Genomic DNA, 72,089 nt, shown 5'->3' with positions numbered 1-72,089 from the left:
GCATTGGAAAAATGTGCAGTTCGGGCTCCATGGCGTTGTGGTTCTTCTTTGAGTGTCTAGAGGTGAGTCGTTTCCCTTCAGTGTACTGTTTCCGCCGTACTTTTGATGGCATTGGTACCGCCCCAGAAAAGGTGGCGGATTGGCCTCTTGTAATAGTGTGGGCAGTACATTGTCTTCCGCCTGGCTGTTGGCAGTTACCGCTGCTGTGCTTGTTGCTACCGCCGTGGCATGGCGGTTGGAGTGTTAAAGTGGCTAACTGTGTTGGCGGTTTTTTGCGGTGGTCATAATTCAATTTGTTTTTATGCCGGCCTGTTGGTGTTATTACTGCCCCTTTATCACCGACCGCCAGGGTTGTAATGAGGGCCATAGTGTTCCGTGCAAGGGTTAGACATTCACAAAGAGTCATATCTTGGGAGTCTTGTGCTGCGCAATAGGCAGCAGCATGTGAACAAGGTGATTAGTAGCCACATGTAGGTCCACATGTGACTTGGAAGTGCTCCAGTGTCAGAATATTGGCACTGAGTCATACCTTCATTTTCACAAGCCAGTGATGCATCAGTTTTCCGCACAGCATTGCGCATCCCTGTATTGTAATGTACATGTAGGATTGTATGGGTAACTGTCCCCCAGCATCTAACCCAATAAGTTGTACTTATTGTTTACGTCACACTTATGTGGTATGGAATAGGTGTGCATGCAGGTCAATGCCAAACGTGTGCTGTCATCAATGTGGGTGAATTTAGAATTGTGTTGGCAGATCAGGTGTTGATGGTTGTCCACAACTGGACACATGAATGTAGATGTGAATGACCTAGGGATACCTCATTCTTAGGTGGCAACCCTCCTCACATGTGTTCCACTCACCAAATCTTTGTGGTTGTCGTCGACAGTTGTGATGATGTATTGCATGCCCATCCCCTCTGAGGAACAGGGGTAGGGGAAGAACATATATGTAGGTAGATGTGATGGTCACAGTGTAGATGACAGTCATCTCATTCAAGCATGCATGTGTCCCAAACAACACTGACCACTTATGATTAGCAACTGCATACCATCCTGCCAATTGCATCTACAAATCACTGGTATTGGGTGCCGTGAAGTTGACTCAGATGATAAAGATTAGTCGGCCTGGCCCCTGTGAAGTAGTTGCTGCATTTCCATTGTGACACATTTCACTACATCAATACACAGATCACTTTATTTGGTCCACTTCTAGTTGTGCTTTGCTGTGCTGTTAAATACTTGATGGCTAGACAGCTTTGCCATTTCATTTGTCAGGGCCATTATATCATCCGGACTTTGATTTGGACTGCATGTGCAAATTGAGGCAGAGTGTTAGATTATCATTTGTACATGCATCACACAATGATGACACTGATGGTTGCCTGTCTAATTTTTACAGCTGCCAACATGGATGTAGCGGAGATCAGGGCTTTCCAAAGCGGGCAGTGAGACACAGGCACATATTGGATGTCGAGTCTGGGTACCAAAGGTTGGCAGATGCTATCAGAGAGAGAGAGCCATAGGAGAATGGCGGGCTTTCAGCCAAGGGGGACTGGCATTGGCCACACCAGCTGCACCTTCAACATCAGCACCACCGACCACTACACTTTCTGGAGCAACAACCTCTGCAATGCAGACCACCACATCAGCTGCATTGGACATGGCCACAATTTCTGAGCTCCAGAGGGACATGAGGAAAGATTAGAGAAAGCTTGACAATATACAGAGGGAAGTGGACAAAAATACCCGGAGGCTCAAATATATTAAGAAGACACTGAGTAGGGCAAACCTGTGAACTCTTGCCCCCAACACTGAAATCAGTCCCCGCTCTTCTCATTCCTCATCCTGTTTTTTAGTGGGTTTAGGGGGGTTAGTGATAGGTTAGAGTAGGGTAGTAGTTTAGATAGGATATGTAGGTTAGGTGGTTTCATAATATTACATGTTAGTTTGTGGGAGGGTGGGTAGGGGTTAATGTTGGGGCTTTTTTTAACTAAAAGTATTAGTTAGTATATGTTCAGGTTAGTATATGTTGTCCTACATGTGTCTCGTCATATAAGGGGGGTGGAGGGGCAAATGTTTAGAGTGTGTTGTGAAATGTGGTAAGTAAGCTTAGCATAGGCTAGTTAGGGCCAGTTGTGAGTAATGTACAGTTAGGATAGATTAGGGTAATATAGGTGTGTTACATAGTTTTAAGTTCTGTTTTGTACATAGTTATTAAAGATTTAGGTACTCCCTTACTGCATGTGTCATATGCTTGGGGCTCAGAGTCTTTGCATGAGTGTGAAGTGCCAATTGTCTGTTGGCCTGTGTATTCCGTAGTGCATACACATCCCTCTCTAGACATGTTAAATGTCAGTTCCAACTGAGCTGTCACATTGGCAGCTACAACAAATCTAATTTTCAATACATCTGCCATCCACTGTACCGACCACTCAACGTGACTATGGTTTCCATGTATTGGACAGGTAGGTGTGGTTTTAAAGTTGTCATTGTTTTGGTCCTGTGTTAAAATGTTGGGCACTGTAGGACGTCTGCCTGCAGCCTAAAGTTCACATCAACACTGCTAAACTGAGTAGTGTCAATTTCAGATGAGGTCAAGTATACAAATTTCACGCCTATGTGTTTCACTTGTACTCCCAGCTGACGTTATTGGCCAAACACTTTTACACAGCCATTCCTGTTCTTTGTTGTGGGTGAGGCATGTATGTTTTAAAGCAAATGTCACATACACAATGACTTGCATGTAGGGGATGTGGCCAGCATTGACTTTCATCTTGTAGATACTTTGGCCCTGAATTATACTATTATTGCACTGCATTTGCCTCATTTTTTTAATGCAAAAGCAGCGCAAACTTACAATATATAATGATAATTTGTAAGTTTGTGCTGCTTTTTCTTAAAAAACAATGCAAATGCAGTGCAGAAAAAGTAAAAAATCAGGGCCCTTGTGCGTAAATATCTGCCCACATTATTTCTGCACTCTGGTATTGACACTCTGTGACCATAGACTTGTTACATGCATCAAACATCTCCAGCAAAGTAGATGTGTCACATTACACAGAGACAAAGTGGGTGTGCAGGTGCTGTTTATTTTAAAGTGATGTAATGCAATATTTACATAGTCCAGGCCTGTGACCCCATTAGTGTAAAGCATTCTATTGTGATGCAACACAAGTGCAATGTTGAGGGACATGTAATTTGACATGCTGAGATGAAGCGTTGTTCAGTGCAGAGGAACATGAATTGCCAATTGAGTAGTGAGAGACAATTGCAGTCCATAGTGGTAAGGTTAGCAGTGTGTCGGTGAAGAGTGCATGTCACCAACTGTAGCAACACTGGCATGTTGTCTAGCACAGGACAAAGGAAAATCGTGCCCATGTGGCATGGGCTGGTGCTACCGGGTACTCCTACAGGTGAAGATAATCTGTTCAAAATCTTTATCCTCTGATGTGTGTGTCATCTCCTCTGCCCTTAATGGTGGTGCTAGGGGTTTGAGAACACCAACTTCCCGGCAGCTGACATCTGTGGAACTACATATGGCATCACTGCAGCAAGGAGGAGATGCTGATTATTGAGTATGGCAGCAACATCCCTGTGGTAGGCAGCCATGTCTGCCCTGAGGGAGGCCAGTTCCTGGCGCACGGAGTCCAGCTTGTTGTCATGCATGCAGCTACAAGATTCGGAGGGCAGGTGTTGTGGCAACTCCCTCACAGCAGTGGTGAGGTCCCTAACCCACTATTGGACTCCTTGTAGTAGGGATTGTGTGACTTGTATGGCTGGTGACTGTTCTGCGTATGCATTCATACACATATGTATCCCCTCAAGGCTGGCTGCTATAGTTTGCATCCCTACCCGCACCTCCTCGGGCAGCTCCTACTGTACTCCCACTACTGTCCTCTCAAAGGTGGTCCCTGTGTCATCAGAGTCCTCAGCTGTGTTTGAGCTGGCAGGTCGTACTATTGGGGTGGTGGGTCCTCTGGCGTGGCTGCTACATGTATGCTCCTCCTTGTGACTGGAGGTGGTGTCTGGAGGGTTTCCAGGACATCTTAGAGGGTTTCCTGGCTGATGGTTGTCAGCTGGTCATCCAGGTCATCAGGGTAGTCCAGGACAGACAGATCCACAGGAGAGCCATCGTCCTCTGCAATGAGATATTGTACAATTAGTGTGTCTGTGTTGTGCTAGTTGTGATGTGACGTCACAGACTTCCTATTGGTGGTACATTGTTATCTTGGTACCCATGCATTGTTCCTGTCATTAATGTTTGCAGTCTCTCAGCCCTATGCCCCACCTGCATGTCACATGTAGTGTGGGCAATTTGGGCAATTGTCTGTGTCACATCTTCTAGGTGTGGGTTCTGTCCAAATTGTGGTTTGCCACCTTCTTGTCCCCATCAACCCTCCCTCTGCTTCCATTAGCATGGTGAGGCCTTGCAATGATTGTTGGTGTGCTGATGCCACATGCACCACACATGACAATATGGCCCAGTCCCAATCTGTCATTTTTCGCATACACCTATGTGGTGCTGAGACCTAGCACCATACCATGGATTGCATTTCCATGAAACGATATTGGTGTCACCATTGGTAGTTTCTCATGTTGATGTATGCGTATGTATGCTACATTGCATTGCACTGATGGGCCTGGCACAGTACAATTTCCTTATGACTGTGCGCGTGTGTTTGCCTACCTACACACATATGTCCTCCCCCTCAATGCAGTTGTCTTAGCACTATGACATCTGAGATGTTGCATGGTGGCATTGTAGCTATTGTGACACAGGGCTAAACCCATGAATGGGCAGCACAGGTATGAGATTACTGCTGTGTATATCATTATGTTTGTAACAGGGCCTGATGGTTATTCAGTCTATGGACATGAGCAGTTGACAAGAGTTGCACTTGGATAGGGATTGATTGGGATTGATCACATAGTCATACTGAACCCTCATTTTGAGTGTGTTTGTGCCATGGGCACCTTACTGCCATTTCCTAATTGACCAGCGTACACAGCACAGCTAGTAGTGGCAATTGTTGTCAATGGTGAATGCCACTTGAGCCAATGACCTGGGACTGGGCATTGTTCTCTAGTTTACATTCTGACAATACCAGCTGTCCTGTGACACCAGACCAGCTTTACGTTCTACCCTACCCTCCTGGTCTGCTTCAGCATTTCCAGCAGCATTGACATGGCGGTGTACACCCATGCAAAGGTTGTTGGTGTTGCGTTGTGCTGTGCCCCTGGATGCCCCTGCACAGCCCATGCACCTGGTATGTACAGTGCAGGGAGTCCTGTGCCGTGCCCCTTTGCCATTTCCACTGCCTGATAGTCAGGGCTGACATGCATTGTGTAGTAGGCATGTGCCTCCCCCTTCTTGCACTTGACATTTAGGCATTTTTTTCCCCCATGCAACTTACCCTGCATATGTGTTGTTTCCTGGTAGTTTGCGCTGTCCTGTCCTGTGATATCTTATATGATTTTCTCCGGGAGGATGGCTGCAACCATCTCCTCCATCTCGTTCAGGTCCTCTTGTGGTGCTGGACTCCCACCTCTGGTCTGAAGTGCTGCCTTCCTGTTCCTTGCCATTTTCTCCTTTGTCCTCAGCTTGCAGTCATGCCAGCATTTTCTGCACTCAGTGACAGTTCGCCTGACCACTGCCACACTGTTAATCTTGAAACACAATCTGTTGCCAAATTGCCTCTCTCATCCCAATTGGCAATTTAGAGGTGATGAAGAATTGATGCTGGTGCTCCGTCACCTTTCTCACCAGAGTTTCATGCTTCTCAGCGCTGAAGCAACACTTCTTCTTCTTCTTGTCTCTCCCCTGGGTCTTGTCTGTGTCCTCCTGGCTGGTTCCTGGTTGTCTGGGGTCTCCCTGGGCTCTCTCCTGGCTTCTGGGATCCATTTAGGGGCTCCTTAGCACTGTTCGCTCCGTTTGTGTCTCTTTTGGATGGCATTGCAGTGAAAAATGGCACATATCCGTTTTGCGACGTTTTTCCATGTAGCAAACCGGATTAGAGTCATTTTTCTTGCATTAACGTCAGTTTGCCTTATGACAAGGTGCAATGGTTAGCGTCAGGAAAAATGACTCTAACCTATTCTTAGCGCCACCCAGCATCAAAGTATAAATTTGATGCATGGGTGGTGTTAAGAAATGACGCTAGCCAGTGCTAAACATTTTTTGATGCAAAACTGCGTTAGCGAAGTTTTGCTTCAATTTTTTTTTTAATCTGGCCCTTAATTTACCTGTAAGTCCCTTGTACAGTGGTATCCCTATACCCAGGGCCTGTAAATTAAATGCTACGAGCGGGCCTGCAGCACAGCTTGCGTAACCCACAGAAAGTAGCCTTTCAAACCTGCCCCAGGCCTGCTAGTGCAGGGCCTGGGTGCACAATTTACTGCCACAGGGACCTGGCATCTAAATTGACTTGCCAAGCCCAGAACTCCCCTTTTACTACATGTAAGTCACAGCTAAGGTAGACCCTAGCTAGCCCTATGTACAGGGTGCTATGTATGTAGAAGACATGACATGTGCCTAGTAGCGGAGCCTGTCCTGTTAGTGACAAACAGCCTATTTGGTTTCTCACTGCTGTGAGTGCTGCCTTCTCATAGTACTGCATTAGAAATGCCCTGCCTTATGTCTTGGTGGTATTGTCTGATTTGTGAGGGGTAGCGTAGGCATGTTTGATATGGTTGTAATGGCAGTGAGACATGCTGCTTACCGGTGTAGGTGGATTTTTTATTACCCCTATAGAAATGCCACTTCTAGAAAGTAAGCATTTCTCTGTGCTTGTGACTGTGGTGTTTTGCAGGTTGATTCCAATCCACAGCTAGGCAGAGTGACAGCTGGGCTTTGTGCATACTTTTTAGACAGCCTGTACACAGGGAGGGGGGAGGTGTCACAGAGGTGCATCTACATATTGAATGGTCTTCCTGGGAGGAAGGGCACACCTGTATTTGTAAAGGCTGTGCCATAGCCTCAGGCAAATGGCTCATTTACCCCCAAATGATATCTGGAGCCTGTGTTGGAGGAGACAGGGGACACTCCTGGAACCAGTTGTAACTGGTTGGAACCACCTCTCCCCCTCATTGAAAATGCTTTGCAAAACTGAGTATAAGTGCAGGGGATTCTTCCCCATAAAGACAGACAACAAACATACTTGGAACTGGACTAAGGAGAATCTGCATGGCTAGGATGTGCTCATTATCTAACAAGTACCCTCTGATGCCCCATTTCACGAGCCTTTATGATGTTGTGTTTTCTATGACTTGCCATGTGTTTTCTAATCTTCCTGGTATGGACATTTATGATGCTTTTATGACAAGTGCATTTCTTCAGTAATGTTTTTCTGACTACTGCTTATGATGCAGAATAATCAGTAACCTATGTGTTTTATGTGACTACTGCTGGTCTTTGCGGAGTAACAGTACTGTGTAATGTTCTGACAACTGTTTGGGTAGCAGGGTATTACTGACATGTTATGTTTGGTCTAATGATGTTGTGTACAATATAGGTTATTTTTATATAACTTGGTGTTGTGTTCCCTTTCTGGTGCATGTATTGCGTCACGGGTATTGTGTGTGTTGTGCAAACGCTTTACACATTGCCTCCGGGTTAGGCCTGACTGCTCATGCTAAGCTACCAAGGGGATGAGCAGGGGTTATCCTGGGTGTGTAACCCCCTGGCCCTGACTAGAGTGGGTAGGTTCTGCCTGGCTTAGGTGCATACCCTAGCCAACCAGAAACTCAATTTCTAACACTGAGGCCCTCATAACAACCTTGGCCGGCGGCAACTTTTACCGCCGAGTGGCCGCCAATGCGGCCGCAATCCCGTCGGCCGCATTATGAGATTATGAGATGTTGGCCATAACATGGGAGCCCGCTCCTAATGGAGCCGGCGGTGTTGCAGCCGTGCAACGGATGCAGCTGCACCCGTCGCACTTGGGCCCCTGCACTGCCCATGCCAAGGGCCAAGGGCATGGGCAGTGCAGGGGCCTCCAAGGGCCCCGCGACTCCCCTTCCCACCACCCTGTCCATGGTGGTCTCTACCGCCATGGACAGGCTGGCGGGAAGGGGAGTCGTAATCCCCTGGGCAGCGCTGCAAGCAGCGCTGCCCTGGAGGATTAAAACCGCCGGGACAACCATGGCGGGAAACCGCCAGTCCCGGCGGTGCGACCGCGGTGCTGCCGCCGCAGACGTAATAAGGCAGATTGTACCGCCAGCCTGTTGGCGGTACAATCGACAAACCAGCCCTGGCGTTCTTTGACCGCTAGGGTTGTAATGAGGCCCTGAGTCTTCCACATACATCTTTTGGACCCTGGGTCTGAGCCAGCGACCTGCATCCTTAGAAAGCTTCCTGGGGTGAGTAAGCTTGCTGTCAATGAGGTGCTGCCCACCTTTGGAAAACCACTCCTAGATATGTGCTCCCATGAAATTAAATTGTACAGCCCCTGATAGTCTGTTACCTCACTGCCCTTCACCCAACCATCCAGTGATCCACATAAAAAATTAACAAATGGCACACACACTTGTGACCCAAGTTTAGCACTCTACCTAAACCAGGCCCTGTAACTCTCTGGGGTGAGACCGTACCTCCTGGTCAGAGCATCCTTCATGGCAGAGTACCTCACCTGATCCTCTCTTTCTAAGGCCAACAAGGTTTCCCACCCCTTCACTGAGAAATACTTCCACAGACCAATCTCTCTCAGGGAGCCTATTCATCCTCAGAGGCATCTCATACCCCCTGAACCACTGCTCAAACTCATCACCCGCAGCAAAATTGTTTACCACATCATTGGATGTATGCAACTTTCCCTCAGACTGCACTGAAGAACTGCTGCCACCATCTGTGCTGGGCCTGCTCTTTAGATCCAGCTCCTACAAGCTCTGCTCTTGAGCTAAAAGCAATTTCTTTTCATCTATGGCAAGTTTTTCTTTCTCTGCCTACCTTTACATATTGGCCAACTACAGCTGAAGTTCCCTCTCATGCTGTGACTTGAGCCTTTCCCCTTCAATCTGATGCCTCCAGGTCTCCTGCCTATTCTCTAACTTCTCTGGGGTCAGACCTCTATAGGAAACACTGCTACTTGCCCTGGAGAGCATCTCCCTCTAGTCTGATCCTGGGTATGCGCCAAATGATCCTGCAGGTTGTCCTCCTCTCCCTCAACACCATGCTCCTTCTCTGTGGGTCCACCAGCCTCCTTTGCTGCCAATGAGGCCCTTAGTGCCTTTTTCAGCTCTTCCTTTTTATGGAGACCCTTAATTGGACACTGAAACTCCAAATTTTCCTGAGCAGTAACATTGGGTAAGTTTTCAACTTCTCCTGTTCAGAATCCACATCTTCAGCCACTCCTGATGGCTCCCCAGATTGAGAAATGCTTGTAGATAAAGCTCAAATGTTTCAAAGTTCAAAAAGGCATGTGAAATCCAAAAAGGAAAAAAACAGCATGTTGTTGTGCAGAGTTACGCAATAAGATAGTAGTGAATACTAATCACTGTATGCAAAGTACAAACACAAGTCCTATCCTCACCGATGATTCCCAAATTTAGAGATGGGGTCTCTAGTTAGCAGAGGTTTGCACCCTGTCCAAGAAGGCACCCTCACTCTAGTAAGGGTAAAGGAGTCACACACCCTGCTCTCCCCCTTGGTAGCTTGGCACAAGCAGTCAGGCTTATCTCAGAGGCAATGTGTAAAATATTTGTAAACATGCACACAGTAACACGGCGAAAACACAACTAAAGTGCTCAGCACCAGTTTTGAAGAATAGCCAATATTTATCTGAGTCAAAGAAGACCAAAATGACAAAAACCCAACATACACAAATGGAGATATCATGTTTCAAGGTTTAAAAGAGTCTTAATCCTGAAGATTTAAAGGTTGAATCCTTATAACATACAGTACCTTGGATGTGTCAAGAAATAAAGACAATGCGGACTGCAAAGGAGGTGATGCACCAGAAAATCAGCAAAGGAGGTGATGGGTCAGAAAAGCCAGCAATACATTGATTCAGACTGGCGATGCGTTGATTCTTTTTCCGCCGGGTCAGTGATCCATTGATTCTTTTCCCGCTACACAGGCGATGTGTGGATTCTCTTCCAGCCGCACTAGTGATGCATTGAATCCTTCTTATGATGCAGCTTCGCTGAAGAGGATTGAAGCTCGGAGGTGGTATATGTAAAATTCAGATGCACAGCAAAGGTGAGTCAATACTGAGCAAAGGGATGGGTCAGATCTCACAGCCGCAAGACTGGCTCTGCATCGATCTTTCAGCTGCGGTAGAGGCCCTGCATCGATTTTTCTTCCACAATGATGCTGTGTGTCGATTTTATCTTCATGTCACCAGGTTCCTCTTCCAAGGTCCCAGGGACTGCATTTGGCACCACTTGGCACATCAGGACTCTGAGCAGTTGAAGTCTTTGATGTCCCTGAAACTTCTTAATCAGAAGCAAGCTCAGTTCAAGCCCTTGGAGAACCTTGGAAAGCAGGGTGTAGAAAGCAGAGTCCAGTCCTTTCACTCCCAGGGCAGAAGCAGCAAGCAGCAAGCCAGCACAGCAAAGCAACAGGCAGAGTGGCAGATCCTCGTACAGCATCCAGCTTTTCTTGCTGGCAGAATGTCCTCACTCCAGAAGTGTTCTGAAGTTGTGGGGTCAGCAGTCAAATACTTCTACTCATTCCTGCCTTTGAAGTAGGCAACCTTCCACGGAAACACTTTGCAGTTCACAAGACCCTGCCTCTCCCTGCCTGTTCTGACTCCAGGCACACTCTAACAGGTTGGAGATTTCTTTGTGTGAGCCCTATTTAGGTACAGGTGTCAGCTCCTCCCACCACTCTAGCCCACAAATACCCATCAGGATATGCAGGACACACCTCAGCTCCCTTTTTGTGCCTGTCTAGAGCAAATTTACAAACAGCCCAACTCTGATCCCGACGTGGATTCAGCAGCCACGCCAAGGCACAGAATAGTTAAGCAGGAAAATGCCAACTTTTTAAAAGTGGTATTTTCAAACTTACAATTAAAAACCAACTTCACCAAAAGATGTATTTTTAAATTGTGATTTCAGAGACCCCAAATTCCACATCCCTGTCTGCTCCCAATGGGAAATTGCAAAGTAAATTGCAAGTTCAAGGCAATACCCAGTTTAACCTATGGGAGAGATAGGCCTTGCAATAATGAAAAACAAATTTAGCAGTATTTCACTATCAGGACATGTAAAACACATCAGTACATGTCCTACCATGGGGCTGTCTTGGGCCTATCTCACAGATAACTTACATGTAGTAAAAGGGAGGGTTTGGGCCTGGCAAGTGGGTGCACTTGCCAGGTCAAACTGGCAGTTTAAAACTGCTTACACAGGCACTGCAGTGCCAGGTCTGAGGCATGTTTACAGGGCTACTCATGTGGTTGGCACAATCAGTGCTGCAGGCCCACTAGCAGCACTGGATGTACAGGCCCTGGGCACACCTAGTGCACTATACTAGGGACTCACTAGTAAGTCAAATATGCCATCCATGGAGAAACCTTTACCTTTACCATTTTAGAGAGACAGCACTTGCACTTTATTACCAGTCAGCAGTGGTGAAGTGCCGCTAATCCTAAAGCCAGCAAAAATGAAACCCAGCACTGGATCAAAACAGTTCCGAAGTCAAAAAGACAGGGGAAACCACACCAGGATATGTCTAACAGTCCATAAACTATCTCAACTATTGTATCTTCTTCAAGATGTGGGTTCCTTCCCCCTTCTTAGATTCCTATAACATTTGCAGTTTTCAATAACATACATGATATGGGTGCTGTATATGCCCCTAGTCAAGTCTGACATCCCTGGCCAAGTCATCTATCTATACCACACTGACCAACTGGAAATTTTTCCTCTAAAAGATGGGAATTGACCCTTAAGTACGCAGAAGGGCCCTATGACATATTAAAGGCATCAGGATTGGTAGTATTCTAGTTCACTTGAGGCAATGGGAACACAGGGGAATTGCCTACATTGAGCAATTGCTCTCGGGGGGCCAAAAAGCTTTTGAACCCATTAAGAATGAGTTTGGACAAGACATGTGTTGGAAAATGGGTTATTGGTAAGGGCAGGTAGGTACCTACACTTAGCAATAGCCCACTAACCTCCACTAAGGCCCAGTTAGGTCTCAGTAAATTAACCCCAGCTCAACCCTTGGTAGCTTGGCAACGAGCGTCAAGGCTTAACTTAGGAGACAGAGTGTAAAGCATTCAAATATCTCAAAACAGTAATTAAATAAAACACAGGAAACAGTTTAAAAATCCAAAACCAATTCGTAAAAGTAGATTATATTTTTATCTTTAAAATGACACCAAAACGAATAAAATCGGATAAGGGGAACCGGAGATATGATTTTTTAAAGAATTATTGTTTTTTAGCGCCTAGAAATAAAAAGCGCCAATAGGGTCATGTGGTTGCACCTCGACCGGGGCAAAGTCAAAGTTTAAGGCCAACTGCAATGGAGCCCTGCTCGGCTACAAGCCACGGGAGGCCTCGGTTTAAAGTTTACCTTCACACTTAGTCTCTTTTTCGAAGATTTTCTTCAGCGGGGCGAACCTGCCAGTCCAATCCGACCTCCTGGAGCCCTTCTCCAGATACGCGTCGCGGGAATTCTCAGTGGAGATTTTTACCTTCGGACTTAGTCATTTTTTCGAGGTGAAAATCCTTCGACCGGGGTAAACCTGGATCTTGATCCGATGTCCATGGAGCCCTCCTCGGATACGCTGGCTGGGAGGTCCCGGTCAACTTTTTACCTTCGGACTTAGTCTCTTTTTGGGAGATTTTTCTTTACCGGAATGAACCAGCAAATCAGGCCCGGTCGCGGTTGAGGCAAGCCGGGTAGAGTTGCCACGGCGGGTCGGTCCCTATATGGAGCTTTTTTTCAAAAGTTGTCCAAACTTCTCCAAACTTCTGGGGCTTCTCCCAGATGTCCTTTTAAGGTTCTTTTGAGGTCCACAGCTCACCCAAGGGTCCAGAAGTTCTGAGATGGTCCTTGCGGGGTGCGGACTACAACTCCCAGAATGCACCTGGTGCAAACTCCTTTTTGGCCACTGGACAGTGGTCAGCTGGTTGCTTCCTTCAGGAGTTGGTGCAGGGGACTCTGGTTAGCAATTGTTCACCTGTAGCAAACAGGGAGTCCCTCCTTAAACCAGTTGAAGCCAGGCAAAGTACTTCTTGTGGTGAAGCCCAGGTGTGCAGCTGGTGCAGTCCTTCTGAGTGCAGGTTCCAGGTGCAGGCCAGGGGTCCAGCAGGGCAGTCCTTCGTCTTCTGTAGTTCTTCCTTGCTGGATGTTGGAGGGAACTGAGGTGTGGGTGCAGGTCTGCCAGTTTTATCCTTGCTCCTGTGTGAAAAGCAAGGGGGTCCTGGTTCTCCAATCAGGTGCAGGGTCCTCCCCCCTGTGATGACCACTTCCTGGGAAGTGTGGCAAAAATCAATCCCAGGAGGCAACATTCTCCAAAAATCCATCATGGTTGAATCTGTTTTTTGGAGGTTACATCTGGCTGAGCCCACCCACTGGTGTGGCTAAAAATCCTAAACACACCCCTCTCCTGCCCTCTCCCAATCTAATCAAGGGGGCACCTAGTTGTCTGGGGTTGCAGGATGTGGGGGTATTGCTGGTTGCTCCAACTGTCCTTCTCTGCCTTTGAAGACCAGTTTGGCAGCCCTCCCCCTTCCTGCCTCACCATCTGCTGAGGGGAGATTTCCTCCCACAGGCACATTCCTTTTTGTGAAGCCAGGCCACTTCCACCTCATCAAGGCAGCCTTGCTAGGCTGCTAGAGGCTGGCCAATCAGAGCACAGCAGCAAAAACAATGCAGGGCTGAAATTGGCAACTTTTCAGGTAAAGTTTAAAACTCTTTACCTGAACAAGTTATATTAAATCCCACAACTGGAAGTTGTGGGATTTATTACAACAATTAATTTGATACCAAACTCTTGGTATGCATCATTTAAGTAGACTTAAAAAATTAAAATAAAAAACTATTTTTATAAAGTCCCTGCTTATAGTTACATGGCACCCAGCCCTAGGGGCACATAGGGCACACCTTAGGGGTGTCTTATATGTAAAAATAAGGTAGTTTAAGACTTTGGAACTAATTTTAATTCCAAAGTCGAATTTGCATATAACTTTAATTTAAAAGCAGCCAGCAAGGCAGGTCTGCCTTTAACTTGACACTGGGCACCTCAGCAGTGCACCTATGGGTGCACCACCTATGCTGTGGTCCCTAAACCTACATGCCCTACCATATACTAGGGACTTATAGGTAGGTTAACTTAGCCAATTATAATTAGCCTAATTTGCATATCCATTTTACACAGAGCACAGGCCCTGGGACTGGTTAGCAGTACCCAGGGCACCATCAGAGCCAGGAAAACACCAGCAAAAAGTGAAAAATGGGGGCAAAAAGTTAGGGGGCCTCTGCAATCAGCCCTGTTTTCTCACAACATGTAATTAGCAATGTTGGAAAATAGTGCACTGCCTGCAAAGACATGTAAGATATCACCCTGTCACATTGTCTGACTTACTGGTCCAAAAATACCTCGACATCTGGGGTACCCACCATGGGGTAATTTCTGGTGTAAATATAATGTGCCGATAGATCATTACTTCTCGAGCAGGTGTCACAAGGCATTAGGTGGTTTTGGTGTTTTGCATTAGCTATACCTTACCGTGTCTGACGACAACTAGCCCTCACTGCTAGAATGCCACAATGAGCACCTTAGTGAAGCAAGTTTAAAATTTCTGTATTTTAAGGTCTTCCTTAACTGCTAGTTGATCCCAGGAGGCTGCATAAGGCGATGTTGCTGTCCCACTCAGACTGCTAGCATTATGACTGTTCCGGCTGCGACCTGACAGAAATTCTATGACATGTTTCCTCATTGGCCAGTGCATGTCAGATATCTGGGAGATGATATCCTCAAAGTTCAACCTCCTGATGCCTCACCCTGCTTGCCTGTGTCTTTTACATGACAATACTGACCTGCATGACTTCCCCCACCACAATCGCAGGTGTACTGCAAAGTCATTCATTGTGCCCAAACTCTTTTTAATTCATCACTGGAGACACCCTTCTACGCCAGATATCTACAAATTGCTGACCGGGGTGTCGCATGTGGTATCCTCTGTACTGGTGATACACAAAATCAATGATCAACTGGACTTTATTGGTTAACCTAGAGAACTGGACAACACCCTATTCTGGAACCTTCTTATGGGGCGCAATGTACTACTTCGACTCCTTCCTGGGCTCCAAGCCTACACATTAGGCCTGTAGTACCCCAAAGAAGAGTCCCCTGGAAAGGTGCGTAGCTAACCCAATAAGATAGCTTGCTGCTAATTCAATATAACTACATATTTTTAAAACATATTTCCACAGGTAGCAAAACACGTGGAGCAGAAATACAAAGAAATATCCATGTATTCAATTTTAAATTGATATCAATACGAAAATGCTTGTTAGCTGTACCTATAAATTAATTTGTGTCTCTTTATTTCGCATCTATAGCTGGGGAGGATTAAAAAATAATTATACATTTGAAGTCTTTACAGTACGCAAAATAAAATATGCACTTAAAATCGTGGATGCCTTTCATGGTTAGTTGCTCTGCCTCTTCTCACTCGATAGTGATTTATTTGACAGTTCACTTATTTCACACTGCCTTGTATTACTCATCACAACATTAGTCACCATTGCACGCTGCTTATTCTTGCTGGCACATGTTCTAGTACACGTCAAAATACAGACCTTCGCACAGTGTGAAGACGGACAGACGATGTAAGACGTGATTTCTTCTAGGTCATTGACTTTCAAACACCGCTAAAGCTGGAAAGAATCAGTCTCATGTCAGCCATTTTCCTGATATATCTTCTTCTATCCAAAACTGCCTTCTTGTCAAACGCACTTGCCTTTTAGGAAGAGAGTACCATCAGAGGGAAGAATGAAGCTTGGAATGTGCAGGGGAATATACATGAACCATTAGGAATGCGTGGTGTGGCCTAATCTTATCACTTGAACCGACTGGATGGCTTGATAGGGTATGGAAGCAACATACAGCATGGTCAGGGCCACTGGAATTGTGTGATTTTGTGACCGCTACATTTCTTCATAATTATGGATTTGAAGCTTTTGCTACATAATCCACCATCTGATGCATAATCTGCAAATTTCAGCAAAAAAAAAATTCCGGCTTAAACTGATTGAAAGTTAATAAGAGCATAGCAACATGCGTTTCTGCACAATAGAAGTACCTTTGCAAATGTTGCCTTTCTCTTGCTTATTGCTGTATTTTGGTGTTATATTGGCACTAATAAGGAGACCTGTAGGTATCTGGGTTCTGGTTGCAGTGCCCCCTTATTTTGTCCTGGTTTTAAGATGAAACTCTGACTGAAGTGCACTGGATTCCTGCTAACAAGGTCCCCACTGTCAGTTTTCCTTTGCTAAAACAAGATAGCCCCCTGTAAGTCCCTAGTAATTGGTACCCCTGGTATCTAGAGCATGGGCACTGAAGAGGGCCCCTCAGAGATGCAATAAACCAACTTTATGCAGAGTGCCATTGCAGGCTGCTGACAAGTAGCATCCAACATTAAAAACACGACAAAGCACACAGCCTGTATGCCATGTCCCCTAAACACTGCATGCAATATATGTAAGTCATTTCTTTAGCAGGCCTTGCAGCTCTAAGGTAGGGTGCATTATATTACATGTGAGGGCATATCTGCATGAGCAGATATGCCCCTGATATGTCTTTGGTGATTATCAGACATAGTAAGTGTACAGGGGAGCAATTGTAAATGCATGTGCTGGACACTGGGCATTATGAGTTCCCCAACTACATGATGGCTTCGCTGAATCCTGGGATGTTTGATATTGTTAGAAATGGGGTCTTTTGTTGGTAGTCAGGTTGTCCCCTGTCCAAGCAAGGACCCTCACTCTAGTCGTGGTAAAGGAGAATCACCCTTAGTTAACCCCTCTTGCCTCCTTGGTAGCTTGACAAGAGCAGGCAGGCTTAACTTCAGACGCAATGTGTAAAGTATTTGTACAAACACACACAGTGATATCGTGAAAACACTACATAATGGACACCACACCAGTTTAGAAAAATAGGTAAATATTTATCTAAATCAAACAAGACCAGAACAACAAACATCCAACATACACAAGTCAAGATATGAATTTTAAAACAAATAAGAGTCTTAGGGCCACATGTAGGAACCAAAAAATTAGCACGTCGGAAATGGTGACTCCTTGCGAATCGCTATTTCCGAATCGCAAAACGAGATGCAAGGAAAAATTGCTATACCAAATAGTGATTCCGTGCGGAGTCGCACCGCAATTTGCGAAGTCACTATTTGCGACCTCACAATTTGAGAGGTCGCAAATTGCACAAGGGTGTGGTCCAGAGTCACAAATTGCGACTGACTCGCAAATTGCAAGCAGGTGCAAATAAACTGTTTAAAAACCCACTTCCTGGTTCTGAATGATGACATCAGAACCAGGAAGTAACCCCATGGAACAGGGAGGAGCCTACCCAGCCCAAACTGCAGAATCACACCCAGGTGAGAGAAGCTACAGCAACAATGGCATCTCAGGACAAGGAGACACCCAGTGCTGGCAGGTAAAGAAAACTAAAGTTTTCAGAGAAGGAGTTGGAGGTGCTCACAGAGGGAGTGCTGCCTGCATCTTGATGAGTTATTTGGAAAGGCAGCAATGAGTGTCCCGGCAGCCAAAAGAAAAAAATCTGGCAGGACATCCTCACCAAAATCAATGCAATCGGAGTCAGCCACCACACACTAGATGAGGTGCGCAAAAGGTGGTATGACCTTCACTCCAGGACAAAGGAAAGGGTGACTGAGCATATGAGGGAGATGCAGGGCACTGGAGGAGGCCCATCTACAGTACCACCCCCTACAGCCATCAAAACCATGGTGGAGACCAGTCTGGAGCCGGAGGCAGTACTTGGCATTGGAGACCTTGACAGTCAGCACCAGGAACATCCAAAAGTAAGTACCAAAATTAACGTTTTTACACCACTCTATGCACCATGCACACAACCACAGTACACATAAGCATGCACCTCCAGATTAGTTTCCATTCCCAATTTTGCAACCTATAGAACAGTGCATTATGGGCAATGTAGTACAGTAGTCCAAATATAGAGACATTTTTATTCTGAGGCATCCAACATATGTGAGGCACTGACAGTATTTCCCCTGTGTCCCACATGACTCCCACAAGTACCAACCAACAACGCCACCGCGCAGGGAGAGGAACAAGGAATACACACACAAGAGGAGGCTGCCACAGAAACCGCAGGGGAGTGCATGACAACACCACCCATCCAATCTGCACCAGAGGACATGGATGATCCTGATCTGGGTTTAGAGGCAGCCAACGTGACACCGGGGCCAATGATGAGGGAGATTCGACCACATAGGTCAGCTGGCTCTTTGCGTAGCCGGCAACACCCAATGCAATCAGCACATGGGGAGGGTGTCACCAACGAACAATTGTTGGGACTGGAGGCATCCTTACTGCAGAGTAATCGGCTGCAAAATAGACACATGCAATTGATCAATCGTAACCTGACCAGACTGCAGATCACACTCTTGCAGGGTTTACTAATGTGGACCAGTTCACTACTATGAACGCAAACATGGCAAACCTAACCTCCTCCATAGACAACTTGGTCAGGGAAATGGTGGCAGACAGGGCACATGCAAGGCGCAGGGAGCACAACACTGCTGCCCGATTGGACAGACTAAGGCCCTCATTACAACTTTGACGGGCGGCGGAGGCCGCCCGCCAAAGTTGCGCCGCAGGAATACCGCACCGCGGTCTGAAGACCGCGGCCGGCATTCTGAGTTTCCCGCTGGGCAGGCGGGCGGCCGCCTTAAGGCCGCCCGCCAGCCCAGCGGGAAACAACCTTCCCACGAGGACGCCGGCTCGGAATCGAGCCGGCGGAGTGGGAAGGTGCGACGGGTGCTACTGCACCCGTCGCGTATTTCACTGTCTGCTATGCAGACAGTGAAATACAAGCGGGGCCCTCTTACGGGGGCCCCTGCAGTGCCCATTCCATTGGCATGGGCACTGCAGGGGCCCCCAGGGGCCCCGCGACACCCCCTACCGCCATCCTGTTCCTGGCGGGCGAACCGCCAGGAACAGGATGGCGGTAGGGGGTGTCAGAATCCCCAAGGCGGCACAGCATGCTGCGCCGCCTTGGAGGATTCTGACGGGCAGCGGAAAACCGGCGGGAGACCGCCGGTTTTCCTGCACTGACCGCGGCCAAAGCGCCGCGGTCAGAATGCCCTAAGGGGCACCGCCAGGCTGTCGGCGGTGCTCCCGCCAACCGCGAGCCTGGCGGTCACAGACCGCCAGGCTCGTAATGAGGGCCTAAGTGTGTCAATAGGGTGCCTGGCTACAACAACCTGCCTGTCAAGGCGCACAGTGAGGCTGAAAGTCGAACTTGCCCATTTTGCAGGTGATGTGGCAAGAGGACTTGGCTGCATCAGCCATGCAATGGACCTGCTAGAGACCAGACAGGCAGCAAGGGGCATTGGCGATACCCTGCAGGATAGTAAGGAGATCTCCAGTGTCAGCAGTGTCTGCCACTGATGCACGAATCCTGCGGAGTAGCACTGCCCACCAGGGATAAGGGGACCAACCAGGAGTGAGCCATGGTGGCTGTAGTCGCAGGATGCTGTGAGCTACCAATATGTGGTGTGACAGAGGCACATGAACTTAATGTGTCAGACTATACTTTTGCTTTCATTATGCAGTTTAGTTGACTATAGTTTCCCCATTATATTCCTGAAATAAAAGGGATAATTTGTTGACCTACACAACTGGGCTATGTGTGTCTTACATTAGTGAGTGTTGTCACGGTTGCCACGTACCTGCCAAAGTAGTGGGTTGCAATGTGGTTCCGTCTCTGTCTGCCCTCCATTGTGATGCTTCCATCCCCAGGCTGTCGATGTGGTATCTCTTGCTCCTCATCCTCCGAATCTGTGTCGTCAGGGGTGAGATATAGCCCACGTCTGGTGGCAATGTTGTGTAGGATGTCACAAGTAGCAGCGATCTTCATTGCTGTTTCAGGGGCATACTGGAGTGCTCCTCCACTTTTTGTGCAGGCATCAGAATCGTGACTTCAACAAGCCGAACGTCCTCTTTATGACAGATCTGGTCCGCCGATGTCCAATGTTGTATTGCCTCTCATTCTGATTGCCAGGTGTTAGGTATGGGGGGAGTGTCCATTGTCTCGGGGCATATGCACTGTCATCTGTTTGACTAAAGAGGCAAACTTAGCAGGTCATCACAGGGTTACCCAGTAACATGTATTTAAGGCATCAGAGTCTACTCGCCACTACCTAATAAATATCCTTTGCCAAACTCCCCACTTTCTAGGCGTTGGTGTATCCCACTGTGCCTGAATATGTATGCATCATGTGTACTCCCTGTATATTTAGACATAATGTCAGTAATGACATTATGGGCGTCACATACCACCTGGATGTTTAGTGAGTGGGTACATTTCCTATTGCGGAACACATATTCCAGATATGCAGGTGGGCAAATTGGTATATGTGTCCAGTCCACACACCCTATTACATGTGGGAAGTTGGCAATTCTGTGAAGTCCAACTTGGTGCTGTTGATTTCTGCTTCAATCCTGGGAAGGTATATATATCTGGACATGTGTGCGAGTATGACATCTAGGAAACATCTGAAGAATCATGAGAGGGCACTTTGGGATACCCCACCTGCCACTGCAATCACCCCCTGATAGCTACCCGCGGCCAAGAGGTGCAGTGAGCATAGCACTTGCACATGTGTGGGGATGGCGCAGCCGGGCATTGTCTGGCGTTCTAGCTGAGGTTTCATTAGTTCAATGATCTCTAGGATAACTGCGCTGCTCAGTCTGTATTTGTCATAAATCTTATCCTCAGTTTGTTGAAATAGTGTCTGCCTGGTTCGGTATATCCTCTCCTGTCTCTGCCTCTGCCTCCTCCTCCTCTGCTGGGCAGCCTGGACTCTCCTCCTCCATGCAATCACATATAGTGCAGTCATTTTGAGTAACCCAGATGCCTTCTGGGTCTCCTTTTATACTTTAGTTCTGGTTACCACCTGTTCTGAATCAGTGTTAATCTGGGTGTGCAAAACAGGATTTTTATGACTAGTCACAATTTGAAACTGGCTTGTGCATTCGGTTTGTGACTCGCAATTTGCGACTTCGTAATTGTGAGTAGTAAAATCAGGTCGCAATTTTTGCAAGTCGGTAATGGGTTGCATCGCTATTTGGTACTCCGATATGCAATTTGTACATCCCTTTTCGCTTTTTGCAAGGTCAAAAAAAGCGCTGCAACCCATTTGCGACTCGCAAATGTTTCCTACATCTGCCCCTTAATCCTAAGAGTCAGAAAGTTTTTCTTACACAAAGTACCCAGTTAGTGTAAAAAATAAAGCCACACGGGCGAGCGTGTGTCGAAAAAGGCCAGCGATGCGTTGGGTCGGCGTGTTTCATTTCCTCTCTCCCGCAAGAGAGCGATGCTTCAATTTTCAAATGGGCACCTCGGGTCTGGGCAGGCTTTGCATTGATTTTTCACACCTGACGAGGTTGCGTTCAAAATCTGGTCACACGGTGTCAGAAAACCATACTGCGCTGGGCTTGCATCGTTATCAGCAGCCGCTAGCAGGTATTGCACATCGTTTCACCAGCCGCGATGCATCGATCTCCGAGCTGCAATGCAGGTGGAGTGTCAATTATAGCTGTGAGGCCAGCAGCGCATCATTTATCAGTGGCGCGTCAAACGTCTCCCTGCACTGCAGTGTGTGTGAATTTCCATCCTTTTCCAACAGTTTCACCTTTGAAGGGCCCAGAGACAGGTTAAGGCACCACTTGGCAGGGCAGGAGTCTCAGCAGAGAGTCCAGGTGCTGGCAGAGAAAAGTCTTTGATATCCCTGAGACTTGTACAACAGCTCAGTTCAAGCCCTTGGAGATTCTTCACCAGTGGGAAGTCATACAATAGTCAGACTTTGTCCTCTTTTAGGCAGAACCAGCTACTGCAAGCCAATCCAGCAAAGCACAATCACAGTCAAAGGGGCAGTACTCCTCCTCCCGCTCTTCTCCTTGGCAGAGGTTCCTCTTCGTTCCAGAGGTAATCTGATTTTCAGGGGTTTTGGTCCAATATTGTTACCCCTTTCTGTCTTTGAAGTACACCTAGTTCAAAGGAAAGTCTCTGTTGTTCACAAGATCCTGCCTTGACCAGGCCAGGCTCCAGACGCACACCAGGGAGCTGGAGACTGCATTGTGAGAGGGCAGGCACAGCCCATTCAGGTGTAAGTGACCACTCCTCCCTCCACTCTCGCTCAGATGGCTCATCAGGATATGCAGGCTACACCCCAGCTCCATTTGTCTCACTATGTAGAGGGGATTCACAAACAGCCCAACTGTCAAACTGACCCTGACAGGCAATCCACAAGCAGGCAGAGTCACAGAATGGCCTTGCAACAATGAAGACTGCATCTAGCAGTAGTTCTCTGTTAGGACATGTAACACACATCGGTACATGTCCCACCATTAATATACACTGCACCCTGCCCATGGGGCTACCTAGGGTCTACCTTAGCGGTGCCTTACATGTAGAAAACAGGAAGATTTAGGCCTGGCAAGTGGGTACACTTGCCAGGTCGAATTAGCAGTTTAAAACTGCCCACACAGACACTGCAGTGGCAGGTCTAAGCCATGTTTACTGGGCTACTCATGTGGGTGACACAACCAGTGCTGCAGGCCCACCAGTAGCATTTGATTTACAGGCCCTAGGCACTTCTAGTGCACTTTACTAGAAACTTACTAGTAAAACGAATATGCCAATCATGGAAAGCCAATTACACATATAATTTCCACAGGGAATTCTTACACTGTAACACTGGTCAGCAATAGTAAAGTGTCCAGAGCAAAAAAGACAGCACACAGAAACAACCTAACCTGGGAAGCAGAGGCAAAAAGGCAGGAAAGACCACACCAAGGATGCCAAGTCTAACAGGTATCAAGCATCTTAGAATAATAAACCCTCACTGACCCAGTGATAAATTCATAAAACAATGCACACAGAGATCACCTTAGAGGTGTTCCCTGAAAACCTACCAACTACTTGTGTGCTGACTGACTAGTCCTGACCAGTTCAGCCACAACAGATGCATTTCTGGTACCCCAAGATGAGAGCCAGCGCTCCCAAGGGCCTGAGGCAAAGGCCTGCTCTGAGCAAAGGAGTGACCTCTTCACCCAGAAAGGATGGTCATTCAAGGGTGGGGAGCTTCAAAGCCTTGCCACCTTTGTAATGTGACCCAGGTCTCTCCCGATGGGGGAAAAAACCAACACCCCTGTCCTGACCCCACTTTTGGGGGCAGCACAGGCAGGAAAACTAGGCAGATTAGGAGGTGTGCCCACTTCATGCCAGTCCCACTGCTAAGGTGGATGAGCTGAAGTGGACACTACTTTTTAAATTCTTCCATCTGATTTGGAAGGAATTAGGCTGCTAAGGGTAAGGTTATGCCCACTTCCCAGCGAAATGCTCATAGAATGAATGTAGTCACCCTAAAGGTGGACAGCCCATTGGCTACCACCTGGCACTCCCTGTAAAGCCCCTAAATTGAGTATTTAGGTGGCACCCCTGAAACTTAGAACTCATATCCTGGCTACCTATGAAAAGAAGTAGGACAAAGAAGAGTTGCCTCCACAGAAAAGGATGAAGAAGAAGCAGTTGACCCTGTACTAACCCTTCTGGCCTGCCTGCTGACCTCACTGGACTCTGCACAAAAAGACTTGTCCTGCAGCTGCAGCTTCCAGAAACCAAGGAAGCCTGTCTGCCTTGTAAATAGACTAAGGGGGTCATTCTGACCCTGGCGGTAATTACCGCCATGGCGGAGGTCGGCGGTAGCACCGCCAACAGGCTGGCGGTGCACCGCTGGGCATTCTGACCGTGGCGGTTCAGCCGCGGCCAGAAACGGAAAGTCGGCGGTGTCCCGCCGACTTTCCGCTGCCCTTGAGAATCCTCCCCCGCCGGGAACAGGATGGCGGTAGGGGGTGCCGCGGGGCCCCTGGGGGCCCCTGCAGTGCCCATGCCAATGGCATGGGCACTGCAGGGGCCCCCGTAAGAGGGCCCCAAAAAGAATTTCAGTGTCTGCCTAGCAGACACTGAAATTCGCGACGGGTGCAACTGCACCCGTCGCACCTTCCCACACCGCCAGCTCAATTCTGAGCCGGCGTCCTCGTGGGAAGGGTGTTTCCCGCTGGGCTGGCGGGCGGACTTTCGGCGGTCGCCCGCCAGCCCAGTGGGAAAGCCAGAATGACCACTGCGGTCTTTTGACCGCGGAGCGGTCTTTCGGCGGGAACCGCGTGGCGGGCGGCGACCGCCGTCCGCCGCGGTCAGAATCACCCCCTAAGAGTCCCTTGAGCAGCAGACCTGCTCAGCAACAAAGTATCTAACAAGGACTCTGCAGCCTGGAGACTTGACACCTGAAGTGACCTCTGCACCCAGAACCTTGACCCAATGAGAAGCCCACCAATGGTGCCAGCAGGGCTTCCAGGTTGTCCTGAGTCCAGATCCACCTGAGTGTCACCTCTCCTTGAGTCATCTAAATTGCCTACAGCCTCCGTCATCCACAGCCTGGTGGAGAAAGAAAATCTGACAGCTAGATCAACCACTGCACCTGTGACACTTGATCCCAGCTGAGGTGGATAATCTGTGCCAATGACGTCCCCCGACACCTAAGAGCTCAAGTCCACCCTAAGTCCACCCCTGCCAGACTGCCACACGACCCTGCAGCATCAACACGCATGACCCCCTGACTGCGAGTACTCACAGACGGTGAACCCCATTGCCAATGGACACCCCTGAATCCATCACCCCTGGGCTCTAGAGACAAGGACCTATGGTGCACCTACCTTCCTGGACATTTCAAGTCAGCCTGACTTTTCAAAGACCAAACTCCCATAGGAAACCATTGGGCATCCAATGCCTTATGGCACCTCTGCACCCAGCCGCCCCAGTGGTCTCCCAATTGGTGTGGTTCTGATCAGTGCCAAGTACTTACCTCCACTGCCTGAGATTTCTTTTGTAAGTCGTTGTTAACCCTGTATTTGCTGAACATTGTTTTTCCTCCTTAGGTTAACATTCAGAAAACTCTGAAAATTACAGTGTCTATAATTGAAACTGCCAAGTATTTAAGTATAAAAGTCTACTTACCTGATTACAGAGTTCGTGGGTTTGAAACATATATAAAAATCATTATTTTTCTAAATTGGTCTCCAATTTATTCATTGAGTGTGAGGCTCATTTATTGCCTCTGTAAGTTCAACAAATTCTTAGTACTAGCCTCTGATAAGTGTACCTGGTCTCCCACACTACCACAAGTAGAAAATTAGTCCTATCTACTTTTGTCTCCGCAATACCAATTGGGGATCCACTGGACTCTCTGCACAGTATACTTCATCTTAGTGCACTATAACGAGAGCAAGCTTCCTACAAGACCCCTTTGCCCAGACAGTATTAACCAAAGTAAAATGTCAAAGTAAGTAAATAATGCTAGGAAATATTACATACAAAGCAGCATAATTTGCCTTTCTTGCCACATAATTTAGTCAATACTGCCACAAATTGTATTCCTCCCATTCAGTATACTTCCAATGGCCCTGAGAATGGTGAAGCATGACAGTGTCTTTGACTTCTTAGTGTAGTGGGGTGGAGTGATGGGGAAGTCATGAAATGTATCACATCCTTCCTCTTCAACTGTACTTTGCATACGAGAACCAGCTCTTGAAACTCATTGGCCAGAAAACAATCCCACTCGGTAGGATATGCCATTGCTGCTTTTCTTTAACATCTATATGTGCAGGTGATCTCAGAAAGACCAGATGCATGCTCACAACAATTCTCCTCCTAACACTGAAAAGGAGAATTGCCTCAGCATTAACATGACAAACAATGAGATGTAGATCATAGGGAACACCCCAAACATCAACACACATTTTATGTCAATGAATGATTGAAGAAGCACTTACTCCCAGACAAAAGCTAAGAAATCTGAGCATTTGTTTTAACCTGGACCTATGCTTTCCCAGTATACCGCAATCATGGCAAACGGTAAAAAACAGAACCAGCAATGTGCAGTACTCACGTTTCTACCAATAATCTACTGCCTTATAATTTTAGTATTCCTGAATGAAAGCCCATTTGAATAGCTCACTCTAGACTACAGGTGTGCCTGAATAAACAAAGTTCTGAAAGATTACATTCTAGAAAGGTAGACTTTGTCCAAACAAGAGACAAATGAAACGTATGAGTACATTAATGAAAAATCTGCATTGACTAATGTTTGATTAAAGATGGGATTGGCAGTACAGGTAATGCCAATGCCTCAGGATTGGATTTGTTAACAATATTGTGGTCCTCGGGCAATATTCTTGATATGCTACACTGCTCTACTCTGTGCAATGTTGCACACTTAGGGGGTGATTCTGACCCCGGCGGTCTTAGACCGCCGGGGCCAGGGTCGGCGGGAGCACCGCCGACAGGCCGGCGGTGCCCCGCAGGGCATTCTGACCGTGGCGGTAAAGCCGCGGTCAGACCGGCAACACTGGCGGTCTCCCGCCAGTGTACCGCCGCCCTATTGAATCCTCCAAGGCGGCGCAGCTAGCTGCGCAGCCGAGGGGATTCCGACCCCCCCTACCGCCATCCAGTTCCCGGCGGTCCACCCACCGGGAACCGGATGGCGGTAGGGGGGGTCGCGGGGCCCCTGGGGGCCCCTGCAGTGCCCATGCCACTGGCATGGGCACTGCAGGGGCCCCCGTAAGAGGGCCCCTACAAGTATTTCACTGTCTGCTTGGCAGACAGTGAAATACGCGACGGGTGCAACAGCACCCGTCGCACCTTCCCACTCCGCCGGCTCGATTACGAGCCGGCATCCTTGTGGGAAGGGAGTTTTTCCCTGGGCTGGCGGGCGGTCTTTTGGCGATTGCCCGCCAGCCCAGGGAAAAACTTAGAATACCCTCCGCGGTCTTTCGACCGCGGAGCGGTATTTCGGAGGGGGAAGTCTGGCGGGCGGCCTCCGCCGCCCGCCAGACTTAGAATGACCCCCTTAGGCTCATATTTATACTTTTTTATGTAAAACTGCGCTGACGCAGTTTTGCGTAAAAAAGTTTAACGCCAGCTAATGCCATTTCATTGCGCCACCCAGGCGTCAAATTTATACTTTGACGCACAACAGCGCAAACCACTGGTGAGAGTCATTTTTTTTACTCAAGTCAATGCGCCACATCGTAAATAAAAACAACGTTAACGTGGCGCAAATGACTTTGTTCCAGTTTACGACGTCGAAAACCGGATACGTGCTGTTTTTTGACGCAATAGTGTCACAAAGCGGCGTAAACTCTGCAAAATGTACAAAGGAGCCCCAAAATGGATTCCAGAAGCAATGAGAGACCCCAGGAAGATGGCAACCGACCAGGAACCAGCCAGGAAGACCCATACAAGACCTGGGAGAGGAAAAGGAAGAAAAAGAAGTGTTGGTTCAGTGCAGAGGAGCATGAAATACTGGTGAAAGAGGTGACGGAACACCAGCACCAACTTTTTGTCACCTCTAAATTGCCAATTGGTAGGAGAGAGGCAATTTGCCAACAAATTGTCGATAAGATCAACAGTGTGGCAGAAGTACGGAAAACAGTCACTGAGTGCAAGAAATGTTGGCATGACTGCAAGCGCAGGACCAAGGAAAAGATGGCAAGGAACAGAAAGGCAGCACTGCAGACTGGAGGTGGGAGTCCAGCACCGCAAGAGGCCCTGGACCACATGGAGGAGATGGTGGCAGCCGTCATCTCTGAGGAGATCGTCACAGAGATTCAGGAACAGGACAGCACAGACTACCAGGAAACAACACAGATCCAGGGTAAGTCGCATGGGGAACTAAAATGCCTGACTGTAAACTGCAAGTGGGGGGAACATACCTTCTGCACAATGCATGTCAGCCATGATAATCAGGTAGTGGAAAGGGCAAAGGGGCATGGCAATGGGGGCATGGGCTGTGCTGGGCAACCCTGGGGCACAGCACAAAACTACACCAACATCCTTTGCATGGGGGAATGCTGCCATGCCAAGGATATTGGAAAAGCAAAGCCAGTCCAAGAGAGTAGGGTACAATGTAAAACTGGCATGCTGTCACGCGACAGCTGGTTTTCTCGCTACAGAACTAGGGCTCAATTAACAGTCTCAGGCCTTATCCGCAAGTGGAATTTAACATTGACAGCAGTTGCCACTACCACCTCTGCTATGTGTGCAGGTCAAGTAGCTAACGGCAGTTACGTGCCCGTGGATCAAACACACCCAAATTAGAGGGTTCAGAATGACGGAGTTATCAATCCCCTGTAATCAATAAAATGTGCTAATCCTGTCAAATGCTCATGTCCATTATCACTACAAACATCAGCCATTGTCATAAACATTATGAGGTACACAGCCTTAATGTCATACACATGCTGCACATGTCAGGGTCTAGCCTGTGCCTGGGTCACAATAGCTGCAACGCCACCATGCAACATCCCAACTGTCATAGTGCTAAGACAACAGCATTGAGGGGGAGGACATATGTTTCCGGCTAGTGAAACACACCCGCACAGTCAGAAGAGGAAATGGAACACTGCTAGGACCATCTGCCCTTCCTGATGGTTAATTCTGAAGTAAATAGACAAATTACAGTATAATGCTGTGTTGTACAGAAAACATCTGCTTCAAGGGATGTCTAAACAGAAAATAAATGTCTTCAACTTTTTCTTCTACACAATCTTTAAGTATGTGACATTTGACTCTAAAATTTCCTCTCACACACACACACACACACCATACAGCAGGAATGGATGTGTACGAGTGTACGGACAAATAAGTAACCTGGCAGAACAATGTAAGAAATTATAGATGTGAGTTATGTCTACATACCACATAAAATTATACCATCACTCACCTTATCAGGGTTCTCATGAACATCAGGCTGCAGGCAGACGTACCACAGTGTTCTTGATACAAAATCTGGTCTCAAAGTATGACAGATTGAAAACATACATCCAAACTTAACAACACATAGGGAACCATCGTAACCTTGAGTGGTGGGTGCAATAGATGGCAGGTGCATAGAGAAGTAGCTTTGGTGTAGCTGCCAATGTGACAGCTCAATTGGGATATGGATTCAGGATGGCACACAAATGCAAATACTAAATTGACACTGTTCACCCATGCCAAGGCCCTGATCCCCAAGCATATGGCACATACTGTAAAGGAGTACTAACTGTAAAAATAGGATGCTAAAACTAGGGGAAACACCTTAACTAACCTAACTTATCTTAACTACACATTACCCACAACTGGCCCTAGCTACTCTGAGCTAAACTTACTTATCTCATTTAACTAAACACTCTAAACCTCAACTCCCCATCCCCCTTATATGACGGGACACATGGAGGACAACATATACTAACCTAAACACATACTATCTTATCCTCTACAATTATATATTTTTTTTTTAAAGATTGTTTTTGTTTATTTTGTAATTTATTTAATACACAAAAACCCCAATATCATCCCCCACCCACCCACAAAACAAACACATGTAAAATTATCATACACTCCACCCCCAACTTGCTAATACTAACTAAACTAACAGCCTATTCTAACCTAACACTAAACCCCCTAAACCCACTAAATATACGAACCAGGGAAGAGGAGGGAGGGGAGGGAATTATGGCTGAGGGTCACAATGTCACAAGTTTGCCCTCCGCAGGATGCTCTTTATCCCATGCACTCTCCTGTTGATCTGGGAAACCTCCTGCTGCAGCATGTCCAGTCTGCGCAACATCCGTTGCATGACACGTTGCATGTTATGAAATTCTACATTGTCAATGACTGCAGCAGGGGTGGTCTGTGTACCAGTTGTGGGGGGTTGTGCAGTTGCCGGGCCCATGCTTGGAGGGGGAGGTGCAGGGGCTGCTGTCAGTGGTCCAGGAGCGTATGATGTTGACAGACCTGCAGTGGTGGCTGTCATCCTTGGTGCCACTTGGGTTGGAGTGGTGGTGCTGGTGGTGGCGGCTGTTGTGGACACAGATGGGCCCCCTTGGGCAAATGCCCTCCACGCCCGGGGCTCTCTCATGGCAATAACGCCGTGCCATGTGGTGGAACTGAGACTCAACATCCAGAATGTGGCGGTAACGCATTTCTCTACTCTGGAACTCACGGATCTGACTGGCATCCATATTGGCTGCTGTTAAAAAATATAAAGTTAAACATTAGTTACATCATTGTGTGATACTGTAGTGTGGTCAGTTTTACGTACCCTTTGCGCATTAGCTTCAGGCTTTAGGCCTTTGTGCATTTTGCCCTGGATGTATTTTATTAATTTGCTCGCAGCTTAGAGCCTCTGTGCACTTTGCTCTAATTGCTTTTTATTCGGCTTCGTACTGTTATTTTTCAAATAGCCAGTTCTACGGTCTTGTTTTATATTTCATATCACACTGTTTAGCCTACTTCAGCACTGGAGCTCTCCATAACACATTCTTGTTCACTCTGTGCTTCAGTCAAGGATACAGTCTGGTGCATTGCTGATAGACGTGGTAGGAGTTTAGTCTTTCGCATTCCTGCGTAGAGACATTTTGTGATCACGCTGACATGTTTCCTTGTCCAATACACGCAAGAGGGAGATTCCGACCAGGGAACCACAACTAGACGCTGACTGCCTCGTTGCAGATGCTGAACCAGATCACAGGCCTTTGCTCAGGTATGAGGGCTTATGTCTCCCAAGGGATTCAGAAAGGCAAGTTAGAAGCTTAACATCCTGTGCTCGAAATAGAATTGCAGAGGGAGAGTAGAAATTGTTAAACACCATGATAGCGTTATTCTTATGTTTTGCTCTCCTGGTGACTATTTCAATCCTACTGTATTGGATGGTTCTGGTTATTGCGGCTCACGCCTTATTATATAAAATGCAGTTGTTTTATTAAAACATTATATAAAACTTATACTGCCTTTGCCATTTGTATATGAGATCATACTGTAAATGAGAGAGTTGGTTTGGATCTGAGTGACCACGACTTCCCTGAGAAGTTCCAAAGATGTCATGCGATCGGCTGCCTAATCATCTCTTCCCTTTTGGAGAAATGAGGCACTGCTAGTTAGCCGGAGCAAAACCGGGTTTAGGGTGACAGAGGTCCTTCTAAGTGGGTCCGACTCAGTCCCCCACACCGTGAACGATCCTGCTGCCTAGAAATCCAGTAGTCTCATTTAGGATAATGAGAGGCCACGCGACATGGCGCCGCCAACGATTGGTCTGGCTCTGATTTTTGGGTCCGGCTGACTCTCTCGGTCTCATATATATTTTGACTCCTCGGTTCCGTAAGCCGTGGGGCTGAGGATTTCCGCCGCCATGGGGTAGGTGCATCCTATTACTTAGTGGTCGGTTGTTCAAGATTGAACTTTGAAAGGAAAAAACCCCATTATTGGTGTGCCTTCTCTGCCCAGGTGCTGTTTTTCTCTAGATGGCGAATCCTCTAGTAGTGCACGTAGCGCTTAATATGCGCCAACCGCTCACGGGACATCTGTTAGCACATGGTCTGACCGGCCAGGGGGGTCACTTTTGTGGTGGATGCCCATGCAGCCTGTAGAACAGAACTTTTTTATTCTTAGGTCGTATTTCCAGCAGTTGATGGGGGTACAAACACTTTTCATGAATACACTGTTGCGAATGTCCCTGGACAGTACAGGGCTTATACATACTTAGAGATACCTTTATCTTATCAAGAACACCATAATTGGCTTGATGGCGCCCTTCCACACACAGAAGCACAAGTTAGGTTAGGTCCACTGAGTAATGATGGTCCGACCTGGCCTTTATTGGCTACTTACACACCATATCCTGCGGTTGCTAATTTGGCAGTGGCTGACGTACGTCGTTTATATATAGACTTAGCAACTACATACAGAAGACTGGTTCAGTTTGTAATGCAGGCTTTAAATACTAATGCAGCGCGTGCTGCTCCGGCTCATCCACAGGCAGTGGTTCCGGGTATTAATCTGGCCACTGTACATTCAGTTATGGGTAAGGTACCGGCTAAACGTGAGGAAACTCCATTTTGGCTGGCGCAAAAAATTCATACGCTGGAAGCAGTATTTCCCCATACGGGACCTCAGGATAAACATAGAATATTGACGATATGTTTGCCGTATGGAATGGTTTCTGCGGTGGACCTTTGTAATACATGGGGCACGGTGTTTGCCGCGCTCTACACTACAGCACGCGGTACACCGACATTAGCTAATCTGCCGGAAGTGCTTAAACAAATTCAAGATGAATATGGGGCTGCCCCCGCCTTAGATTTAGGCATGCAGTTGATGGGCAATTTTGCCGCGGTTTCTTCTATTATTTTGAGTAATCTCAAGGGAGAGGCAGTAGCACTAGCAGTGCGTATGCGTCTTCGGGACGTTCCGCAGATTAATCAGGAGCAGGAACTCCCGAGAATAATAGCAGAAACATATTCCAGTATTGGTCGCGATAGCCTAGGGGCTAGACTGCAAAAGCCCCAATTACAGGGTAAGAATAATAAAGATAATGCTAAACAACAGCAACCTGAGGGTACTAAAAAGCGCTGGGAAAAGAAACAGCAAACACCTAAGAAAGATGGGGGACAGTCTCTGCAACCGGAGACCCCGCAGAATAGGTATAATCTCAGGAATAGGGATAATTTGAAGACGCCTGATAGATATCAATATACTGATACACGCCAATCTCTTTCCTTTCAGGACTCCTCAGACAAGAGAAGTGAGAGAGGTGGGCGGTCAGAGCGGAGAACAGAGTACGTGAAACCGAGACAGGAATCACAACGCTCAACGGAGGTTTCTGTTAAACAGGAAGAGAAACCGCTCCAACAAAAGCAACAATTTAAAAAGAAGAAAGTGGCAGCAGTCTCAGTTAGACATGCCGCTCAAGAAGAGAGTTCTCTTGACGAAAAAGACATGGGCGTTGGCACTGTTAGACAGCGCGGCAGAGGTCACAATAGTTTGCCGGAGTCTTCTAGAACATCTGGAGGTGAAAGCAACTGATGACTTCATACAAGTCGAAACGGCAGATATGCGTGTAACTTTGCAATTAGAAGGGGACATTGACCGCATTGTACACGCCATCTTTTGGGACCATGTGGTAAAATCGTATGACGTTCTGCTGGCCGAACAAGATTGGCCAACTGACTTTGTTTGCGACTGTCCGGTTGGGGAGGAGGTTATTACACCTTCATTCTCACCACTTGTTCCGAGAGAACTGGTGGAGTCCTATAGTAAATCATAGGCTCTGGGACAGGCTCCCGCCCTATATAGAAATAACGTGGGGTGGGATAGACAATCACCTTATCATGTAATTCCAATAAAGGGCGAACCTCAGCCTCAGCATCCTATCAAATTTGAGGCAAGGGCATCGGTTAGGAAAATTCTTACACAATTGGAGTACCAGGGTGTAATTGAACCCTGTGTCTCGCCGATGAATAATCCCTTATTTCCAGTTGCTAAACCGGACCATTCATATAGGATAGTGGTGGATTACAGACACTTAAATGGACATACACGCACATATGCAATACAGAATTCACATAGCGCAGCGCTTATGAATAATATTGTGCGTAAAAAATACAAAACAACGTTGGATATCTCGAATGGATTTTTCTGCCAGAATATAGTGCCCGAAAGTCGGGACTATACCAGTTTCAGTGCGTTTGGCTCTCAGAAAAAGTTTTGTCGTTTGCCTCAGGGGTATAAGAATAGCCCAGGACTATTTTCGGCTCGTGTGACTGAAATTCTGCACGAGTTGGACCCTGAAGCGTTAGCATATGTTGATGACATATATTTGACAGATGATGAGATTCTGCAACATCTAAGGTGTGTAACACGCATTGTTGTGGGGTTTGCTGAAATTGGCTATAAGTTTAATTTTAAGAAATCGAAGATTGCCTTCCTCAGCGTCATTTTCCTGGGATATGAGTTGTCGAATGAGGGCAAGAGCTTAGCGCCACATTTTTGGGAGAAATGTGCTCAATTGCAGCCTCCTAATACGGTTCGGAAGCTCCAGTCATTGTTGGGGTTTCTGAATTTTGGCAGAACTTACATTCCTGATTATGCTACGTGTATAAAACCCTTATACGAGTTGATTCGCCCAAATTTTTCGAGTAGATTTTGGACGATTGAGCATACACATATTCTTTGAGATCTACAAACTGATCTCTTAGCAGTTAAACATTTACACACTAGGGACAATAAAATGCATCTGGTCATCAGGGTCATACCTGATGCCGTTGTGTTTTCATATGTCACCTTTAATGAGGGTGAGAGAGTCCCGATAGCATACAAGTCCCACTTGTATTCTGCTGCAGAACAACGATTTGCACAAACTGAGAAAATACCCACTGCTGTACAGATGGCTATGATTAAAGAAAGACCTCTTGCCCAGGGCCAAAGCATCATTGTTGTTTCCCCGATTCCGGCCTTAGAGGCTGTTACTAAAGCGAGTGTTCCTAATTCGAAAGCTTTACACCCGCGATGGATACAATGGGCTACGTCTTTGACAGCCACTGATGTAGATTACATATTTGACCCTAAACTGCAGACTCAAGAATTTCTTCAATATGAAATGGAATACCCAGTCCCCGCTGGCACCTTACCTATTGACCAATATCAGGTGGTCATGTATACAGATGGCTCTGCGCAGCCAGCAGTTGGGACTAAACAACAGTATTCTGCTGCATGTGCGGTGGTGAGCGGCACTATGGAGGGGGAAGTGTTCTTCCCCCGACATACATATACACAGACCTTGGGACCTTGGGAGATTGTACGGCACAGTTGGCTGAGCTCAAGGCTCTATTGTTAGCCTTGGAGCATGCGGATCCGGCGATACTTACCTTGCTGGTCTGTGATTCCTACTACTGTGTTCAGTCTTTCAATGAATATTTGCACAACTGGAGGTTGAATGGGTACAGAGATTCCAAGGGCAACACCATTAAACACAAATTGCTGTGGGGGAAGGTTGCGAATCTGAAAGAAACGCTTCCTAAAGTCCATGTTGTGCATACAGCGTTGATATACACGTTGCTGGAAATACCTTGGCTGATGAAGCCGCAAAATCGGCAGTGGCAGTTGCCACTGTAGCCGCAGTTACTCGTTCGAGTTTCCAAACCAGACACAGAGATTTCGGCTGCCATAAAGGCTACGGCTGATGGCACGCCATTTCCTAAAGGATTCCTTTCTAAATATAGTTACTGCCTGGGTAGTACGCTAAATGCTGTTGCTAAAATTCCAGGCGTTGGTGTACGCGAAATGCCCAATGAAGTTGAGAGACCTCGATTAATATCTGCAGCACATGAGGGGGCGGCATCTGCGCATGCTGGTGTGGCTGCCACGATTTCACTTTTACAGGCTCGTTACTGGTGGCCTGGCCTCTATAAGGAGACAAAGCAGTATGTCCTTTGTTGTGATGTCTGTCAACAAATTAAAGCTTCGACGGCTAGACGTCCGCAGCAGACGCCCCTTCTGATTTCAAATAAACCTTTACAATGTGTGTACTTGGATCATTGTGGTCCGCTGACGCCTGATATTTTGATTGTTGTAGATTCGTGACCCAGATTTGTGTGGGTCTGGCCACAGCGCTCGGCTGACGCTCGGACTGTTATTAAAGATTTGCGCATCTTTGTCGATACATTTGCAGTTGCAGCTTTTCATTCGGACCAGGGCCCTGCTTTTGCCTCTAAGGCATTCAGGGACACCATGGCTTCGTTGGGGGTCCAACTCCAGTTCTCGTCTCCATTTCATCCCGAGGGAAATTCTGTTGTGGAGTGATTTAAAGCAATCCTTAATGGCCAGAGTTATAGGTACGGGTTGTAGTTGGCTAGCCCACCTGTATGGAGTACAGAGAGCACTTAATAACTTGCTTGAAGGTCCCTGGGGGGTCGTACTTCATATGAGTGCCTATTTGGAACACAATTGTATGTTCCTGATCTAGATGGTCCTGGTGTGGAGGCGGCAGATACGCCCTTTGACATAAATGATTGTGTCACTGTTTTGCAGGATTTACAACAATTCCGTAAAGATAACTCTTCTGCGAGTGCTGCCTCCACAGGAATTAATGATGAGCCAGTAACGCCTACTGGCTGGATTCCCAGGATTGGGAATCTAGTGCGTGAAAAGGTCGCAGTAAAGAAAGAATTTGGTCCTTCTTATCGAGCACCTGTCCCTGTGTTAGGGGATAGCAGCACGAGAACTGTAATTTTACCGCCGCTGCACGAGGCCAAAGGAAAACGCTTTGTTTCCATTGATAATGTCAAGTTACAACATGTGGCCGATTCTGCACAGCAGACCAAGTGGGACACCCAGTAGTTCCGGAATCCCTCTCGCTATTGGGGAAGAAGTCCTGCTGCAGGTGATTTGCACCGATGCTGTTTCCTCCCCGACCTTGGGGAGGGTGGAAGCTGATCTTGCGATTGTTCCACAGACGATGATTAATTTGGAATCTTTTGATCAAGTTGCTGTACGTTCTACTGATATTTCTGAACATGTGGTTTACAGTGTGCCAAGGCGAGAGCCTCCATCTGCTTCTTTGTTCACGGTTGCACCTTTTGCAAAAACTGCCTCTGGCTGCTTCAACGACACTGATGATGCTGTGTCAGACTCCTCGTCCTCACTATCCTCAATCTGAGGTCCACGTAAGCTGCTGTGTTGGCTTAAACAAACATATTTTGTTTTTCCTTGGAACTATTTGTGGCTTTTTATGGCTGTAATTACTATTTTTTTGTGGTTGGGATTTGTGGTTACTTTTTTTTTGGTGATACATGGTCATTTCCTTCTTGAACGATCTGGCGTTGAGCACGTGGAGACGGTGTTGAGACCACATTTTTCGTCTCATATGGTTCGTAGAGACTTGTCCAATGTGAACATTTCTGCAATACCGATTCCGGATGGGATTGTGTGGGATAAAGTGATGTTTGATATATATGGTCCCACTGAATTGATTCAAATACCGTATGTTCTCAAGTTATCAATGAATGATATCGTTATACCAGGCATTGTCTCTGATGATTGGGATGTGAAGACAGTAGATTCTATGCTGACAGATTTACAATATTATACTGTCTACGATGATGAAGATGCTTACCTGTTTAGAGATAATCATGGTGACATGTTTTGCTACAATTATTATGGACACCACTTTATTCATAAAGCAAGTAGCCCTAAGTCGATATTTGATTATGTGCAATGGGAACATTGCCCGACTCCTCCACAGGGGAGTTCTAAAACGTAATATGATAAATGTGCATATTTTTCTGGGCATAATCAACAGAATGCTAAGTCTTACTATTTTAAAGTTACTCCGTATGGTAATAAGCAAATGTTATTGACCGATACTAAATTACTGTATTCTAATTTGTTTGTATCTAAACTTTCGGTTGAGGGGTATGGATATTGGTTTAAGACTGTTGATTTGAAAAGTGTCTGGGGAACGAAAAAGTGGCAAATGCAAGTCAGGGACACATTATTTAGGGCATGTATTATCCCTGTGCAGAGGATTTTCCTCAATGACACGGTACAACAGACTAGCTGTTTGGGCTTAGCAATGATTTGAGAGTTTAATTTGCCTGGTATACCTGTCCCTTCCAAATTGAACAATTGGCAGCGATATGTTAATGCCACGTTTAGTGACTTTACACACTTGGTCCAGAATGGTACGCTTAACACTTCATTGATACATCCGGGCGGGTGGTTATTATGGCCCGTAGACACTAATAGGTGTCATCAACGTTTTGTCACCTCTTCAAGGGGGTTCAGGACTAGTAGGGCACACCCTCGCTATATATCACGAGAACATGCTGATATCATAACTACATACAGCATGGGAAAGCTTTGTCAACAATGGTTAAAGTCATCCACGCTTGATGCAGTTAAATCACATCTCAAGTTGCTGTCTAATGATACTGACTTACAAGATTTTTTGTCAGGGCCAAGGATGCCACGGAAGAAACATTTTTTATATGAAGTATATAATGAGATTTGGAAGCTTTCACAACAAGAGGCAGCGGCCCGGTTGAGACAAATTGATCAGGAAAATCTGATACAAGCTTTGTCTGTTGTGGATAATGGGATACATACACTTTCAGACCATGTTTACACAATTGACAACATCGTTTCCTCTGCTTTAGACATTATTAAATCAGATATGTCTTCTTTATATCATGGGCAGAGTCAGACGTGGTCCATCATGCAGCTGGGTTGGACTCTACAGACCTTGAAGGCAGGTCGCGTTCGGTGGCAGCACATTCGTGCCAGGGAAATATTTGTTTCCTTTAATTTGACTCGTCAACAACAGCTGATGGCTAAAAAGGAAGCGACGTATGTTATGTTAAATATTGAAAAATTGGACCTCTGTCACCCTAAACCCGGTTTTGCTCCGGCTAACTAGCAGTGCCTCATTTCTCCAAAAGGGAAGAGATGATTAGGCAGCCGAGCGCATGACATCTTTGGAACTTCTCAGGGAAGTCGTGGTCACTCAGATCCAAACCAACTCTCTCATTTACAGTATGATCTCATATACAAATGACAAAGGCAGTATAAGATTTATATAATGTTTTAATAAAACGACTGCATTTTAGATAATAAGGCGTGAGCCGCAATAACCAGAACCATACAACACAGTAGGATTGAAATAGTCACCAGGAGAGTAAAACATAAGAATAACGCTATTGTGGTGTTTAACAATTTCTACTCTCCCTCTGCTAGTTCTATTTTGAGCACAGCATGTTAAGCTTCTAACTTGCCTTTCTGAATCCCTTGGGAGACATAAGCCCTCATACCTGAGCAAAGGCCTGTGATCTGGTTCAGCATCTGCAACGAGGCAGTCAGCGTCTAGTTGTGGTTCCCTAGTCGGAATCTCCCTCTTGCGTGTATTGGGACAAGGAAGTGTTTTTATAACTAACATGTCAGCGTGATCACAAAATGTCCCTGCGCAGGAATGGCAAAGACTAAACTCCTACCACGTCTATCGGCAATGTACCAGACTGTATCCTTGACTGAAGCACAGAGTGAACAAGAATGTGTTATGGAGAACTCCAGTGCTGAAGTATGCTAAACAGTGTGATATGAAATATAAAACAAGACCGTAGAACTTTCTATTTGAAAAATAACAGTACGAAGCCGAATAAAAAGCATTTAGAGCAAAGTACACAGAGGCTCTAAGCTGCGAGCAAATGAATAAAATACATCCAGGGCAAAATGCACAAAGGCCTAAAGCCTGAAGCTAATGCGCAAAGGATACGTAAAACTGACCACACTACACCCTCCCCTTGTCGGTAGCAAGTGGTTCCAATAATATAAAAGTATGCCCCAGATATAAACAATACATAAAAATATATATTTCGACAAGGTCAGAGGACAACAAAGTCATAAATTTGGGAAGCATGTGACGATAAAACCAAATTCAATATAATGTCAATTTTTGTTTTACTGAGAAAAAAAATAAAAATCCAATTGTCAGACAGAAGCAATAGAAAGCAGGAGTTCCTCCACTTCGATATATGTCAATATCGGAAGATCCACGCCAAAAAGTACTATGGAGCAGGTGTGTTCCAAAGCCCCAAAACCATCCAGGGTGGCACTGTGTGCAGGGCCTATGAATGAGCCAATACCATCTTCCTCCAGGAAGGGAATCCCATAAACTGCCTCACGAAGCAAACGCAACCGTAGTACAAACGTCTGGGAATGAGCCCTAATCGGGAACATCAACAGATCAGCATCGACCACTGGAGGGCGCTGTAGTGAGAGACAGAGAGCCAGTGCATGTTCAGTATTCAGAAAATTCATCAAATGTATCTTAAACAGGCCAAATGACAGTACAAATTATCCCTGAGAAGTACATGCCAACACAGCCTACACATGTCCTATCTAACAGCACAGCAATGCTCAAAAAGATGTGTACCTACTTAAATTATCTAAGCATCATTGTTCTGCCATTAGTCACATAACAAATGCTGCAAGTCCTCCTCATGTGACAGGCCAACTAAGGACTATCTTTTGGATGACAATCAAGGGCCACAAGATCTGTGATTTGTAAATGGAATTGCCAGGATGGTATGCAGTTGCTAATCATGAGTGGGTATCCTAGGATGGAACAAATGAATTTCAGAATTACATGTCTGCGTACTATACTTGGATCCTCACACCTAGGTACACATATTTCATAACCCTAAGCCTGTGCCTCGGGGGGGGATGGACAAGCAACACATACTTTCAAATATCAAGGACAGCCAGGAAGCTTTGGACAGCTGTCCATGGGTTTGGTCAGTCCACCACAGGTAAGGAGGGTGTCCAACTAGGATAGACATAAACATTGTACAATCCCATCCACATTTATGTTCCTAATTTGTGGTCAATTGTCAACATCATTTGATACCACCAATACCTATCCAACAACAAGCACATAGATGCAAGCACCTATCTGGGCATGAGCTGCATGCCCACCTATGACATTGTATTCAAGTGCCACAGAAAAGTAGCACAACATGTGGAGCTAGATGCTGCTAGGAAGTCAAACATACAGTCTAACATGTTCATTAGTGAACAGGGAGGCTCAAGTCTATGGGTAATAATTTGGCATCCCTACTCTGTGTGAATCAGGGTGTGACTTGCTGACTAAATCATCAAAATGGCTCTCTCCAAATGTTTCATTACAAGAAATGTAATAACAAATGTCACCCTATTCAAATGGCCATGCCTACAGGGCTGCATTACAATCCCAAAATATGACTCTACGCCACTGATTGTCCAACTGAAATATGGAAAAACAAGTCAAACTCCAGTCTAGTCACATATCAGATCATGTGCCAGCACACCATACCTTGTTATGTGTCCAACACACAGGAGTCAATCACACAACAGCTGCAAACACAACACTGAACTGAAATGTCAACACTTACTGGATATGTCTGGGTCCGCAAATCGAGCCACTTCTCCAATTGTGTAGGGGGCAGGTCCAACTGTAAAGCATGGAAGCGTGAAATGTGCTCAATGTCTGTGCACTGTACAAAACTTTGAAGAAAAAAATACTGTGTGTGACATTATATCTAAATGTCCAGCCCCTCACGCAGGATGGCCCTCCAACAGACATACCACTGCAAACATGTGTAGATCCTTTCACTCCAGTGAGTGATACACACACATATACACACATGCAGTGGCCCTATCATGTTGTGACAAACATGAATCATCAATTGGTTGCAGATTCATTTACAGATTGTACTCCATTTCTTCATTTGTTGTTATGAGAGACATGCAAAGCCACATTTCTGGTGCACTGCAATACCAGTCACTCCAGTATTGTGGCTTGTGCATCAAGGTACAATCAGTTAATGTGTGATGCTCATGTGTGTTGAGTTTAGCTCATGATTTATTATGCTTACTATAGTCCATTACATGTGGGCCTGTGTTGGGTGTAGGTTACATATGCTACGTTGACAGTGTACCCTGAGCCAGATATGTCCCCTATGACACCCTAATAGCAGGGATCCTGTGTGTTACTTGATGACAATCTGACACTAAACATGGATTGGACATTTATCGAAATTAATACAACAAAGAAATATATGCTGCCAGTGTATATTTTGGTCATCCGTAACAGAATGCATGGGCACAGGTGTAGTAATTGCACCTGAAATGTCCCACTCATTTTCCTGCTTACCCCATATCGGGTATTGGAATTTACAGTTAGCCACATTCATCATCTTACATTAGCCAAGTTGGGTGATCTGCGGGTATACAGCAAACTGACACTGTCCCATTATTGAAACATGGTTTAGCAAATGTCCTACTGTGGTAATCTTGATGATGTAGGTTTCAATTTGTATGCACCCTGGGAATGGCAGCAGTCACAGAAAGGCCGGTCTTCTGATCTTAGCATACACCTATGTCTGGGATAGCCTTCATACTGGGAAGTTAGCTATTGTATATATGCTGCACTAAATCAGCAGGGGTGTACCAACCGTAAAGTAGCAAGGTATTTGGGGAGTTTATATGTATGATGGAATCCGTCAGGGGTCCCCTGCATAATATCATGCAAGTAATATATTGTGACCATGCAATCACCAACTTCAGGTATCCCATGATGACCCAATAACTTATGAGAATTGCATGGCTATAAAGTAACACAGATGGGAAATGCATCAGCTATTTTCCAGCTATTGTGCCCAAGGCAATTTAAAACACACAGGAATAATGAACAGAGGGCCATATATATTTTTTATTCCTCAATTTCTAGAATTTGCTTCATGTTTTCCACTACAGCTATGGAAAGTAGCACCAAACATTTAGATATGAACTTGTGTGCATTACTTTGGCATCCATTTCAAAATTAATTGCGGCACAAACCAAGTCAAAGTATCAGCCTAAGATATTACCTGAGGTTAGGAAGAACTTTGTATGTATGACCCGGAATACAGTTCAGAAATGTATTCCAAATAATTGGGGACCACATGAATTCCTTGCTTTAGCTTGTGAAATACACCTCTTTCCTGGTACACTCACAGACCATGAATGAAACATATGTTTGAGTCACATTACCATCATCTATTGACATCAAAGCAGCACTAATTTACAAGATCAAGTTGTGTTTTGTAAGTTTGTGCAGCTGTAGCTTCAACAAATGATGGTAACGTGTAGCAAATATTGTATAACTCAGGGCCACTGTATATTTTACTTGGATTCCACATGTCCAAATACATTGCCTGCAGCATATCAACAAATCTGCTACTTTCACTACAGAGCATTTAAATGTGCACATTACTCTGAATTGTACTCACCAACAGGACCACCAATCACCACACCCAGGTGGTCCAGCAGGTCTTGCTCCCTGGCAACAAGGTTAGCCTAGCGATGATTGAGTTGGTGGTCATTGAGCAGTGTGTTGAAAATTCTCCTCAGATGGTGCAGCACCTTGAACCACCTGAGCCTCCTCGCCTCCGTGTGATACTCCTGTATCACCCTGCCACCAGCCTCAATCATCAGGGGAAGGAAGTGGCACACCAGCCAAATGAATGCCTCTAGCTCCTCCTCACCCATTCTCCCCAGACGTGGCCTACCCAACATGACCAAAGAAATAGTAATAGGAAAGGGTACAGAGGAAAATACAGGGAAAGGAGGGAGGAAAATAAAAGTAAAGTAACCCACAAACAGCCCAACTATCCCCAAACTAACAATACCCACTACATACTCCCAACAGTACAAAGACAAAATTGGACACCAATTATGACCAAAACGCACTTACAATGAACAACTGAGACAATTACTAAAACAACAGATGACAAATAGCATGGCACACAGGAGACAAAAGCACAGTTTGGACAGACAAACTCTCAGCACAGCCACACAGTCTAGAAAAATCACTGACTGCAATATGAAAGTGAAAGTACACCCACTGTACCATTTCTGTAAACAGGATTTACTAGTACATCACTTCCTGTCTCAAATGCAGTGCGTTTTTTTTTTTTTTTTTTTTTACGCAAATGCTTAAAAATTCCCCTGCATTCATAGTTCCAAATATTTTTCATTGGTAACCAATTTCATGGGGTACAGTGTAGGAATTACTACTCGGGGCCAATGGATGTATAATGGCTGTGAGAGTCATTTTTCAACGCATATGCGGTGAATTTTGATGCCTATGCATCTTTTTTGACATGTTTGTGTCAAAATATCTGTCTTTTACTGCGTTTGTGTCATTTCTCTCATTTTTAACGTACATGAAAGCTGTAACTGTACAGAGACAGGCTGTTTGCACCTGCATTGTGTGTTACAGTGTTTGGGCACATGTGGCAGACCACACTACTGCAGACCATAATACTCATGTTGTTGTACCGGATGATCACTCTTCACTGATGCAACAGCTACCCAAACGTTTTGAATAAAAATTAGTATTACCCAGTTTGAGCAGGTTGTGCGTCAATAGAGGATAGCAAGGCTACGCAACTGAATACATTAACTCATTGCCTGTGTGTTAATGTCTGTGAATTGGCTACTTCAATTGTTGTTGGGCGTCTGTGTGAACGTCACAGGACATGCTTTCATTAATGTGCTTGTATGCATGTGTTGTAAATGTGGATAACCATCAGATGCTATTCAGTGTAGAAATGAGTCAGGATATATGTTTGTCATACATGTAGCATCTAATGCTGTGTGAACGTCCCTGACTTTTGGGACAAAACATCTCCCATGACAAACTATGCACAGGATAGACAGAGGATGGTTGATAATGGCAATGAGTAAGCCATCACATGCACAGGAATGTTGGATACAACATCCTGGTCACTTGTTTGTATACTACCCATGAGTCAGGCATTTGAAAACGCTATGTAGGTACAGTGTTTGTGACAAAGAGTTGCAAATCCAGTCCAAAAATGTTATGTCACTCCACAGTTTGACTCATATTATATGACCTATGTTTCTCCTATGGCAGTGGAGGACGAGCATACCAAGCTGCATGTGTCCACATATTTTCAGTGCTTAATTGCACAAAGGTGTCTAGTTCAAGTGTGTGGCCATGTGTATCCTGTGTCATTATTGTCCTCCATGTTGTCATAGTTACATGCAGGTCTAGTCATGAGTCTGTGGAGTAATTCCCTGCATTAAAAGAGTATCCTTCAAAGCAGAATTGACCGAAATCCAAAGAGGAATCAACAACACACATCAGGATAGTCCAGCTATGGCACAGCACAAGTTTTATGAGGCTGACAACAGGGAAACCTTGGTGTGCTCACAAACGTAATGGATCAGTAAATAGAACCCAGCAGCTTTCATCACAACATTTGTACACAGGGTAGCCTCTAAAATTCCACTGTAACAGGGAACATCAATGCCTCTGTGCGAAATAATCTCACCGCTAGTCCCCACTCAAGCATCATCATTGGGTTGTAGCCAACGTGAATCTGTGTGTGGACCGTAAGGGAACAAATATGTTTTTTCCTTTCATGCACATTAGCACACGTTGTTTGTTGTGCTGGAGGAACCATACCCAATCCATGCATACAGCCACAGTACACTGTCACTGTTTGTCCCTCATGCATACATGAATCCCAGACAAGGGATAGGGCCGGGATTAGGCTATTTGAATACATGTCCCAGACCATGATACGATAAGTAAATTGACTACACTATACAATCGATTTGTGGATTCATCATAGACCTACCAGACACAATACCCCAAAAGGAAAGTGAGGGCATGGAAAGCAACTATGAGAGAAATGTAGCCACAGGGAACCTCTATGGTAACACAAAGACAGGAACCAATCAGGCTAACAGGATGCACGCTCTGTCAGGAACTAACATGAACAAGGCAAATGCACAGTGAGCAGACTCTGACTGGGAAAAGCTGGAACAACACTGTGGAAAATAAAAACTGAATTTGTGCTGTAGGCTGCAACATTACACAATAACCAAAGGGCTGTGTTAGACAAGTGGTTTATGCGGCAATGCACAACAAAGATATACATAAAATGGCAGCTTCTAAGCAGTTCCAGGCCGCAGCAATGGCAGTGCAGGTTCAAATCGCTGGTCTGCATGGAAGTGCTCGCAGTTGTGTGCAGTTTCAGTCTCTCACAAGTCATGTAGGTGTGAATCAAGTTCAAAGGGCCAACGGTACCTTTCACATGGGAAGCAATGGACAGGTGATTACAGGTCCTACAGACTACCAGGCAGTGCATTTTTGGACCTGAAGTCAGACAGATGAACTAGGACTATGGCATGCCATACTAAAGAGAGAAGCACACTGGAGTCGGAATGTGAGTCTGGGTGTGTGTAGAAGAAGGATTGATAGGGTACAAATAGTCCACTTACAGGGCCACCTAGAGAAGGGTGGGGAGAGACTGAATACATGCCTCTGGTAGGACTTATAACCTAGGATGGCATGCCCAGGGCATGTCTTGTGAGCAATGCTTGTCATACCTGGGGCACTCGTGCTATTCATTTGCAGCTTACATCGACTTCTTGTCACACATGCTCCTTATAGAGATAGCTGATGTTACACTTACTGCTGTCAAGGGTCTGGTCATACATTCCTGTTCCCAATGCAATAGCACATCCACTGCATCATGTATGAAGCAGTTTATTAACTTATGATTGATGGTGTCATAGTTGTGTGCCATATGCTGCGATGAACCATGTTGCCAACATGGATGTGTGCCATAGCTGTGATACTCTGATATTGCCCTTCAAATGTGAAATGAACACAATATATGTAATTTACACTGTGTGTGAAGTTGGGTGTACATTCATATCCATCAAATGTGATGTGTCTTTTTCAGTATCCTAATCTGTATTACAGCACTGCTCCATGAGGCCAAACTCTGATTGTGATTCCTAGGGACAATGTGATGCATACATAATTACCTAGACCATGATTTAGTGATTAAATGAGGTGTTTAATGACATATGATAAGACAGTGTTGATGGTGACTAGAGTTAAAAGAAGTTTTGTACAATGTGTTATCTCCTACGCAATCCTACTGCAGTGTTTGGATGGTACCCTCATGTTGATGGACAACATCCTCCTCTTCCTCCTCTTCAGGCATTTGTGGGTCTGGTTCATAGAGAGGAATGTTCCTCCTTACACATATGTTGTGCAGGATGGCACAGGTCAAAATGATCTTGCAGACCATTTCCGGTGAATATCTGAGGCTGCCTCCGGTGATGTCTAGGCACCTGAATTTTGACTTCAGAATGGCAAAAGTCCTCTCTACTATGGTACATGTGTTCTCCGAAGTGCCTCATTATAGGCACGCTCTGATGCTGTGCTTGGGTTGAAAAATGGGGTCATGATCCATGGCCGGATCCCATACCCCTGATCAGCTGAAAGAGAAAATTAGTGAACTTTTTTGATGGAGCTTGCACCATGATTATCACTTTGCATGGCAGCTGTTATCTTGTGTTGTCTGAGACTCATTTGTGTTTGTGTTATTGTGTGGAATCCTAGGCTTCTAGGATGTACCATCAGCATTGGGTTGTTTCATTATCTAAACTGGTGTTTGGCTGATTGACCAGATATCAGCTGTATTTTTGTACACTTGCAGTACATTGTGTACTCCCATGCATTATGTCATGTGAAAGAGGTGTCCATGTGTCTTCACTGGGGGTGACATGATAGTTCCACACACAGAATCAATTTCACAGTGGTGGTAACATGGTTGCACTATATGGCCTGAAAATCCCATTCAATTCAACATATGCAATAGCATGTGTTAAACAACAGTGAGGGCTTTTGATTTGGCTAGGTGACATTGTACAACACATCTCCATAAGTTGGCAGCACTGAAGTGTTGACAATTGACAATGCACAAATATCCCATGTGTGACGAATTCTATGCGAACCTATTTTTGTGCCCTCGCCGAGATGGCTCATGTTTAAAGGTGTACCTACACTACTGAACCTGGTCCAGGTAAGGTGGCTAACTTGGTTGTGGGGGTGAAGGTTTAAATGTCAGAAGGTCCATATGCCTGTATATCAGTTGTGTATATGTGTAATTGTCTCAATCCCTATGTGTAGCAATGGACACTTTGCAATATTGTCACATCAATATGTGTTCTTTGCACAGTCCACTTGCTTATTGGTAGCGGGCAATGTCAGCGCAGGAGTGATGTGAGAAGTTGGTATAGCCTCAAGAACTCCATGTCCCATTCATTAGAGTCATCATCATCATGCTATGTGTCTCATGGTGGTTGACCTGCAGAGAAATACATTACACACTCCTTACACAGTACGCATTGCTTGGAAGGGTGTGTGATTGAGTGTTATTGATGTGATGTTGGAAGGTTCATCTTCCAAGTTGGACTGCCAGTTAAGGCCATGTCATTGCCACTGTGTGATTTTAAATTGGTCCCTTGTGACTCTAGAGTGGCACCTGTTGTTATTTGCATCTGCCATTTGTCCATAGGTGTGTATCCCATTGGGTCAGGATATCAAACATGACTAGCAGTGTCCCAACCTCAGTGTCTTCCTGGCCACGTGTCAATGTAGTGGTGTATGTGTTGTGTGTCCTACAGGGTTGCTGTGCTGTGTGTATATAAGTAGGTTTCTGTACTTTCCAACAAGTAGGCCATTTCCATATCGTCCATCCTGGAAGTGTTGATTGATGGTGCTGTGGCGGAAGATGAATGAATCATGTACACTCCCAGGATACTTTGCCACGATGTTGGTGATCAATCCCCGGTGATCCACAATGGCCTGCACATTGATGGAGTGTGTGTGCTTCCTGTTGCGGTATAGATGCTCCATTGCAGGAGGTGGCACAATCCATACATGTGTGCAGTCAATGGCACCAAGCATGTGTGGGAAGCTGTTGATTTGGTAGAAGCCCTGTTTGGTCTCCTGCTGCTTCAGCTGTATGTTGGGGAAGCTGATGTGGCGGGGTGTGATGGAGGTGATGGCATCAAGTACCTTGGGTAGGAAGGCAGAGAATGAGGGCTGTGAGATCTCGGCAACTACAGCACCAGTGGTTTGAAAAGAGCCACTTGCCAATATGTGGAGGACAGCTAGCAGCTTGGTCTCTAGTGGAAAGGTGTGGGGTGTCTACAAGCTGGGTGCCAACTGTGGTTCAATGTTGCGCAGCAGCTGTGGTATGGCTTGCCAGTTTAGTCTGTACCTCTGGATGATGTCATTTTCCCTGAGGCCCAGAAGGGTTGTCCTGGTCCTGAATGTCCTCTCCTGCCTTCTGCGTTGCCTTTCGGGTCCCTGTTGGTGTTGTGGAAGCTGCTGCTGTTGGTCCTGTGCTCTGTGTCTTCATGCATGCTGGATGAATAGCACCTCCATGTCTTTCTTTTTGAGGTCTGATGTTGCTTCTGTGTGTTTTCCTCAAGTACTGGTGTGTTTGCCCCATTTTAACACCTGCCCCGACCCAGGCATTATTTTTTGACGCAAGTCAAGCTGTGCGCCATTTTAGGACTCCCAGCTGTGTGGCATTTTTGCGCTTTTGGATAAATATGGCGCATGGGTGTTTAAGTCATTTTTGGGACGGGAAGACCTACCTTGCATGTCATTAACGCAAGGTGGTTTCATGCATCCAGAAAATGACGCACACAGCGGAATTTTGGCATTCGGGGGTTGTGCGTCAAAGTATACATATGGTGTTAGGTTTCCGCCAAATTTGCGTCAAAAACTTTGATGCAAATTCAGTGCAAACTGAGTATAAATATGCCCCTTAATTCTGTACACTTTCCAGAGTGGGACAAGGGCCATTTCATAACCAATGAGCTGTTTCCAGAGTAGGTTCTAACCTTTACTTACACCAGGAACACCAGTGCATTAGTGAAAGACTGATCTGCTGTCAGAAGCTATCGGTCTTCCTTTCACTGTGCTGGTGTCAGAGATCCCCTTGCAGAGGATGCAGTGCTGACTGTACCTACCTGTAGGGAATTATGTGAAGGATCTATGGGATCCTTTTTCCCAATTCCAACGGGCAACTCCAGGGCACATTGATTGTGCCCCACCTCAACATATTGCATAATCAGTGCACCACTGACAGCTCCATTGCCTCTGTGCCCCGCTCATGTGATACAGCAGGATTGCAGAGATGGAAGGCCTGATTCACCAAGGTAAACTTACACAATAAAAGATAAGACAGGCTTATTTACATGCAAAGTTCTCCTCCACGACTGCGGAGTCTCCACAGTCATAAACTTACTATTAACTTGTAGGTTGTGAAAAGCAAAAAAAATAGCAAACATACACAAAAGTCTAAGTTTACCTCTGTGTTTCCTCAATAAGAGATTTCCACCTTGAGATTTTGCTGGCATGATCTGCATTATTGAGGGTCAGTGCATGTGGGGGCAGCACCTTCATTGCCACTGAGGTGCAAAAGGCAGGCACACAACTAGGCCCATATTTATGTGAAAATGACGGAGCGTGACGCTGCACCAAAATTGGTAGTGCCACGCTCCATCATTTTCACAATGCAGGGATGAATACGGTGCATCCCTTTGTTGGCCTCTGCGCAGGCCCTAAATTGAGCTGCCAGCAACAACGCAGGCATCCTTGCACCATCGTGCAAGGATGTCTGTGTTGAGGGGTGTGATTGTTTATGTGCGGGAAGGTGTCCCTTCCTGCACATAAAGAATCACTAATAGCACATTGCCACTTATGTGTGTGCTGCAGCATGCAACACAAGTAGAAGTGCCAAAGCGTAATTTTCAAATGATTGTTTATGTGCAGGAAGGGACACCTTCCCACACATAAACAATATTTTCTTGCATTTTGCTCTTTCTATGTGTGCTGCAGAATGCAGCATGCATAGAAAAAGCAAAAAACGAGGATGATAAAAGTAATCCTCGTTGTGCCTTGCTAACACCAATCCTGGGGGTGGTGTTAGATTTTGGCGCTGCCTCAGGTTTACGAAATCTCGTTATTCTGAGGCACCAACAAAATGCAATGGGTGTTGCTGTGGCACACCCACAGCAACACCCATTGCACACACCTCTGAGGTGGCCATATTTACAGGGGGGGCATATTTACAAGGAGGCGTGATACCACAAAAAGTGTTGTTATACCTCTTAGTAAATATGAAGTAGTGGTTAGCACCACTAGAGCGTCAGGGGATTATAAATATGCCCCCTAGTGCCATATGTCTTTATTTGTCTTAGAAATCAATGCTGCAGATTCAGCATTCCAGTCCTGCTGTTTGTGAGGGAACTTTACTACTACCCTCCTCTTAAGGCACAGTCCCAGGCCTTCAGTCTACCCCTAGGGCTGAACACATTCTGAGAGAAACTAAAGGGGTTGGTAATAGGCATAAATGATTTCATATTATTAGATAAGTCCTATTGGTTAGTTTAGTGTAACTTGTGCAAGGCTTACATAGAGCACATTGAACATTCCATTGCTGCTGTGATGTTAGGATTCTAGTAATGTTCATAGTGAGTGTGAACTTCACTACCGCTATGTTCATAAGTGACATTCCAGGCATGCAGTTTATCCCTAGGGCTTAACTCCTTCAAGAGCAGTTAAAGGACTGGGCAGATGCTCACATGAATTGATAAAAATAGATGGATGCTCTTGAGTCATTTTAGCCGTGACTGTTCGGGACTTTTTTATTGAACAGATGAAACATTCCACTGCTGCTGCTGTGTGTGAGGGTTCTAGGAATGTACACGTTGTGAACTTCACTACTACCCTTTTCTTAAACCACAATCCAAGTTCCGTAGTTCATTCATGGTGCTGAACTCATTCTAGAGCTTGGGATTGGGAGTTGCAGAAATGATTTAACATTATTAGAAGGAGGCTTTTGTGACGGTTAAGTCATGTTTGTTCAATGCTTCGTTTTTGATAGAGTATGTGGTTGAGGAAATCACTAAACCAAACAAGTCAGTATTGTTTATTTTATTTTTTAACCCGTCAGCATGTGACATGTGAATAAAACTATTCTTCCAAAGGAGTGGTAAAGCCCTAAGCAGGGTCAACAGCACAGGTGCACAACAGTCTTATGCAAACAATCTAAATGCTGTTGTTACATAAAGTACCTGGTTTGCATCAAAAATAAAGCCGCACGGGTGAGTGTGCGTCAAAATAGTCAGCGATGCGATTCCCTACTCGCAAGAGAGGCCATGTGTTGTTTCTTCTTCGGTTGGGTCAGTGATGTGTTGTTTTTCTCTCCCGCTAGAGAGCAATGCATTGCTTTTTGGAGAGGGCACCTTGGATCCGCGCAGGTGCACAATGATTTTGACACCCAGCGATGATGCATGTGAAATCTGGCTGCACAGAGATGGGAAACCGTGATGTGTGGCGGTTGCGTTGTTTTCAGCAGCCGCAAGTGTGTGTTGCATCCTTTCGTCAGCCTCGATGCTTGTGAGGTGGTGCATCGATTTCAGCCGTGAGGCAGGTGGCCTTGTCATTTTTACAGCCGCGTTTCAGGTGGTGCATCAAAATTTTCCCTGCACGGCTTCCTGTGTGTGGATTTCACTCCTTGTTCTACCACCTTTACCTTCAAGGTCCCAGGGACTGGATAGGGCACCACTTGGCAGAGTAGGAGTCTCAGCAGAGAGTCCAGGTGCTGGCAGAGGACGTCTTTGATGGCCCTGAGACTTCAAAACAGTAGGCAAGCTCAGTCCAAGCCTTTGGAGATTCTTCACAAGCAGGAATATACCACAAAGTTCAGTCTTTGTCCCCTTGCACAGGCAGAAGCAGCAACTGCAGGAGAGCCCAATAAAGCACCGTCACAGGCAGGGGTAGCACTTCTCTTCCAGCTCTCCAGCTCTTCTACTTGGCAGAGGTTCCTCTTGGTTCCAGAAGCAAATCTAAACATCTGGGAGTTTGGGTCCACTACTTATACCCCCTTCTGCCTATGAAGTATGCAACCTTCAAAGAAAAGTCTATGTTGTTTTCAAGATCCTGCCTTGCCCATGCATGGCCCCATACAGACCCTAGGGGATTGGAGACTGTGTTGTGTGAGGGCAGGCACAGCCCATTCAGGTGTAAGTGACTACTCCTCCCTCCACCCTAGCTCAGATGGCTTATCAGGATATGCAGGCTAAACCCCAGCTCCCTTCGCGTCACTGTATAGAGGGGATTCACAAACAGCCCAACTGTCAGTCTGACCCTGACAGGGAATGGACAAGCAGGCAGAGTCACAGAATGGTTTAAGCAAGAAAATGGCCACTTTTTAAAAGTGGCATTTTCTAACAAACAATTTAAAAAACAACTTTACCAAAATATGTATTTTTAAATTGTGATTTCAGAGACCCCACACTCCACATCTCTATCTGCTCTCAGAGGGAAACTGTGCTTTAAGGATATTTAAAGGCAGCCACCATGTTAACCTATAAGAGGGATAGACCTTGCAACAGTGGTAACCGAATTGGGCAGTATTTCACTGTTAGGACATGTAAAACACATCAATAATTGTTCCACCTTTATCATACACTGTACTCTGCCCATGGGGCTACCTAGGGCCTACCATTGGGGTGCCTTACATGAAAGAAAAGGGAAGGTTTGGGCCTGGCAATTGGGTACACTTGTCAGGTCGAATTGGCAGGTTAAAACTGTACACACAGACACTGCATTGGCAGGGCTGAGCCATGTTTATAGGGCTACGTATGTGGGTGACACAACCAGTGCTACAGGCCCACTAGTAGCATTTGATTTACAGGACCTGGACACCTCTAATACACTTTACTAGGGACGTACTAGTAAATCAAATATGCCAATCTTGGAAAAGCAAATTACATATACAATTTACACATGGAGCACTTGCACTTTAGCACTGGTCAGCAGTAGTGAAGTGCCTAGAGTATCAAAGACAGCAAAAACAGAGTCCAGCACACAGTCACAAAATGGGAAGCAGAGGCAAAAAAAGACAGGGAAGATCACACCAAGAATGCCAGGTCTGACAAATGTCATATACTCAATCGACATCACAATATATTTGGCATACTTCGGTAAAAAGAAAACACTGTTAAACTCTTCATTCGTCACAAATGTGTGAATATAAGGACGTTACTTTTTACCTGCTCAATGACCAGTTTTGAGAACTGGAAAGCACTAGGAGAATTTTCCTTTTAAAAGCATTGGTGAGAAAGGCTGGTGTACAGCAGGGTGACCAACTTACTTCAGGTCATTACAGATACTTTCTCCAATCCTGAACATTTCAACTACATATTATTGCTGCATATTGGTTAGTCTGATTAGTTCAATAGAACCAAAACAACACTACTGGTCCTGAATGCATTAGGCTATCACACAAATGCCCAGGCCTGAAAACAGTATCTGTAAAAACCTGGAAGGGGCTTGTCATCTTAAGGCTCATATTTACCATTCTTTGACACAGGGCAACACTGCATTGAAGTTGCTGTGCTGGGGCGTGGCCGAGCAGCAGAAGATGGCGGTCGCATAAACCTTTTGTCATGGAGGGGCCCACGAGTTATCTGGTAAAAATAACCCCGACCTAGGGGCCATCCACACTGCTGCTGCCGGTTTGGAGCAGCTGACCTGACGGGGAGCTGGGCACGCTGCCTTGAGCGCCCGAGGGTGCTCGCTGGAGGTGGAGCAGGAGCGAGGAGCTGGCGGCCTGGTGCCCCACCCCAACACCAAAGTTGCTGTGCGCTCCCGGGTGTGGTGCGACGGACCGCCCGGCGCGCCTACCGTGGAGGGAAGCTGCTCCGGTCCCGCTAAGATAAACAGTGGGGGACCCGGAACGCGGTCGGAGGTCCGGCGCGATAGGAGTGCTGCAAGTGCAGCTCACCGCAAGGTGAGAAAACTAAGAAGAACCCCCGCACGCGGCGCTGCCGAGGCCCGGTAAAGAAAGACTGAGCCCTGGAGACCGGGAGAAGCGAAAACTGAAGGCGCTGAGCCGCGCCTTAACACGGACAGTGCTGTTGCCGGTGTGGAGCAGCGGACCTGACAGGGAGCCGGGCACGCTGCCTTGAGCCCCCGAGGGTGCTCACTGGAGGTGGAGCAGGAAAGAGGCGCCGGCGGCCTGGCGCCCCACCCAGACACCGGGGACCAAAGTTGCTGTGCCCACCCGGGTGTGGTGCGACTGACCGCCAGGCGACCCAACCGCGGGGGAAGTTTCTCCGTTCCCACTAAGATAAACAGCAGGGGACCCGGTGTGCGGTCTGAGGTCCAGCGCGATAGGAGCGCCGCAAGTGCAGCCCAACACAGGGGGAAAAAACTAAGAAGAACCTACGCGCGCAGCGCTGTCGAGGCCCGGTAAAGGAAGACTGAGCTCTGGAGTCCGGGGGAAGCGAAAACTGAAGGCGCTGTGCCGCGCTTTAACATGGACGAGGGTACAAACAGCGGCGACTTGGACAGTGCACATAGGCTCGAGGTAACCCCACACAGGAACAGATGGAATACCCCTGTTTATGGCCAGAAGTAGAATTTGTGGAAAAGAAAGGAGGTAAAACAAAATAAGAAAAATAATAAATAACACAAAGATGAACAAAAAGTAAATAATGAATATAAGGAAGCAATAACACTGTCCATACAAAGGAGGACGAGTCCCTCCCTAGCCATCACAGGACTGCCACTGCAACCCCCAGGGGAACACAGAATGGAGAAATCGGGCAGCTGCCTGGAGCGGAGACAGACGGAGGGAACGGAGCGGCTCCAGAAATACCAGAGGTAGACCCAGCTGAGCATAGCCTCTCGCCCTGCAGAGACTGGGAAGCGGCGGTGTGGACCATCCGACAGGCCCTGGAGGATGGGGGAGATAAGGCTCAGATGAGCCTCATCGCCCTGTTGAGCACGCATCCTACTGGTGACGGGGTCTGGTGAGCACGGTATAGCCGCACTTTGGGAGAACAACCAATAAACGTGGAAGGGAAGGTGGGACGTGGTGGTCACCAAAAACTTTGGATCAGAGAGGAGCTGAAATAGCAGGCAGGCCCTCGCTTTAAGCTTGCTGACGTGATCCACAATATCCCTGATGTCTTCCAAGAACAGGCACAAGGTTAAAACCATGGATCGAACCCCGTCCGTGGAATGTGGTGGTGGGGAGCCTCAGGACCTGCCACAATCTAAAGTGCAGGATACCCTGCACAAAATCCTGAGTGCAATTTAGGACACAAAAACAGCGTTGCGGCACGATATTAATCAAGTCGCAGTTGAAGTGGACCTCCTGAGGGCGGATCACAAAAACTGGCCGACAGAGTCAAGGAAACGGAATCCACCCTTGCTGTAATAGCACCGGAACAAAAAGACCTAACAGCTACAGTGATGAACCTCACAGACAGAGTGACATGGCTAGAACAAAGAGCAGAAGACGTGGAGGGGAGAAACCATAGGAACAATGTACAGGTCGTAGGACTTCTGGAGGGAGCCGAGGGCTCGAATATGGTGGATTTCCTCGAGGAGTGGCTGCGCACAGTCATGGCACCGGACAGACCGACCCCCTTCTTTGCATTGGAACGTGCGCACCGGTGCCCTCGAGGCCCTTGGCGCCGGGTAGACCGCCCCGAGTGGTGGATGCTAGACTGCTACACTACAGGGATAGGGATACCATGCTGCAGCGGGCCAGAGAAGCAGGCCCTTTTAAGGTGGCGAATGGGGAAGTGACACTGTTCCCTGATTTCACACTCGAAGTCCAGTCTAAACGCACCTCGTTCCTGGCGGTTAAGAGGGCCCTCAGAGATGAGGGAATACAGTACTCACTCCTCTTGCAAGCTAGGCTGAGGGTAGCGCTTGAGGACAAGACTACATTCTTCCAGTCCCCCGAGGAGGTGTGGGAATTGTTGGAAGCACACGGATGCCGACCTGGGCAGCGCACGAGGGAGGAGTGAGCTGAGTGCGGTCCCCGCAGGGGCCCGAGGAGACGTTGGAGCAGAAACCGCAATCGCACACCACCAACACAGGCACAGAGGGAGTTGGGAAAGAAAGCGGCCCTGGAAGCAGCGACCTCCATGAGCGGAGAGGCGTCCCCATCTGAGGGATCAGGAGGAGAATCAGATGACCCGCCGGGGTCCTCCATGGGGGGCTCAGGGTGCTCGGCGCGTGCCCCGAGAGTGACCCCGCAGACGGCAGATGAACTTGGATAACTGAACGGTACAGTCGGCCCCTAGGTGTGGAGAGTTGCATGAGCTTGGGGCCCCCCTGAGCACGCCACCCCCTACCAGATTCTTGACCATTCCATCAGTCTGGCGAGAACTAGCACTAAACTGTTGAATATGTTGCACTGTTGCACAGTTGTTTGGGCAACCTACCGTTTGAGAGGCGCCCTGGGGAGGGGGAGTTGGGTTTTATTCTTACAAGTTCTGATGGTGCCTGGGAGGCAGTGGTGTGACGGCATAGAACATGCAATAAGATCCGGGGAGGATCGGGCCACCGGGGTGGGATGGGAAAATTGCAATGCTTATGACACATCAACATGGCAGAGTATAACTTCATAACATGGAACATACGGGGGATGGGGTCTCCAGCCAAAAGACATAGAATATTGTCCTATTTAAAAAGAAGGGGTATCCAGGTGGCGATGCTACAGGAGACCCATTTGGCAGTAGGGGAAGCAGAGAAATTGAGACGCAGGTGGAGAGGGCAGGTGTTTGCCACGGAATACTCCGCGTACGCATGGGGTGCGCTGATTTGGGTCCGGGCCGGGGTACCTTTTGAGGTAGTATCAACCAATATAGACCGTGAGGGCCGATTTGTGATAGTGAGTGGGAAGCTGCATGGTACCTCGATTGTACTAGGTAGTCTTTATGATCCCAATCAGGATCAGGTCACCTTCATGATGCGCCTATTGAGTCAACTCACCCGACAGCAGACAGAAGAACTGATAATAGGAGGGGACTTTAACAGTATACTAGATGTGGACATTGACCGCTCCACCCCACCGATGCCTTGGGCGGCAACACACAAGGTATCCAAGAAACTGAGTGAGTGGTTGGACTCCTGGGGCTTAGTGGATGCTTGGCGAGAACAACACCCCTCTGATAGAGACAACTCATATTACTCAGGTCTCCACCGAGTGCACACCAGGATAGACAGAGTGGTGTGCACAGCAAACATGGTACGGGGAATGACCCACTCTGAATATCTTGGTCATACCCTATCTGACCACAGCCCTTTACTGATTACATGGAGAGTAACTGAAGACAGGCCCCCCACCATCCCGACGTGGAGACTGTTCCCGGATTCACTAGAAGATCAAGCATACAGGGACGACCTCCGCTCATATCTGGCAGACCATATTAAAATTAATAAGGGGTCCACCTTCTCTAGGTCCACGGAGTGGGAAACGCTTAAAGTTGCAATGCAGTGAGGGGTCACTGTATGGGACAAACAGTAGGGGTGAGACGTGCATTGGAGCAGGAGTTGACCAGTCTCAGGAAGATTCTACACGAGTGGGAATGGAAAAGGGGTGGGGAGGGGCCAGAACTAGAGGAATATGATCGAGTGAGGAGGTCCCACTCCCAGGTTGAGGAACAACTACCTGCCATAATATGCAAAAATACCTAGCCTCATTGCAATCCGAGGAGGGCAGATTGGGTAGTATGCTGGCGTGGCTGGTGCGACCAGGAGGGGATAGTGAACCCATCACGAGTGTGAGAGACAGTGAGGGGGAACGGAGATGTAAACCGGGCCCTATAAATTACGCTTTTAAAGAATACTATACACCCCTGTATAGGGACCCAGGCGAGCTCAGTACAGAGGAACTTGACGGTTTCTTACGCCAACTCCACCTGACCACCCTGGCGCATGAGCAACGTAACAGACTGGGAGGGCCGGTGACAGCAGAAGAAGTACAGGAGGCCATCTCGCAACTAGCCTCAGGAAAAACTCCGGGGACAGACGGCCTTCCAATGAACTTTCACAAAAAAATTGCCATGCTGTTGACCCCACAATTAGTGGAGATGTACACAGAGGCATTGCATTATGGCAGGTTGCCAGACTCGCTTAGGGAAGCACTGGTGGTCCCCCTACCCAAACTGAAATCTAAAGAAGCATCGGTAACTGACTTTCGCCCCTCATCAATGCTGAACAGCGATTTCAAAATCCTTAGTAAGATTCTGGCCAACCGCTTACTCCACTGTATACTGTCTTTAGTACACACAGATCAGAACAGATTTGTTACGAACTGCAGTACATCCCTGAATCTCAGGCGGTTATTCGCCATCCTACATATGCCCATTGAGAAGAGATCCCATTCAGGAGTGTTACGAGCAGTGGATTTTGAGAAAGCCTTTGACTCGGTCCGATGGGACTACCTCAGGGCGGTGATGCTGCGGATGGGCCTGGGAGAGGGTTGGGTAAAATGGGTGGACCTATTGTATGGTGCCCCGTTGGCAAGGGTCAAGACGGGTAGGATGGTATCTGAGACTTACCCCATTTATAGAGGAACTAGGCAAGGTTGTCCTCTGTCCCCACTATTATTTGCCCTGGCCATTGAACCCCTGACCTCCAGGTTGAGGATGGACGGAGTTGGCAGAGGAGTGGAGTGGGGGCAATCAGAGCATGTCATCTCATTGTACGCTGACGATATTCTCATCTATCTTAGGGATGGAGAATCTGGTCTCCCTTGGGCCCTGCGAAACTTGGAACAATTTGGTGCCGTCAGGACTGCACCTCAACAGGCGCAAGACATTTGTCTTCCCCATTCTGCCAAGTTGTGAGCACCCCTCCATGTGTCCAGAGGACATGATATGGGCACCCCGCACCTTTAAGTACCTGGGCATTCAGGTGTATCATGAAATGGGGGACCTCTGGGACGGTAACATCAGGAGGTACTTCGCTCCTTGAGGGCATCTGTCGGATTCTGGCGCTCCCTGAAACTGTCTATAATGGCCAGAATATCATTAGCCAAAATGATCATGTTACCTCGTCTCCTTTATTATTTTGTGAATTTGCCGCTGTTGATTCCATCGGCATGTTCCGCGAGTTGAATACCCTGCTTCGGGAGCTCATATGGGACGAAGGCCGTAGGCGCACATCGCTTTCCATTCTTTGTAGACTGGGTCAATCGGGGGCCTAGGAGCCCCAGACTTTGCGTCCTATTATCTAGCATCCCAGCTCCAGTGGTTATCCAAATGGTTCACCGGAGAGGGTCATCTGGACAGATGCACTGCCAGCGGAATGAAGGGTACGGATCTGATTATTGCACACTTGACCCGCTCCAATCACAAAGGGAGAAATGGGAAAGGGCAGTGAGTAGGGACCTAACCGACGCGGAATGGAAGAGAATCCTGGCGTACCCCCGGGTGGTCTCACGAAACACACGACTACGATACATCCAATATAAAACGTACCGTACCCCACACCGTTTATCCCTAATATATGGTGGCCCCCCAAGGTCATGCCCCAGATGCGAGGACATAGACGCAGACTTCGACCATATGGTGTGGAGTTGCCCGGAACTCCAGCAGGGTTGGGGAGCGGAACTGACTGACCTGAATAAACTATTCGATGTGGAACTGGCTCTTGCCCCAACTGTGTGCCTCCTGGGTCTTGGAACAGGACTCCCACGTGGGAAGGTGGGGGGTCGATTCCTGGACCTAACCCTGTCCCTTTATAGAAGGTTGATCACATTGGGCTGGAAATCGCCCAGGTGCCCTCTACTGAAGATATGGAGACAGGATGTTGCGAAATAGGCGAGGGCAGAACTGCAGGTCTTGATTAGCGAGGAGGCGCGGGTCCTCCGACAGACTCCTATCGCGACAGCAAGGGAGGAAGTACTGATGAAATGGAACCGTACAGTGATGGTAGGCGTTCTGTCAGCAGGGGAGGATGTAGAAATAACAGGAACGGGAGTAGGATAAGAGAGGTGGCAACAAAGTCATATTTGCTGGGGTATAGTGTATAGAAAAGACCTGAGGCTACTCCTGCGGGGTAAAACAGAGCCAACTACAGACCGAGGATGAGACCCCCAAACCACAAAAAAATTAAATAAAATTGGGGATATGGATAGATACGAGGGATAGGCAGGAGCTGAACGGGTCGAATACCCTCCCCCCAGGGAACCAGCCAGGAAGGTATGGGAGACCCATCCCACGTGCCGGTGGAGAAGTATACGATCCTTCCCTGCAGCTGCTCTCACCCGCTAGCACTGGCGCCATCAAGTAAAGTTACTATTTATTGTTAGTTAAAGTCTGTCATGTAGGCATCGAAGTAAAAAGGACAATGTGGTGCACTCCCGAAATGTATGTATGATTATGAGACCCAAGTAGACCGAGTACGTAGAAAGTCTAAACATGAAGCACGGCCAGAGGATATAACGCAAAACAATTAACAGTATATACAAGAATGCAATAAGATGTCTACAAGGATGAGGGTGAACAGAATGGTGACCAGTGTCCGTCAAGCCATGAACAGTACGTATATGACAGCAAAATGTTAATGTTAATAAAAAAAATTATAAAAATATATTTTAAAAAAAAAGAAGTTGCTGTGCTGCCTTGTGCCAAAGTGAGAGAGAAAAAGTCGTCCATATGGTGGATTTTGTCTCTCCCCAGATCTTGCATTCTTTCAGCTACCATGAATCAATTCACACAATTTCTTAAAACGACTACTGCAATTTTGACTACAAATATGGCGTCCTCTTCCTCCCATGCACCCCTAAGCCCATATATTAGCCCTTATGCCTCTCATCTTTTTAGCTGCAGAGTTTTAAAAACATATTGTATTCCTATTTTTTCTACATACAATAGCCACGGGTTCCATCATTAAAAAATGAAATGATGAAAAGTACGTATTCATTGTTTCCATTTATCAGAATGAAATCTTTCCATGCAAGTGCAAATGGTTTTTGATAAATATCCCAGCAATAGATCGAGTAATGTTAGAAAAATCACTGGGACATAACAGAATAAACACTCCCTCTTCAGAGTTACCGTTGTAATGAGCACAACACTAAAAGTAACTATTTTCCTTCTCATATATTGTCTCTAACTTGACTTTTGTAATTCATAATGGAAATTGGTCAACACAAAAACTAATGCAAAGCATTTCTGTGTACAAAAACTTAGTTTACGTGCCTGAACATTATCGGTGACAAATTATCATTCATACTCCGCTCCAGGCTCAGAAAGCGCTGGGCATTTCTGTACATGTTTATTGTTTTCACCTTAAATTTTTCAATTTCCTCTTGATAAATCGTGTCCCTGTTTCAGAAATGCCTCATTATGACCTGCACGCATTATTTGTTTTGAGTCTCAGTGAGGCAGTACGAGGGATGGTATTGAATTATTAAAGCGAAGGAACACATTTCATTGTAGCACATTTTATTACGATATAGATTTCAAGCTACAGTTTGAACATTATGAAAAAGTAAAGAAATGTAGACTACATCAAAGTGAGTTAGCTATTAGATGAATCGGCACTCTACCAAACATGTTTCATTAAAACGCATTTTTGAGAAAAATAGTACTTACTATGTTTTCGGTGTAATAGTACATGAGCTCATATGCTACGGGCTTTTTTTTGTTTAAATGTAATAAATCAGAGGTAAACTAATTTTATTTACGAGATGTATTTAATTGTAGCCTTTCATTTTGCTAACAAAGAGACCCATATTTCTACGTAGTTAGCGCCTCATTTCCGTCATATTTTGACGCAAAAGCAGCGCAAACTTCCAAAATACAATTGTATTTTGGAAGTTTGCATAGCTTTTGCATCAATAAATGATGCAAATGCGGCGCAAAAAAAGTATAAACTTGGGCCATATTTAGCAGGAAAGTGCGATGTCGGTACCAATCAATGGAGATAAGATTTATATGAGGTATTCTGCAGTCGGACAAAACGGAAATAAAGGTGAGCCAGCAAACCCAGCCTCCATTTTGACCAGGGAACCCTCTTAACAAGATTCATGTTTTACGTCTAACTATATACTGGAATACATGGATAGTTTGAGATTAAACATCTGATACGTGCCTTGGAGGGTACTATACATTTAGAGTAACATCATTCTAGCAAGTTTCAGGAACGCAAGGTAACAGCCCGATTGTTCAAAAAGTGCAAAAAATTATATTGCAGACTTTGGAGAGGATAGGATGGGCACGAACCCAGAAAATGTATGACCCCAAGCACAACATGCATGGTGTGTTATCTAAGAAACATAACACGATTTGTAGTCTGATGGGCAGCCAAGATCATTCCTAAGAGCCACAGGATGTCAATCAAGACACATAACATAGCCAAGCCCACAAAGGTGAAGCAGACCAATATGAACAGTACAGCAGGGTCCTGGAAGCATCTGATTGTAATCGTCTAAATGAGGCATACGATCACAATAACATTGCATGGCGGCACACACAAGAATATAACTAGAAATAGCCAGAAGAAAATGTGTCAAGTGATGCAAGTATGTTGTCCATCTTAACACCTTTAAAAATACAGATTTACCTTCCAGTGACAAAATGCACGCGTAATATGCTGGAGTCGACCGTATACTGAGACCACTAGCAAGAACATAAGCTGCTATAGTGATACTCTCGAGGAGTAATGAGAATAAGCCCATTCTTCTATAGGGAATATGAATATGCAATTCTAAAGACAATATGAAGACAGTGTTAGAGGGTGGGTTATTAATTTGGGAAGAAGGAACCTTTACCAACTTAATAAAACCTGGTTAGACAAAAATACCTTTCTTGCAGGACCTCTGCACCTCCTCTGGTAGCTTTGGACCAAGCACCAAGCAATTTCTAAAGAGGTGTGTTTTAAATTCCAGCAATACCAACAGTTTTAAAGCAAAAAAAATAATAAAATAGAGTTTTCAGCCTTGAAAAATAGAGAACATGTTAATAAGAACGCAACAAAACAATTAAAATCAAACACGGGGAACTGGCAAATTTATTTTTGTACCTGTTAGAGCACAAAGTAAAGTAATAAAAAGTAATACAAATGTAAAAAGATCAGTTCACAGTTGTTCAGGGCTTAAAACACGATTTTAGGCCAACCACAATAGAACAGACCACATACACCACGCGGGTTATATTAACCAACGTTTTCATCTTCATAATTAAAGGCATTTTTTTGTTCGCAGTTTAGCCTTAAAAGTAATGGAAATAGTGTGTTGTGTTGCTTGTACTGTTTTGCAACTAGGGGCATCCCATATGTGTTTAATGTGCATTCCCACACTACCATAGATGATTTTTTACACAAAACCCTAGCTAGTGCAATTGGCAGACATTGCTTTGTGCCAAAATAGAACACTTCCTTGATGCATGTGTGTTAGAATTGGAGCTTCTGGTTGACTAGCATAGGCCCCTAAGCCAGGCAGAACCCACTACCCTAGACAGGGCAAGTCAGAAATGCACCATAAATTAGCCTGAGCTTACTCTCAGGTAGCTTGGCACAGAGCAGTCAGGCTTAACTTAAGAGGCAATGTGTAAAGTATTTGTGCAAAGCTTATTAGAGTAAAGCAGTGAAAACACCACAAAAAGACTCCAGTTTCGAAAAATTGTGAATCTTTACCTGAATAAAACAAGACCAAAAAGGATAAGAAATCCAATCAAAATCTTGCAGGTAATAAGGAAGGAAGATCGGTCAACAGGGAAATAGTAGTGCTTTAAACCAATGAGTTACCTATAGAGACTATACACTGATTTGCCCGCTCCAGTATGAGCGTTGGAAAACTAAATGTTTTTTATATACTGGTGCTCCCCTTAAGGGAGTTATGGTAATTCTCAACTGAGCCCACCGCCCCCTTCCGCTTTTGGAAAGAAGGGAACCAGAATGCAGCAAAAGTCTGTCTCAAGTAAGAAAAGAAATAACGTTTTGGTGTCACTTCCCTTCCTTGGGAATATGGGCCTAACAATGCCCAAGTTGCTTAGGGCCAGCTGTAGGAAGCCTTTTGGGCCTCGCAAACTGTGAAAAACGCAGTTTGCGAGGTGCAAAAGGCTTAACGCGATGCACAACCTCAAATTGCGAGTCAGTACCGACTCGCAATTTGTGGCTGCGACTCACAAATAGGAAGGGGTGTTCCCTTCCTATTTGCGACCGCATCGCCATGCAGAGTTGCTTTGGGACCGCGAATGCGGTTGCAAACCAACTCGCAGTTACCATTCACTTGAAGTGGATGGTAACTCATTCGCAAAAGGGAAGGGGTCCCCATGTGACCCCTTCCCCTTTGTGAATGCCACAAAAAATAATTATTCAGAGCAGGCAGTGGTCCTATGGACCACTGCCTACTCTGAAAAAAACGAAACTAAATGGTTTCGGTATTTTTTCTTTTTGCAGCTCGTTTTCCTTTAAGGAAAACGGGCTGCAAAAAGAAAAAAAACAACTGCTTTATTAACAAAGCAGTCACGGACATGGTGGTCTGCTGTCTCCAGCAGGCCACCATCCCTGTGAGTGCCTAGACTCGCTATGGGGTCACAAACTGCGACCCACCTCATTAATATTCATGAGGTGGGTCTTTGCGACCCCATAGCGAGTCGCAGAAGGTGTCTTAGACAACTTTCTGCATTTCATATTGCAAGTTGCAAGTTGCAATTTGCGAGTCACTATGACTCGCAAATTGCAAGTCACAATATGAAACCTTCCTACATCTGGCCCTAAATGCCCACAGCGTGGCTCAGAAGTGCAAGTCATCCTCAAGCGAAGGGGCAGCCTTTCAGTATCCTCAGCATGGCAGTCATGGTTTGCAGGGAGTGCAGCCCACAGCCACCATATAATCCCTCACAGGCACAAGTTTATGGTGGGCGCGCCCAATAGTAAAAGAATCAGGTGCTGCTCAAAGAGCACTGGGTTGTAGAGAGAGTGGTGCTCAACTAAAATGTGAACAGTCACTGGTGCTGGTCTGTGGTGAGCACGCCTTGTAGTAAAGTGATCGGGGGCAACTCATAAGGCGTCGGGATGCAGTTTGTGCATCTAATGCCCCCGTAGACTTTTCTTCACAAGTGCCCTGGCGTAGATCTCGGTGTGCCAGCAACACGTGGTCTGAGCATAAAGAAGACTTTAATGGCCATGAGTCTTCCATAACAGGAGGCAAGCGTAAAAAGCCATTGGAGTTCAGGGTAATTGAGTGTAGAGGGCAGGATCCCTCACTGCAGAGGCAGCAGGCTGCAGGCCAACACAGCAGAGACCAGTGCAAAGGGCAGTCCCCCCTGACAAAATAGTAATCAGCTATCAGGCGGCCATCATAGTAACGCCACAGCAAAATGGCAGTCCCTCCTAGCAGCATAGCTCCTCTTAGTTGCAGAGTCTCCTCAGGACCCCAATGTGAACTGATTTGATGGGTTCTAGGGTCCAGAACCTATACTCAAAAAGGGCTTTGATGTAGGGGAGACATCAAAGGATTTTTCTGAAGTGTGCAAGGGTCTCTTTCATCCTAGCCCTCTCTTCCAGGCTATCTGTGGGGGGTAATTAGTCTTTTGTGCGGAGACATGCCACCACCTATTGTGTTAAGCCCTCCCCTTCCCTCTTCCCTCTGCCCAGAAAGACCCATTAGTATGCAGATGAATGCAGATGAATGCAGATGCAGGTGAGTGTCCTGTGTTTGTGGCTGTCTAGAGAGAAGTCACAAGTTGTAGCTGTCACCCAGCCCAACCCAGATATGTATTCTGAGAAAGGCTAAAGCACAAAATGGTGTAGGGTAAAAAAAAAAAAAACTTTTTAAAAGTAGCATTTTTCGACATACAATTTTAAATCTAAGTACACCATAATTTATGATTTGAAATTGTTAGACCAGAGACACCAAAGTCCATATTTCTATCTCTTCCCAATTGGCAACTACACTTAAATGATGTTTTAAGGTAATTTCAATGCTGTCCTATGGGATAGATATTCCTTACAATAGTGAAAAATGAATGTAACTGTTTTTCGCTATTTGGACATGTTAAGCTTAAAAGTATATGTCCAACTTTTTAAACACACTGGACACTACCCTGGAGGCTGACTAGAGCCTACCTTAGAGATGACTTACATTTAATTTACAGGCCCTTGGCACACATAGTGCACTTTACTAGGGACTTACAGATAAGTTGAATGTACCTATTGTGGAAAAGCCAATGTTTTCATGTTTTACAGTACAGAGCCCCTGCACTTTAGCAGTGGTCAGCAGTGGTAAACGGCACAGAATCCAAAAAGCAAGCAAAAATAAGTCAGAACAACGGGAGGTCAAAGTGCAAAAAGTTAGGGGAAGCCATGTCAAGGTTGACAGGTCTAACACGGTGTTGACAAGGTGAAAACGTGATATTTCTCCCAACTTTTCACACATTGCATACACTCTGAACTGTACAGCATACATTTAATGTGTGAAAACATTCTAAAGTTAATCTAAACGTGGTATTTTATATTAGAATGGTAACCTTCCGGCTCTATGGTGGAAAGGTGCGTGCAAGTTGCTAGACAGTATGTTGCTGGACCAGTTCTGATGAAGAGAGTAGTAACTCTGTATCCCTGGGGTTGTGGCTCTGCTATGCTCTCTCTATCAGTGCAACATTATTCAACATCTTTGCCCCAAAAATAATAAATCTGCCCCTTAATGTTTTTGTTGGAGGTCAGTTCTTCCAACAGTGAAAGATACAAGGCTGAATCTGTGTGAGGGTTCCTCAAAGTTAGATACTTCACTGTTGTGCTCCAGCTAAATCCATTGGTTTTGACACCAACCACTCCAATCAGAGATAGATCAAAAGTATATTTCATAACTCCTGAATTCGCTTCACCACTGTGATGAATTTGCAATCTGGCTGTGGTCGTAAATTTGACCTTTCAACTTAGTTAGTTTTTTCGTTCAGAAAATCCTCCAAGCTGGCAAGACTGGAATCTATAAAAAATTAATGTACCAAATTTCAAAATACCTCTTCTCCGCAGTACTACGGAACCTATTTTCAATGCAGAATAAAGTTCTGAGCAGCACAAATCTGTGTTTCTTTCCTGTCTTGGGTACAACCTATCTCAGTAAGTTTCAGTGCCTGTGAATTTTGATCTCAATATAATATAATGGGATCATAATGTGTCAGATGGGATATCTGTCATGTTTGTGTAAGAGTATTTCCCTTCCCCAAGACCTAAGTCAGGCCCTAAGCTGTACTTCTCTCCAGCTACTGGGACAGATCCTCCTGGTCCCACCTGCAATCCCTAAGGCTTCTAGGAACCAGGTCTTCTCTAGCCAGTCATCTGTGGTCAAGTCGGTCCTTTAGAAGCCGAGAAACCTACAGCTTTTTGCATCCCTGGAGCCTGTAGCAGAAAAAAAGGAGGACAGCAGCCTGACTTGTGGAGAGCAGTTCTAGTTCATGGGTGCAGGCAAGAGGCAGGAGTCCTTCACTTTTCTCCAGATGTAGTCATTCAAGGCTCATACATGCTCTTAGGGGACAGTGGTAATGTGTCAGTATTATCCTGTACACTGGTCAATAACAAACAAAGTTTTCCTACATAATCCTGTCTTTTTTCTGATCATATGCCCACATCAATTTGCAGCACTTCCTTTTCACTGTACTGTAAACATTTCCAGAAGCCCTAAATCCAAGTCGGTGAACCCCTTCATCCCCCACAAGGGTCTCTGGCTCTCCCAAACAACTCCTCTATTTAGGTGTGGTAACTCTCCTCTGCCAGGATATAGCTAAAACTGTCCCATGTTCTTCTCCCCTTCCCAGGTGCCTAATTCATGTAAAAAGGACAGTTGTTGACAAACTCCTATTTTCTTGGGCCCAGAAACCAAGCCATTGTCTTCTGTAAAGGAAAGCTGTTGACTCCAACTAGGAACGTGCCTCAGACGATGAGAGAACAGGTAGAACTGGTTCTAAGCCAGTTGTAGATCATGCAGCAGAAAGTACATTTTTGTAAAGTTTTTATAAAGTTATACAGTTGTTTTCCTATTAATGGTGTCAGAAATCTGATTTCAATATAACATTTCCTTTTAAAATCTGGGTGAAAAATAACTAATTTATTTTGCTAGCATCTTTCTATATGAAGGAGCAAACTAAGAATTTAAATAGGACATAGGACTCTAATGTGCCTTTCTTTCCCATTTATCATTGCAGTGCTTTTACCCTGCAGTCTAGCTGGAGCACACTCATGATCTTGGCTGCCATATCTTTTTGTCACCTATGTGAGCTACGTGAATACACACTGCAGTAAAATACGATATTTAGCTCCCATACCGTTGGCGGATTGTCTGCTCCGTCTATGGTGGCTAACAAGAAAGTTAACTAGGCATTGTACGGCACTAATAGCAGTGTCACAGCTCACAAAGCCCTTGTATCAGCAAAAATAGAGTCCAGCAAGTAATAAAAAAATCTGGGTTGACAATGCATAAGAAGCAGAATTTTTAGAGGCAACAAAACCCTTTGTCAAAAGGCTCTCAGTGGGAAACAGCAGCACTATATGATTATGATGCATTTAAATGATGCACACATACTATGTTATTAGAAAGCAACACACACCAGTTTACACCATTAACATATAAAATAACTCCGTGATTGAACTTCAGATTCCAAAAGTATTCAAATAGTATTAGAATTTGAAAGTTATGTTGCCTCATAGCATCCATATAGAAAATACTCTCTACAATGACCAAGACACATTGATGCACGCATTGTTGATATGTTTACTTACTGTGGCTTTTAGCACTCTGAATTCTGGTCTTCCTCACAAAGTATCTTACCACCTTGTCCAGCGTCCTTAAAGGCTTATACAAGAACAACTTTGGTCATGTTTTCAGTGAGGATGAGAAGGTTACAAGGAAGGACATTATACTAAATTGTGCATCCCCATGGGTGGGTATCGAAGAGAGTATTTGAGTAAAGACCTGGGTAAAACTGATCATCAAAGATACTTCGCTACAAATCAATATCGCTTCATCAATGAGATAGAAAAGACCAGAAAGAAGTTTTGAAAATACCCCAAAGCAATCCCAGGAAACAGCCAGACCCTGGATTGAGCAGCTGGAGAACCACACAATGGAATAATCCTTCAATAGTGCTTCTTTCTTGGGAAATAAGTTTCGAAAATTCTGCAAAAGGTTACTTCTGATTACCATGGAAGAAAACGTATTGACCACGCACAATCTGATTTTTGCATGTTTTGTAGCTCTTTCTAAGAAATAAGACCATTTCCCAGTGGACCCTGCACAGTGAACCCAGGTGGTTTTATGGGTAGTTTTGTTCCATAGACAATTAAAAAAAAATAGTGGTTTTTGCCAGTTTCATGTTTCTCAAAAAAAGTTTGCCCAAACCTATAGTCAATATCTGCATGTTTATTTTAATATAAAGCTGCTGCATATGAGCAGAAAAAACAAAGACCACTGACCATCTCTTTTCCTCTTTTGAATCACATAAACAATTGTAATTGAGCCAGTCCTTGGCATATTACTTCAGAGATTTGAAACGCATGTGTAGAGCAAGTTACAATAGAACCAGGAGTGTTACACAGCCCGAGCTTCACCCATAGTGATTGGAGCCCTGCTGGTCAAGGAGAGCCCCAACTGCAGAAAGTGAAATACATAATAAGGACCTATTAAAAGAAATCAGGAGTGCGCTGCACCATTGTAAATGATAAATTGTAGAAGTATTTTAATAATAAAAAATGAATGTCTAATTCAGATGTGCTGAAATTATCATGATAAGGTTGCATTTGAAATAAACAACACCACAGCCTGCTTGCATTGACATATATTTAGAAAGAAATGTGCACTTTTATTTTACATGAGCAATCCTGTCCACGTGCATATCCGGCGCGTCCACGTGCATACTTGTTTGTTCTTTTCTATTTTAGAATAATAAGCAAAATAGAAACTCCACAGTGTCTGCTTGGTAATGAAATACAGTTGTATTAATTTGCTTCCTTGTGAGGAAACCTTGCCTAAATTGTTCCTGTATATTGCAATAGTCATGGCCCTTTGCTTAGGTACGAATGAGAGAGCAAATCATGGATTCAACATATTATTGTTTGTTAAAAGATCCATAAATCCATTAACATTTCTTTCATTTCATCTGTATGGCATTATGCAGCTAAATAGGTGTTTACTCGACATAACGTATTTGGTGTTTCTTGGGTATTCGAACAGTCATTGGTTAATTAACGTGCACCTTTGTTAATCCAGCCCTATTATGTGATTTAACATGTTTGGTGTGTGGCCTTTGAGCCTAAAGCTCAATAAAATGCATTTTCTGTGGGAAATAAGGCACTTGTTATATTTACTTCCAAGGGAGCTGACTCTATGCTATTCTGTGTATTCACTTTATAATTAGGACCTCTTTTACAAGAAATGACGCTTGGCTGCAGCTATGCGTCAACAATGTTAACGCCATGGTACAACAGATCCTAAAGCCATGCATGAGTTGAATTTACAAAACAGTGCACCATGGCATTAGGATCTTGGCTGCATCAAAAAAAAGGCACTAGGTTGTACACTGTGTTGGAAGCAAAAATGACGCTACTCCTGCAAAAGTGATGCTAGGCTGAATTGTGGCATGTAATGTGAAGCAAGTCCTACTAGAATCACTGTTGAGCACCAAAGGCATAAAAAACAGCCTAAAACATCACAGTTTAAAAAAAACCAACAGGATACACTTCAGTAGCTGTCATGCAGAACCCAGGAGACAAGAGACCCCAGGACAATGCCAACAATCCCAGTACCACCCAGGATGTCCAGACAGACTTCCAGGAGAAGGGGAAGAAGATGTGCAAGTTTAGTGAGAAGGATAATAACATCCTGTTCACTGAGATGACAGAGCACCAACAACAGCTATGCGTCACATCAAAATTGCCATTAGGGAGGAAAGAGAACATATGGCAGTCCATTGTGGACAAGCTCAATAGTGTGGCAGAAGTCAAGAGGACAGTGGTTGACGGTAAAAAGCACTGGCTTGATTGCAAGTGCAGGACAAAGGAGAAACTGGCCACAAACCACAAGGCAGCATTGAAGATGAGACGTGGAAGTCCAGCACACAAATAGCAGCTGGATGAGTTGTAGTAGATGGCGGCAGCCATCCTCCCTGAGGAGTTGGGGGCAGGAGTCCCAGGACATGACATTGCAGCATTTGACAAACAACAAAAAACACAGGGTAAGTCGCAGCGAGGGCTAATATGGTACTTAGGCAGTGTTATAAGGTCTTATGTTCCAGCACTAAAATGCACTGCTTGCAAGCCAAAGGGCAGTATGCTGGCATTTTTATGGTTAAACAGCAAAGACATCTAATGCACACTGACCACCCACAATTTGCACAGCCCAGGCCAGATCCGTCACATTACTCCCTTCATTGTGTGAAGTGTAGCACCATTCAACATTTACTTTACTTTGTATTCTGGCACTTGCAGTGCAATGTACCACAGTAGTCACCACAAATCCAACTCCCATCATTCACAGCGAAAAACATGGACTGGATCTATACATCAAGCATGCACATGGCTACCATGCAGAACTTGACTTTTACAATGCAGGCCACCTTGCAACATGTAGCTAACCAGTCTCACTTGGGCCCATGCACACTAATCTAGAATGGAAATTCTCAGAATGGATTGGCTGTGTCACAGGACAAACACCTCATCTGAGGGGGGGCAGGTGTGAGAAGTGGGAGGCATCTACACCTAGGGACATGCCAAGAGACATGTCTATCACACAC

The sequence above is a fragment of the Pleurodeles waltl genome, chromosome 5, assembly GCF_031143425.1.
Source record: "Pleurodeles waltl isolate 20211129_DDA chromosome 5, aPleWal1.hap1.20221129, whole genome shotgun sequence".
Classification (NCBI taxonomy): Eukaryota; Metazoa; Chordata; class Amphibia; order Caudata; family Salamandridae; genus Pleurodeles; species Pleurodeles waltl.
Note: the sequence above shows the minus strand (reverse complement) of the source record.